The sequence below is a fragment of the Girardinichthys multiradiatus genome, chromosome 1 (genome assembly GCF_021462225.1).
Source record: "Girardinichthys multiradiatus isolate DD_20200921_A chromosome 1, DD_fGirMul_XY1, whole genome shotgun sequence".
NCBI lineage: Eukaryota > Metazoa > Chordata > Actinopteri > Cyprinodontiformes > Goodeidae > Girardinichthys > Girardinichthys multiradiatus.
Genome location: NC_061794.1, coordinates 6,104,528 through 6,176,616, shown reverse-complemented (window position 1 = coordinate 6,176,616; position 72,089 = coordinate 6,104,528). Strand labels below are relative to the sequence as shown.

Genomic DNA, 72,089 nt, shown 5'->3' with positions numbered 1-72,089 from the left:
GCTTCTGAAAAGTATGTTCAGTTCTTGTTTTCCTTAGCCCAAGTAAGACGCTTCTGACATTGTCTAAATAAATCAAATTTCATACTTTTTAAGACCTTTTTTAATGCCACCTTGAATGAAATTTAAGACCTGGAAAAAAAACTAAATATAGAGGATGGTTGGGGTATTCTGCTGTATTACAATCAAGCATAGTACTGTATGTGTGTCACAAAATGAGACATATTCAAGTTTAGGTTTTGTCTGTTTATTGAACATAAAATGATAAAGTGATCTTTGGTTCAATTTAATAACCAAGTGCAAAAAAAATTTGCTCGTGATTTGTGAGTCAGGGATCAATAAACGAAACACATCTCCTATCCCCTCAATGGAGTTGTAAGACTGGTGGTTTGACCACTATGTTTAAAATTCCACAAAACCTCCATCTTCAGAGTTTGTGTCGCACCAAATGCTGCTCTTAGATCAATGCTAGTAGTAGCAGTGCCGCTTGAGGAGCTTTAGCCTGGCAAGGGGAGCAAAACAGTGAAACAGGGTCTCTTATGCCCCTTTTCCTCTTGCTCGATTTGGCCCTACTCAGTTCCACTCGGCTTGCTTTGCAAATGTTTCCATTACTGTTTTTTTTTTTTTTACAGGTACCTAATTTTTTGGTCCCTGCTCCTGAGCAGGTTTGATCAGGGCTGAGTCGGGACTACATGTGACGTGAACAGACTCCTGTTCTCTGGTTGGCTATGGGACCAGGAGAAATTAGAAGGTTTTCAACAAAACACTGCAGCGCTGTATTTAATAACATCCTAAACCAGCTGATCACACATGAAATCAGCTGTTAAGATGCTAAAACATTTTCCCCAAAACACACAAAACAATGAAACAGTGTGTTTGGTTTGGAAATTTATTGGTGGTCCTTAAGTGAAGCAGCATCTGCAGGAGGAGGGAGCAGGCAGAGAGCAGCTGCCTTTAATCAGACTGCTTGTATCGAATGAAACAGGAGGACGAACCCTTTGAATCTGCAGAACACCAATATCCAACCCAAAATTAAGTTCAGTTTTGCTCTTTAAAGTCCTTGTCCTCATTATTGCCATGCCTGAGACAAAGACTTCCTCATAAAACCCGGGATGTGACGTCTTCAGGCAAACTTTGGAGCTTCACTAGTCCAGACAGCAGCGTCTGTCCTCTCTGCTTCTCCTGCCATATCCCCCCTCACATCAGAACCCCTGATTCCTGAGTTCTGGCATGGCTGTGGTCCAGATAATTATCCCAGTGGATCATTTTATATATGAAAAACAGTCATCGGTCAGTCATTTCCTATTGCTTCTTCCATAGTGGGTCACGGGGGAGCTGTTTGCCTATCTCCAGCAGTCTATGGACTGGGGGCGGGGTACACCTGGACAGGTCGCCAGTCCATCACAGTTTTTTATTTTGTGTTTATTAATCTATTTTTTTGCATTTTACTCAGATTACTTTAATGTAACAATGTTACACAGTACCGTTAATAGCATCACAGCACACTACACTGACGGCGGCAGGCGATGCTTCAGCTGCCATAGCTCCAGCTTTCAGTGGGTCAGTCGAGACACAATTGGTACCATACCGAGGAAGGCGCAATGGACCGGAGCCGCGCTGCCTAAAACGAGCCAGATGAAAAGAGCCACATGTGGCTCTTGGCAGCAGAGTTGTGCTTTTCACACTTCAAATAGCTCTCAACAGCCTTAACCCCCATAGTGCAAAGCTTTGAAGGATTTTTTGCACATAGTGCACCTAGCCTCGTATGGGTTGGCAACAGAAGTGAGCCAGTGTCAAAACCGAACATCAATAAATTTGCACTTACCCATAATAGATGCAAAAAAGCTTACTAGCACTGGTATTTTAGCAGTGAGTTACCTGTAGCCTCAACTGCCTTAAGTTACAGAATCCAATGAAGATGTTTGCAGGCGCCTCAAAGTTTTGTTTGACAGAAAATTCCTGTGAGAAAAACTACGTGTACAAGAATATACAAGATTTATGTAGTGGCTGCGTCAAACTTTAAGACCAGTAATTAACATACTTAAGGCCAACTTAGATTTTTGCCCTGAATTTTAGACATTTTAAGGATGCGCAGACACCCTGTGCTTCAGGAGTGGCTTGACATGAAAAATGCAACATTTGAATACCATTGTCTCTCTCCTAGACATAGCTACTGACTGAGCTGCTACTGTGACTAACTGTATGTCCTCTCTTTCATATTCTAAACTTGAAAACTGGCTCAGAGGTTATCTGTCTTTCTTTCCTAGATGATGCCACTATTGGAGCAACATCCATTAAAATTTTACTTTTCCTTCTGTTGGAAACATTTAAAAGACTTAATAGGGTCTGAATTGCTATGCTCAAGTTATGTTTAATAATGTGTGAAATAAAATGTATAGTGTAACTTAGTGGCCTGGCCAACAGGCCACTGTGTGTGTTTGACTTAGATATAATTTGCCCGGCAACAGTGAAGATATGGAAACAGACAGTTCAACTGACATCAGATAAAGTGTATGTTTTTTCTTTGCATGTACACGCCTTGCTTTTGAATAAAAACTGCTGAAGCTGGAGAGGAGACCAGAAGTGTTCGTGGTGAGCAGCAAAGGGGCTGCAGCGTTTCTCCTGGCCGGCCAGAAAAACTTGACTGCGCAGTCTTTGTGTTTTTTTTTAACTATAAAGTATAGGATAGCTTTTCCTAAACAAACGAGCACGCGACAGGAGTTCTGGGGAACAACTCCAACAATTTGGTGACCCCGACGTGATATTGGGAAAAGCAGAGAGATTCGGATAAAACAGAGATCCACCAACGGACATCTGACACCCGGTACCCATCTAAACTACAAAATAAGGTAAGCAGAACCTGTTTAATCAAACTCTGCTTTTGGCATTTTACGATAGGCCTAAATTAAATGGTGTCTTATGTCCAAGTAAGTGGAAAACTGCTAAATTTATTAATAAGAGGAAATGTAAGAAAAAGTGAACGAGGTCAATAATAACAATAATGTTCTAAAAGAGGTTGAAGATTTTTTCCTGAGTTTGGCCACTCCACATGTTTTTTGATGAAAATTCATGATTGTGCAGGGTTTGAGGCTCGTAGTCTGGGAAGCTACGAATGCTATGTGAAATATAAGTCAAGATTATATGCTGAGACCAGGCAAAAACAACAGGGTGTTTTATGCAAGTTCTGCCTCGATAAAACCAGATTACAGATGTAATAATACATAAAGCACATACTATAAGTCCTGTGAAGCAATGAATTACTGTGAACAGATCATATGAATCTGTGAGACCAGTAATAGTGAGAGCATGACTTTGAGTTATAAATGACATTTATAACAAGACCAGCATGAGAAAACTATGAGCTGAAAATAGGATGATTCAGCAAGACTAGTCATAACTGGACGGCATTTAGTGCATTCCAGAAAAAATAGAAGTTGCACAAAACACAAACACATAAAAATACATGAGCTGTTCACGGAAAATATAATCTGTGATACAGACGTTGTCAGGAGGAGTGAGTGAGAAATAGTGTGAGTGGAGAGGAGCGCTGCGGTCAGCAAAACTCTCATTGCTGTTGTGTGAATGCAGTTAATCTGTCTGGCAACCTCGTGGTGTTAACAAGAACAGATAACTGATTGCTGTTTTGTATGAATGACTGAAACACTTGTGGTGTCTTGAGAATTGATTAGAATAATTCTCAATTAGACGGGAAGCTCGGGACATAGCGTGCCATACGTTCCGGTTGGCCACAAGTGTGTGAAAGATGGACGGAGAGTTTGACAGGGAGATTGATGACTCGGGTGCAGAGGCACCGGTTTGGAAAACGTTTAAGGAACAGGTGCATGTTGTAAGACAGCTGGTACAGCAAACCCAGGAGGAAAAACAGGCTGAAAAGTTGATTAAAAAAATGAACCAGAAAATATAAGAGGAAGTGGAGAGAGATGGAACAGATGAAAAGAGTAGAAAAAGTGTTGGAAGATGGTTTTGAAGAAAGCTAAAAAAGAAAAGGAGTTGGCAGAAGAGAAATGCAAGGAAAGTGGATGGTTTAAAGGCAAGTGGAAAGATTTAGGAGACAAAGCAACAAAAGATGAGACTTTCTGGTCTCAAATGGTGTTGATATGGCAGGGAGGGAAACATGCAATGTTTGATAAACCTGACACCACACATACAGAACCACACACTGACAGGAATAAGGAAGTAGCTGACAAGCCACCACCCCATGCACCTCCCACTGGTTCTGCCCAGCCTCCTTCCCCTCCTACATCTCCTCCCACAGGGCTGTACCCTGTACTTGACGTCAAAGAAGGGCATGTAACTGTTCGTGGCTTGCCCAGCCCACAGGCTGCTCTCACTGACTGTCCCGCCCCTACAGCTCCACAAGAAGAACAAAAGGACTTAATTTCTTTCTTATCTGAATCACAAAATGAGGGTGCTTCTATTTGGTTACAAACATTAGATTCTCTTACTGCAGGCACCACTTTAGCTCTAGGGGATTACCGGGCTATTGCAGCGCGTTGTATGAAACCACACAGCTGTAGAGAGATTGAAGAGAGTGCTCGCTCCCTTCTCTTCCCAGACACCGATCATTTCTCTCTCCATGCCCAAGACATAGGGGACGCGCTGAGGGAGCTATACCTTGTAACCAGGGGGCGCACCATTCCTAAGTTCGAATGAAATCCGAACACTAACCCCAGAGAATATTTGGACCAATGTAAATCCATGTAGCAAACGCAAACAGGAACCAATCCAGATAGAGAAGGGTCACAGAGAGATTGGTTTAGGGATGCTGTGTTACGGGGTTTACCCACTCAGGTTAAAACCAACATGGAAGATAATCCTGACTTGCCAGGATCTGACACTGGAATGTGGGACCGTCATTTAATTCACCATTTATCTAAAATAAGAGAGGAAAATAAGAAAGATGAGGAAGAGCTCAAAACATTACAAACTCAATTACTAAAAATGCAGCTAGCAGAGGCTAAGCAGAAAGCAGGAGACAAGAAAAAAGAAAATAAACCTACCAAAATAATGTATGAAGGTGCTGTGTCTCACCCACCCCAAGCTCCTCCATTTCCTGGACATCAGGACACGTTTGCACAGTGGCCACATGCCTCTGGTCCTCCTCAGGGACATGCTGGTCGCTTCTGGGGGCGGGGTGGGTCCAGGGGACGTGGATTCCAGCGAGGACCACCACGGAGGTCGAGTAATGCTGATGTATGTTATTACTGTGAGGAACCAGGTCATTGGGCTCGCGAATGTCCTTACAGGACTCCTCAGGGCAGACATGGACAGCATGGTCCTTTTGCAAAACCAGCAGCTCGTCCTTACAGAGGGAGAGGTGGTCCACTACGTGGAGGTCAGCAGCAGCAGCCTTCACTCCAACTGCCAGCCTGGGAGGAACCCGGTCTCTGGCCGAACAACCACTGAGGCTCCCCACAGAACCCACCGGACAGAGGGACTCAGGACCCCTTACTGTCCGTGACGGTGTATGGACAAAGTCTTCCTTTTCTAGTGGACACTGGGGCTACATGCTCAATCATCAAACAAGCCCCTCCCAACACTCTCTCCACAAGGACTACCACTGTCATGGGGTTTTCTGGGGCTAAACAGGTCCTACCTTACACCAAGCCCCTAAGAACTGAAATAGGAGGGCAAACTTTGAACCACAGTTACTTAGTGTCCACAGACACACCAGTAAATTTACTGGGCAGATACATATTGATCAAAATGGGCGCAACTATTCTGTGTGGTTCTGATGGACTACAGGTGAACCTCCCTAATGGCACCCAAATTTCCTGTGGCAGCAGCACCTCCTTCTCATCTGGACAGTACTTAATCCAGCCCTTGCCCGATCCTATGGCTGACATTTACTGGGTCCTGTTACACCCAGGAACCACAGCATGCAGAGGCGTTCTCTCTTCTTTCCGTCGGTGGAAATCCTGGATCTCCACCCTGGCACCCTACATCCCTCCTCCTGACCCCCCACATGTCACCCTGTTTTATGACAGAAATAACTGTGAATGTTACCAGGAAAGCTTTGCTGACAAGCTGGAGGGTAAGAAGTGGGACATTGTCACCACTGACATTTATGTAGCTCCAGAGGGCGTTGTCGCCTCTGTAAAGTTATCCAAAGAACAGGAAGGGTGGTTTAAAATGTGGTCTGATGGCGTTCCGCACGTTTCTTTAGCCCTTCATCCAGGACATGAAGCACGTGAGTTTCGGGGGTGTGCTAAAACGCTCCCTCTCCCTACAGGATTGGCACCTCTCTTCCACTCCTAACCTCTCCTATTCACCTTCAGGGAACACTTATTGCATTCTTAATCATTCCACAGATGTAGGCACCCTGGAACATGTACTGTTAGACCGACATCATGGTAGAGAAAAATCAGATCACCCACTGGCAGCTGCAGTTGTACAAAACATGCCCTCCACACTCTGGGCAGAAGGTCCCACGGACGTGGGCCTCATACACTGTACTCCCATTACTTTTCAGCTTACTTCTGATCAACCAATCTGGAGGTCCCAATACCGTCATAAACCCGCTGCTGAACTGGGCATTAAGGACACAATTGGGGGTCTGTGGAATGCCGGTGTATTAGAGTCGGCTGACTCCTCCCCGTGGAATACAACTATTTTACTAGTTGAGAAAAAAGGAACAGGGAAATGGAGAATGGCACACGATTTGAGGGCCGTTAATGCAGCACTGTCCACTCCTACTGTCCCTGTTCCAAATCCTTATGTTGCTCTCACTAATCTTAATCCTGAACATGCATGGTTTACATGCATTGACCTGGCCAATGCTTTCTTTTGCCTGCCTTTAGCTGAAGAATGCAGGGATATTTTTGCTTTCACCTATAGATCACATAGGTACCGATACACTCGTTTGCCACAGGGTTTTGCTTTCTCCCCAGGAATCTTTAACCAAGTTCTTAAAGACTCCTTACAGGACTGCCCACTTCCACCGCATACTACACTCATCTAGTATGTTGATGATATTCTTTTGGCCACACCTACTGTAATTGAATGTTTGGTGGCTACTGCTGTTGTTCTTTCACATTTAGCCAAGACAGGCTATACAGGTCCTTCTCAAAAAATTAGCATATTGTGATAAAGTTGATTATTTTCCATAATGTCATGATGAAAATTTAACATTCATATATTTTAGATTCATTGCACACTAACTGAAATATTTCAGGTCTTTTATTGTCTTAATACGGATGATTTTGGCATACAGCTCATGAAAACCCAAAATTCCTATCTCACAAAATTAGCATATCATTAAAAGGGTCTCTAAACGAGCTATGAACCTAATCATCTGAATAAACGAGTTAACTCTAAACACCTGCAAAAGATTCCTGAGGCCTTGAAAACTCCCAGCCTGGTTCATCACTCAAAACCCCAATCATGGGTAAGACTGCCGACCTGACTGCTGTCCAGAAGGCCACTATTGACACCCTCAAGCAAGAGGGTAAGACACAGAAATAAATTTCTGAACGAATAGGCTGTTCCCAGAGTGCTGTATCAAGGCGCCTCAGTAGGAAGTCTGTGGGAAGGAAAAAGTGTGGCAGAAAATGCTGCACAACAAGAAGAGGTGACCGGATCCTGAGGAAGATTGTGGAGAAGGGCCGATTCCAGACCTTGGGGGACCTGCAGAAGCAGTGGACTGAGTCTGGAGTAGAAACATCCAGAGCCACCGTGCACAGGCGTGTGCAGGATATGGGCTACAGGTGCCGCATTCCCCAGGTCAAGCCACTTTTGAACCAGAAACAGCGGCAGAAGCGCCTGACCTGGGCTACAGAGAAGCAGCACTGGACTGTTGCTCAGTGGTCCAAAGTACTTTTTTCGGATGAAAGCAAATTCTGCATGTCATTCGGAAATCAAGGTGCCAGAGTCTGGAGGAAGACTGGGGAGAAGGAAATGCCAAAATGCCAGAAGTCCAGTGTCAAGTACCCACAGTCAGTGATGGTCTGGGGTGCCGTGTCAGCTGCTGGTGTTGGTCCACTGTGTTTTATCAAGGGCAGGGTCAATGCAGCTAGCTATCAGGAGATTGTGGAACACTTCATGCTTCCATCTGCTGAAAAGCTTTATGGAGATGAAGATTTCATTTTTCAGCACGACCTGGCACCTGCACACAGTGCCAAAACCACTGGTAAATGGTTTACTGACCATGGTATCACTGTGCTCAATTGGCCTGCCAACTCTCCTGACCTGAACCCCATAGAGAATCTGTGGGATATTGTGAAGAGAACGTTGAGAGACTCAAGACCCAACACTCTGGATGAGCTAAAGGCCGCTATCGAAGCATCCTGGGCCTCCATAAGACCTCAGCAGTGCCACAGGCTGATTGCCTCCATGCCACGCCGCATTGAAGCAGTCATTTCTGCAAAAGGATTCCCGACCAAGTATTGAGTGCATAACTGTACATGATTATTTGAAGGTTGATGTTTTTTGTATTAAAAACACTTTTCTTTTATTGGTCGGATGAAATATGCTAATTTTGTGAGATAGGAATTTTGGGTTTTCATGAGCTGTATGCCACAATCATCCGTATTAAGACAATAAAAGACCTGAAATATTTCAGTTAGTGTGCAATGAATCTAAAATATATGAATATTAAAATTTCATCATTACATTATAGAAAATAATGAACTTTATCACAATATGCTAATTTTTTCAGAAGGACCTGTAAAGTCAGTAAAGCTAAACTTCAAATCTGCAGAAGACAGGTGGACGTCTTGGGCAGGGTGGTCTCCCAGCCAGTATGTCCCCTGCACATCAATCTGCAGTACTTTCTCATCCCAAACCATTACTCGTGAAAGACATTTCTGGGCCTTACGGGTTACAGCAGATCATTAGTCCCCGGCTACACTGATCTCACAGCTCCCCTTAGAGACCTAGTGAAAAAACAAGGCATGAGAAATCTCACTGCCCCCTTGGAATGGACCAGAGAAGCTGAAGAAGCTTTTATCACTCTCAAAACAAGCTTATCCCAAGCTGCACACTTGGCACACCCTGACTACACGTTGCCATTTTATTTGGATGTTTCTGTAACAGCACACACAGCCAATGGGGTGCTGTTTCAGAAAAAAAGGGGGTACTAGGACTGTCCTTATGTACATAAGTTTAATGCTGGACAACATGGAACAAAGACATCCTGAATGCACCAGACATGCAGCAGGGATGGCTAAAATAATCCGGAAAACAGCCCATGTAGTTATGGGACATTCTCTTCATATTCTCACATCACATGGAGTGGTAGCTTTTGTGAACTCAAAAACATTCACACTATCACCACAGAGACAACAGAGACCGAGCAGGGTGCTGGAAGCTCCTAATATCACATACACACTTGAAGGCATAAACATGGCAGACAGAATGACGTCAGGAGAACCACATGTCTGTGCAGAAAAAGTTGAGTTTAATGAAAAAATCAGACCAGACCTACAAAGCACATCTCTGACAGATAGATGCTAGAAATCTGTATACAGATGGTTGCTGTTTCAGACATGACACAGAAAGACTTAAAGCAGCTTATGCAGTGGTGCAGGACACAGGGTCGGACTTTGTGAAAGTGAAAGCGGAAAGACTGACAGACACACAATCAGCACAGAGAGCGGTTATTAAATGCAAAGGACACGACAATGGTAACACCAGAATAGCACAGGGCAACCAGGCGGCCGACCAGGCGGCAAAGCAGTGTGCTGGTTACCAACCTAGAAACATATTGTTGTGTTCAGAGGTAGGGTGGACACCAGAACCCACCCCGGAGGAAGTGGGTAAACTACAAAAGGGGGCCTCACCAGAAGAAAAGTCAGTTTGAAGGCGAGAGGAGGCAGTGAGGACCAAAATGGACTTTGGAGGAGTCCAGACAGACGTCCAATCCTGCCACCAGGACTCACTACAGCAGCCTTGGAAGAAGCCCATGGCATGGGGCATGTAGGGACCACACAAATGATAAAAAATCTCGAACACTGGTGGCATCCTTATTTAAAACCAATGGCAGTGCATTGGATAAACTCATGTGAAATTTGCAGAAGCCAGCGCCAGGGAAATTCCCAGTGGATCCTATTGCAGGGAAATAAATCATCATTGACTATATAGATATGACTGAAAGAGTGAATAGGTTCAGATATCTGTTGGTGTGTGTGGATGCATTTACAGGCTGGCCAGAACCCTGGCCCACAAAGAAAGAAGACAGCAAGTCTGTGGTAAAGTGTTTGATAAATCATTACATTCCCAGACATGGTTTTCCCGCCAAGATAAGATCAGACAATGGCACCCACTTTAAAAACGAGGAGCTCAGAGAAGTGGAAAGGTTTTTGGGGCTCAAACATTCCTTTGGGACGGTGTATTATCCACAGTCCCAGGGAAAGGTGGAAAGAATGAATCAGACCCTCAAAACCAAATTGGCTAAAATCTGTGCACATACCAAACTGAATTGGGTCACAGCCTTGCCATTAGGCTTGATGTCTGTAAGAAGCTCTGTGAATCAGAGGCATGGTCTGACTCCACATGAACTGCAGACAGGGAGACCATTTCCAGGTCCCCAAACCAGGCTACCTTTTCTAAATGAATGTGAACAGTCTATGTCTCATCGTGATTATTACAGAAATCTCCACAGTCTTGTTGCAGCATTCTCCAAGCAGATTCCAGCAGAACCAGAGACCAGAGCCGGCACCACCACATCGGAAGCTGAGTGGGTCCTGCTGAAGGTGATCAAAAGGAAGTGGTCAGAACCCAGGTGGACCGGTCCATTCCAGGTCACAGAAAGAACCTCACAGACTCAAGGGTAAAGGTGACACCTGGTACCACTGGAGTCAGTGTGTGATAACAGAAGCTCCACAGAGATCCCTCGCTGAGGTCCAGGAAAACCTAAGAGAAAACACCGGGAAGGAAGATCAAATTTCTCACACAACAGAAGGGGCAGAATAATCCCCAGGTGTGAGAACGCAAAGCTCTAGGTCAGTCTAACCTGAGAGCTGAAGAGAAGAAAGAACATCAGGAGAAGAGGCGGTAGTGATTGAGTTTCCCTCTCACTGAAAGTGGTAGAGTTTTCCCTCCCACTTGTAAAATACTGAATTTAAAAAAAAACTGAACTAAAACTTTTGTATGTTTATTAATTTCTTTTTTTTACAGGTGTCAAAGATTATATTACTCACAAGTATTACCAGGAATAATCATGAGGAGCAGAAAGGCATGTGGAAAATTTAAAGTTGCTTAAAATATAATCTGCGGGCATTTTAGGGTGAAGTCTTATTGAGACTTCAAAAGGGGGTACTGTTGGAAACATTTAAAATACTTAATAGGGTCTGAATTGCTATGCTCAAGTTATGTTTAATAATGTGTGAAATAAAATGTATTGTGTAACTTAGGCCTCTGTGTGTGTTTGACTTAGATATAATTTGCCCGGCAACAGTGAAGATATATCAGACAGTTCAACTGACATCTGATAAAGTGTATGTTTTTTCTTTGCATGTACACGCCTTGCTTTTGAATAAAAACTGCTGAAGCTGGAGAGGAGACCAGAAGCGTTCGTGGTGAGCAGCAAAGGGGCTGCAGCGTTTCTCCTGGCCGGCCAGAAAAACTTGACTGCGCAGTCTTTGTGTTTTTATTTTTACTATAAAGTATAGGATAACTTTTCCAAAACAAATGAGCACGCAGGAGTTCTGGGGAACAACTCCAACACTTCCCTGTTGGACCACTTGTTTGCTGAGTATTGGATTATCTGCCCGTTGTTGGACGTCACTGTGCCCCTCCAATGGCATCGGCCATTTTGTACCCAGGACAGCCCGCTCCTACATATCCCATCGAGCATTGCGACTGATATGACTGGGCGTCCCCAGTCTGACGTCACAGGATGCTATATAGGAGGCGCTCATGTTTGAAAAGCTGCCTTCTGCTGGAAACCAGATCCGGGATCAAAGAGCGCCACTTTAAGAGAAGAACTCTGTGAAGAGTTTCATTCATTCTCTCTCGTTGGACAACAAACTATTCATAACTGAAGTCTGTGGACTAAGAAGGCCGTAGAGTTCACTTTTGCCGATCGAAGACGTGAGTTAACACGTAACTGGAGACACGGAGCTTCGGAGAGACGAACCGCTACCGTGTTTCATTTTCAAGTCGACTTTGATGGTCAGATCATATTTTTCCTTTTTGTCAAGAAGACCGAAGGACAAAGACTGACCGTTCCCCTGAAGTTAATTGTGGACGCACAATTAACTCAACCCAACGTTTCCTCGCTCGAATTCCCTCGCTCAGGAAGAAGACGACACAAGTAAAACCCATTTCTTTTTTTTTTAAATTTCTTTATTAGGAGGCCTGGGCAGGGTCAGAGGTTGTAGAAGCGATCAGAATCGCTGGTTAGGATCTCATGTGTTCTGAATAATATGTGCATGTAACCTTGCTTGTTGAAACTTTGATGTGTTATGTAATATCGGGATCCGCTGTGTTCCCCAGAGCTGTCTGTGTTTACTTTCTGAACGCAGGTGCGTTGCAAAACTGGACTGTTAAAACGACCTCAAGGTAAAATTCTCCATTTTACCTTTGTCTTCAATCTCACTGTGCTAGCTTGCCGCCAAAAGTTATCAATCCTTTGTTTCAGGAGTAAAGGGGGGAGGTTTTATGATCAGAAGATCATAAAAGACACTCTAAGCTGCACTCCAACCCCCCACCAGTCATCACCACACCCCCCTCTTCATATCCTCTCCCTTCATCTGTTTTGCCATAAACTGCTGGTTGACTCAATACATACCCACTACCGTTTGTTGATTTTGCTTATTTAGATGTGTTTACCCCTGTGTGTAGATTTTTGCATGTTGAGTAGGTGACAATTAATAAATATTCACATAGATAAAGAGAGAGCGTTTGGTGTTTCATTGTGTGCAAAAAGTGATGTGTCAGTCAAAATAAGGTTCAAGTTCCACACGTTTCGGCAGAAACGGTCGATTAAACAGTGACATCTCCGGCAATAGTTATTAACTATTACGGAGTATTTAACGGTTGTAATTGTCAGAGGCGTTGAGCCACAATTACAACACCAGAAACCTCTCTGGTCTCGATTCGTAAATGAGGATTTATGGTTAAGAAATTGATTTTGTCAGATTATGATTTGTAATTATAATTATTGATCAAGATTAGTCAATCAATAATCATACTCCCAACATATGGCGTCCCTGGGTGGGCCTTAAAAAGACAGACATCAAATCACTGTTGCACAGAATGAACAGTTGTGATCCCCGTTAACTAGACGTGTATTGGGAGACTTGAGTTTCGCACAGAACGTTTGTGAATTAGGGGATTTCGATTAGGTTGTGCTCAGTTCTACTGCAAAGGATAACATTAGCTTTCAGAGGTGTTTGTTGTGGATGCAAGGTGAAAGTTGTTTTAACTTGTGGAAAAGTTAAAGTTAATTTCCAGTCGCCAGCCTGCTGCTGCAGCTGTAAAAACCAGCACTGATAAGCAGCAGACCTGCCCCAGTGGCCACTGAGCGTAATTACAGTTGTGACCAACATTCTCCCAGTCAGTTAGAGAACAACACCTACATCTGGTGGCCATTTAATAAAATTGCACTTGCAGCTGGATTTCCCAAACCGCATACCTGCACTCAGTACCATCTGGTGGTCACTAGTGCAAATTGCATTTCCTACGTTGATTTTTGTTTTTTATTTATCACTCAATTCATTAACACAGGCAGATTATTCCATCACCTATGATCAAAAGGGCATAACTTAAAGTTGAAAGTTGAAGTTACAGATCATTCATTACCACTTTTGAAAAATTTTAAGCATTTTGCTGGGTTTTTAGTGTGTGAAGCATGTTTTGACCTGACTCATAAAACTAACTTAGTTGTTTAACAGGAAGGTAGGTGATTCATATTAGAGAACACTAACATTTATTTGAAGCTAAGAACAGCATTGAATGTGTAGTTTCGTTTCCCATTTTTAAAATTTTATTTTGAACTTGGTTTCTGGGTTATTTAAAAAAATATTCTTTCCCTTTTTCCCTTTTTTTTTTTTTTTTTTTGCATGTTTGCTTGATTAACCCCATTAAAGCATAGACTTGGGTAAGCCACAGTTTGAACGGTCAAACCTGTGTGCCCATTTTAAGCAAACCCATACACCTGGAAGAGACAGGTATGAATCAGACAGCTAGCTGAATAGCTTAGCCTGTTGTGTGCAGCTAATTAAGTTTAGCAATCCTTAATCACTGAACAGCTTAGCCTGTTGTGTGCAGCTAATTAAGTTTAGCAATCCCTAATCACTGAACAGCTTAGCCTGTTGTGTGCAGCTAATTAAGTTTAGCAATCCTTAATCACTGAATAGCTTAGCCTGTTGAATTGCTGCTAATTTCTTTAGTGGTGGTTCATAAATAAACAGTTTGTGTGTTTGCATTGTGCATTTTGGGCCAAAGATGGAGGGAACATCCCAGACTGCAGCTGGAGATGTGTGTATGGTGGAGGACCCCATAGGAATGCAGGCACAAGAGGTGATAGGGTCATTGATTCTGCTGTCCCCCGAGGAGCGTAAAGGCCTCAATGATTATGGCATTGAGCAATGTGAAGCCAGGATTCAGGAGTTGCTCCAAGTCATTAAAAACCCACCGAAGGACAGACGGGTCTCAGATGTGTTAGGACAGCTCACTCTGTTGTATCAGCGAAGGTTAATGTTGGAAGTTGACCAGCGCGTTAAACTGCAGTTCGAGCTGAATGATACGTTGCAGACGGTGGATGTCCTTCGAGGGGAAATAACAGAAGTGGGAAATAGATTACAAGCAATAGAGGTTAGCCATGCCACCCCGCCCCCCCTGGAAGAATGGGGGGACGAACCGAAACCCACCTCACAGGTTGAAACCTTGAGAGGTGAGCCACACCTGCGAAACCCTGAGAGAACCTGCAGGTCAGATCTGGAGGATGTAGAAGCTGCTCTCCAGAGATTACCTTTCCAGGCTCATGGGGTTCCCCAGACATCCACCGAGATAAGAACGGGGATAAGTAGTCAGAATAGGTTCAGTGGTGCGGTGCCCCGCCCCACTGCAATCAGCAGCCATGAACGGTACCTAGCTGGGGACCCAGCAGGTGTAAATAGTTCACGGTTCAGATGCGAGCAGTCGTCAAACGTGACTCGCAGTACGGTCCTCTACGATCCCTCACCTCCGCCACGGCGACAGGAGTGCCGCCCCTGGGATTCAGGTAGCTCCTACCGCCCTCAACCGCTGCCCAGGACCCGAGTCCGGGAAGCACAGGGCCCACAGTTATACCGGGAGCAGCCTCCACTGCCTCCTCCGAGGATGAGGCGTGATGCACCGATACCCTCTGAGTGCAACCGGAGTGAACTCTCCGATGATGACTCAGATGGGCCGGGACCAATCCCTGAAAGTGGATTGCGCACCCGCCAGCTTGAGTCCCTTGCTAAAGACATAGAGCGTTTCGACCCTAATAAGGCAGAATCAAACAATGAGGATTACCTTAGGGAAGTGGAACGCTGTCTTCTAGATTTGTATTGCCCATCAGCACGGGAGAAACTGAAGCTCATCTGGAAGACAACGTCCAGGAGCGTCCATGTTTTCATGGAGAGCCTGACACCCGCAGTCCGAGACCGTTATTCAACCCTTTGCGAAGCTTTAAGGGAGGAATATTCTGTGTACACGGACCGGGCCTCAGCCACACTTGGGGCTTTCACGATCCAGCAAAAGAAAAGCGAAGCACCTAGGGAGTATTACCGGCGCTTGAGAGCCGTTTACTTCCAAGGACGCAACCGGTTCAGGGAACAACATAGGGTTAGTCCGCAGGACCGGGGGGGTGGCAATGAACGGTACCCAAAGCCTGGTAAATCTGATAACCCTAGGTCCAACAGGCGCCCTGACTACCAAGCGAGGCCGAAAGGTAAGACTGATGGAAAGGGGTGGGACCGACCTGCAGAGGGAATTATGGGGAGAGAGATGAAGGAGGCCCTACGCAAGATGGTAACAGAAGCGGTGCGTGAGGCCACCGCACCACCACCACCTTCAAAACGCGAAACCAACCACCTGGATAAACCAGATCCGAAAACCCCGTCAGCGTGACTAGGCGTAGATTCCGCCTCCACGGCAACCAGAGTTTATCTGGTCGGGTGGGGAGAAAAACCTGAGAAACCTCAAGTACCCCTTGAGACCTCGTCAGGGAAAACACCCCGGACTCCCTTCCTAAAATTCTTAGGTGAACTAACCCACAACACGCATGCCGGTCGCCTATACTGTCCGACAATTATAGGGGGGTGCGTCAAGGCGAACGCACTCCTGGACACCGGATCAGAAATTAGCCTGATGTGCTCAACCCTGTTTGAGGAGGTGAGTAGAGCTATGCTTGCTCTCGGTAAACCTTTTCAAATTGAGGGTTGCGATGTAAGCATAACCAGCTACACCCAAGACCGCTCATACATAACCAGTCGGGTGTGGTTGGATGTTTCATTCCAAGACATGACCTTGGTCCACCCCATTTACATATGCACACTGGACACCGAGCCTCTACTTGTCGGCCAGGACCTGCTGGACAGGTTGGCCCCGCTCATTGACTGCCACCAGGGCCAACTCTGGGCCCAAGTGGAGACGCCAAAACCCCTGGGCACAAGCAGTAAACCGCCCTTTTCCACCAACCAAGTTTCCAGTGTGGAGGGTCCCAAAGAACCTCTGGCGAAGCTTATGCCTTTGACAGAACCAGTCTCGGGCACCTGTGGGGCACAAGTGCATCCGGCCACCCAGGGAATTGCCCTTCGCGGTCATGACTCGTTTCTCTGCTCTCTGGAAAACGAAGGGGTGAAACCTTACAACCCCAAAATAGTGGAAGGCGTGCACCTGGAGGACACTTTCACACCGGAAGTGATCTTAGCACTTTGGCTGGAGAAGTCTGCAATCAGCCGGGAGTTATATGACCGTCTGTCCCAAGAAAACCCACATCTAATTGAGGTGCGACGTAGCCACAGTCTGCTCTCAGCAGGCTGGCCACGCCGCCTGCTGAAAGCAACCGGAGTCTGCATCCTCAAGGTGCAGCTGGGCGTGAGACAGCTCGCCCATATCTTCAGCATTGCTCAACATCTGCACCCACCGGTTTTCATCGGGGCAGATCTACTGGTTCGGCTGGGCGCCCAGTTAGACACCTTTAACCAGGTTGTTTGGGCCCGAGCCAACGCTCCCTCAAGCCCCTTTCTGGGAACCCCTGAGGTCATGCTGTTGGGACAAACTACCCCTCAGGCCTGCCAGGCCATCAGTGAGACCGAGTCACTAATACCGCAGCGAACAACAGGCGTACCGATGCGACTGACGGTCAAAACCGGACAGAAGCTTCAGAACACCCGCGTTTTCTTCCAACCTCTGCCCTACTTCCGGGACTTTAACCTGGTGGTCGGTGGCACGCCCATGCTTGAGCTGAACAACCGTTCGACTTATCTTTTGGTGGAGAATCCAACTCAAGTGCCGATCCAGGTAGCCACAAGGAAACCCCTGGGCATGCTCATAGACAGTTCTCATCATGACTTCGAGCTAACCATCCCCGTGATTGGAGACATGCCCCTATTTGTATCCAATAGACAGGACTCTCCAGACGTGGTGTCCACGTTCCCGTCGGGCATGATCACAATTGAGAGACATGAGGCTTTAGCAACCAAATCCACCTGTGGTGCTACCCTGGGGCCTGAAGGCAACCTGGTAGTGTACGCACTGGCGACACACCCACAGCAGCCAGGTCAGGAAGAGCCTGGGACACCGGACTCCTCTAGCGAACCCTACCCCGGTTTTGAGACCGAGGTCCGCGAGCAGCTGGAGAAAGCCAATGCGCTAAGCACGGAAGAGGAGAGAACGGCTCTTAAGAAGTTGTTCTATGAATACCAGTCAGTCCTCTCGAAGGACTCCCATGACTGTGGGGTCACTGACCTCCACATGGTTCGTATTCCAACGAACCCGACCGCACCCCCCACGTTCGTGCGTCAATATAAGATACCTTTGGCCGCTTACGAGTCGATTCAAGAGATCCTCGACAAGCTGTTGGAGAAACATATAATACGTGAATGCAACTCCACGTACAACTCCCCAATCTGGCCGGTGTTGAAACCGACCGGGAAATGGCGTCTGACAATAGACTACCGTTCACTGAACAAGCAGGTACCCCTTTCACGCTGGCCCATGATTCATCTGGACCAGGAGCTGGCTAAGGTGAGAGACGCTCGCTTCTTCTCCACAGTGGACGTGGCAAATGGCTTTTGGACAATGAAGGTAGACCCGGCCGACCAGTACAAATTGGCGTTTTCCTTTGGGAACCGCCAGTATACCTGGAACAGGTGCCCCTTTGGGTACTCGAACTCTCCGGCTGAATTTAACATCTTCCTTCACAAAGCCATGTCCGATGCCGCAACCCGGGGAAACCTCATTTACGTCGATGACATCCTTATGAGGAGCAGGACATTCGAGGAACACCTAGCCGAACTTCGGCACGTCCTGGACCAGCTTGGCGCGGCAGGGGCTAAGCTAGCACTCGCCAAAGGCCAATGGTGCAGGACAAAGGTGGAATACGTCGGTTTAACCGTGGGCCCAAACGGCATTGAGCCCCAAGCCAGCAGGATCCGAGCCATCCAAGACATAAAGGCTCCAACGAACGTGTCTGAACTTCGGAGTTTCTTGGGGGTCTGTAACTACTCCCGCCAGTTTATTGAGGACTATGCGGAGATGGCCAGATCCCTCACAGAACTCCTGCGCAAAGACACGCCTTTTTCATGGGGGGAACCCCAAGAGCATGCCTTCCAACTCCTGAAACAGAAACTTGGTTCTGCTCCCTGCCTGGCCTACCCAGATAAGGACAAGGAGTTCTACCTGGAAGCGGGTTTCTCCTCCAAGTGTCTAAGTGCTGCTTTGAAGCAGAAACATGACCAGGACATGCAAGTTGTCGCATACGCAAGCCGACCCTTGAGTGACATAGAGGTTAAGTTCTCCGACTGTGAGAGAGCTCTGCTTTCTACAGTTTGGGCAGTTGAACATTTCCGCAGTTACGTTGGGGGGCAGAAAGTCATTATCGAGACGAGCCACCAACCGGTCATTTTCCTGAACAGCGAACGTTTGAGAGAAGGAAGAGTGTCCAACAGCAGCATCGCAACATGGATGATGGCACTCCAAGGCTATGACGTTGAGGTCGAGTACGGTCAGAATAACAAAATGGTGTTGGGACAAGGGTTAGCAGAATGTCAGCACTGTGAATGCGACACCGTAACGACCACCATTGACAAACCGGCCACCTCCCAGTCTTCCCTCGAATCACCGCTATTTCGATGAAAACGTGTGCGGAGGGCTTCCAAGAGCCTACGTTGACGGATGTGCCTTCCTTCATGGAGGTCAACTACAGGCCGGTGTGGGCATCATCTGGGTTGGGCACCATGTCACCAAACCACTACCAACTGGGACCGAAAACAAGTCAATATGCAGAGATCGCAGCAGTACTCATCACCCTCCAGCAGGCTACAGCCCTGGACATTAAACAAATGGTGATCTGCTCCGACTCCAACTATGCCCGGCACAGTTTCGTCTCCCATCTCCCGGTGTGGAAAGAGAATGGAATGAAGAATGCCAGGAATAAAGAGGTAAAACACTCCGAACTCTTCCTGGCATGTGACCATCTCACCACAGGGCAGGGAATGGTAGTGTATTGGAAAAAGGTGAAAGGTCACTCCCGGACGTTGGGCCCAGACAAGGACGGAAATGATGAAGCAGACCGTCTAGCCCGATTGGGAGCTGAAAGTGGAACCCCATGGAGTTTCCAAAAGGAACAGCTTCCTGCCTCTCATACCCATGTCATCTGTGCCGTTACTCGGCGACAGACGAAGGAGAGGCGCGAAAACCCCCAAAGCTCTGGGGAGACTCTCCACCTCGGGCGAAAACCCAGTGACACAGACTTGGCAACCATGCAGGACCAGGACCCAAACCTCCACACCATTAGAGAGCTAGTGGCCAACGGTCGGTCAACGGAAATGTCGCCATTGGCGACGGGCGAGACCAAAGAACTGAGGACCCTCCGACGTAACCTGTCCTACCTGAAGCTGGAGAAAGGTTTGCTGGTCTACACCCACAATGGGTGCGGGACGCCCCGATGGGTGGTACCCACTGACCACAGGGGAGTCATGTTAGCCCACGCTCATTACTCTCCTGTAGGGGGTCACAGGGGTCTTAAAGCCACACTCCACACCCTACAACAGGTGGCATACTGGCCTTCGATGGCTCACGACGCCCAAATCTACATCCAAGGATGTTTGACTTGCTGTCAGTTCCAACCGTCACAACCACTCGGTCGGGCACCACTTCAGCGTAGGGGGGTCACATTCCCGTGGTCCCACCTGCAAATCGACTGGGTTGGACCAGTCCCCAAATCGGCCAGAGGTAACAAATACCTCCTAACAGTGACGTGCAGTTTCACCAAGTGGGTTGAATGCTTACCTGCACCGAACGACACAGCTGTAACCACAGCCGTTCTTCTACTGAACCACGTTTTCAGCCGGTGGGGCCTTCCCCTGTCCATTAACTCGGACAGAGGGACGCATTTCACCTCACGCGTCATGACATCGCTGTTTGACATTCTAGGGGTGAAAGTAAAATTTCACATACCCTACCACCCTCAATCGTCTGGTCAGGTGGAGCGGATGAACCGTACCATAGTGGCCATGCTAAAGAAGTACGTTAGCGGCAATGGAAAGGACTGGGACATCAAACTCCCCTTAGTCCTGATGGCCATCCGGTCCACCCCCCAACGCTCTACAGGAGTGACACCCTTTGAGATGATGACTGGAAGGCAAATGACTCTCCCACTCCATCTATTGTACCATCCAGAAGATGTGAGTGTGACAACTGCCTACACAGCACACCAATATGTCGCAGACCTGAAGGAGCACCTCAGATCAACATTCGCTTGGGCGCAAACAAACCTGGAAGCCAGCGTAGAGGGCGCAAAAGCATATTATGACCGAAAAGCAGCCCACCGTGAATACGAAGTGGGTGAAAAAGTCTTTTATTTCAGATTTGCCCTACTAACCGGACGCTCCAGGAAATTTCTCCTAAAATGGGTAGGGCCCTTCGAAATTGTAGGTAAACTCTCACCAGTGGCCTACAGAATAAGAATTTCAAAATCCAAACAGGCCCCGATGTACAAATGGGTTCACGCGAACCAGATCAAACCCTACCACAGACTCTCCTCCACAGAAACAGGGCTCCCTCCTGAAACTGAGGGAGGAGAGGGGAGCGCATAGGGTCAGTCAGATCGGTGCATGTAAATAAACTCCACACTAACATGCACTAACCACTAACAACTTCATCCATAAAATTTTCCCTTCTATAATCAGGATTTCTCTGTTGCAGGATGGAGGTCATCTGGATGATTGGCATTCTTATTGGCTCCACACTTGCTCTACCAACCGGCGTAGTACAGATAGGACCACCAACCGGCACAGTCCTGCAAGACACCCCCGGGCTCCTTATTACGCGCTGTAGACTCCACACGCAGAGGGTCTTCGTGCGCCTAGACCCGTGGGATGTATACCGTAAACACATCCGTCTTCCGCCACTGATGACTGAAGGAAGACCTCAGGGGACTCAAACCCCCGACACCATAGACCATGCCAAACAGGCTACAATCTATATCCTCAAACAATTGCAGAAATTCATGGTCACCGAAGAGGACCTCAGCGGCAGTAAAAGCCCAAAGAGATTCCTCGGTGGATTGATAGCCTCAGCTGCGGCGCTGGGATCTCTGTTTTCCATTGGCCTTTCAGCAGCAAATTCCGTTAGCCTGAAAACTATTCAGAGACACGTGCAATAATTGGATGACGAAATGCCAGAAATCCAACAAAGACTCCTCCTCCAACAGAGACTATTAGACATACAAACCAAGACCCTCCAGGGCACCGTGGTTACTGTAAACTTACACTCCACCCTTATTAACAATACCCTGCATGCACTACAAACCCTCACAGAAGTGGTCAGGAATGATTTGATGTACACGCAGGTTGTAAGAGATTTGATGCAGGACCTGATTAGGGAAGTTGGTTCATCGGTAGACAGCCTAACTGCAGGACGGATACCCACTTACCTAGTCCCGCTGGATTTGGTGGAGAAAATCCTAAAGTCCACCACAACAGACACCTTGCAACCTCCACAAACACACTTAGGCAGTGCAATCCCAATTTTCGTAAATCCGGATAACCTAGAGATAGGATTTATGCTCAATCTTCCCATCATCGAAAGAGCAAACGTATACAGGCTTAAAACAGTGTTAAATGTCGGGTTTTGGAAGGAAAACACACACGTACAACTGAAAACCCCATCACTTTTGGCTTACCACGAGGCTGACCCAAAACTTTACTTGATTCCCAATTTAGACCTGTGCACCAAAACCAAGGACCTCCATTGGGTGTGCCCGAGTAACCCATTTATTAGAGATGTCACCGATTACATGTGTGGGTTAAGGGAGGGAGCTCCCGAACAAAACTGTCAGGCAAAGATAACTCTGAAGGATGTAGGGTTAGAAACCAAGGTTGAACGTGCGGGTAACCGATGGCTTGTAAGCACCCCAGTAACAGAAGCCTTGCTATCCTACGATCAGCACGACACCGTTACCAGAATAAAATTACCCAACCAAACAATGTTCGTCTCCGTACCCCAAGGTGCACTCCTACATCTCGGGGACATAATCCTTCATCATCTTAATCTCGACCGATACGATACAGAAATTGAAATTATGGATGCTTTCAAGGGATATAATTTCAGCATTGACGCTAGTATAGAAAAACAACTGATAGTGGAAGGGACCAAACAGATTAAGTTCAACCTCACCCCTGCGGAACTAAGCGTCACACCTTTCCCTCGGTTTCCCCGGCGAACAGAATGGACAGAAACCCACACTATGACCGTTATGGTAGTTCTCCTTGTGATCGGGTGGGTCGTGACGGCTGGAATGGCACTCACCGCATACAGACAGATTAAGCGTGTACAGGTCAGGATTGATGCCCTCACATTCATTCCCTCACGGTTCATAGCACCGCCTTTGCCAACGACACAGCCAGGGTCCAGTGCCTAATAGAAGTTGGATGAATAAGCTATGAACCATGATTTTGTTTGTTCCTTTTATTCTTATATATACATATATATGTACGATATCTGTTATTGTTTCATTTTGTCTCAGGATTACCAAAGCTGATGACCAAAGAATGTAATGATGATGTGAATGTATTGTCCTGTATTTGTCTCATTGAACAATGTAGAAAGGGATGAGTTTAGTCAGAGTTAGTCCTGCCCAGGCTAACCTCTACCCTGCCCAGTCGTAGGTTTTGAGTAACACAGAGACAATTTTGTTTTGTTCTGCTTCGCCACGGATCACTGATTGCTCAGCAAAGGACAGAATGGTCCCAGTAGCTTCAAAGACTGCGATTCATCTCACCCTTCGAACCTAGGGGGGAATGTTGGACCACTTGTTTGCTGAGTATTGGATTATCTGCCCGTTGTTGGACGTCACTGTGCCCCTCCAATGGCATCGGCCATTTTGTACCCAGGACAGCCCGCTCCTACATATCCCATCGAGCATTGCGACTGATATGACTGGGCGTCCCCAGTCTGACGTCACAGGATACTATATAGGAGGCGCTCATGTTTGAAAAGCTGCCTTCTGCTGGAAACCAGATCCGGGATCGAAGAGCGCCACTTTAAGAGAAGAACTCTGTGAAGAGTTTCATTCATTCTCTCTCGTTGGACAACGAACTATTCATAACTGAAGTCTGTGGACTAAGAAGGCCGTAGAGTTCACTTTAGCCGATCGAAGACGTGAGTTAACACGTAACGACACAAGTAAAACCCATTTCTTTTTTTTAAAAATGTCTTTATTAGGAGGCCTGGGCAGGGTCAGAGGTTGTAGAAGCGATCAGAATCGCTGGTTAGGATCTCATGTGTTCTGAATAATATGTGCATGTAACCTTGCTTGTTGAAACTTTGATGTGTTATGTAATATCGGGATCCGCTGTGTTCCCCAGAGCTGTCTGTGTTTACTTTCTGAACGCAGGTGCGTTGCAAAACTGGACTGTTAAAACGACCTCATGGTAAAATTCTCCATTTTACCTTTGTCTTCAATCTCACTGTGCTAGCTTGCCGCCAAAAGTTATCAATCCTTTGTTTCAGGAGTAAAGGGGGGAGGTTTTATGATCAGAAGATCATAAAAGACACTCTAAGCTGCGCTCCAACCCCCCACCAGTCATCACCACACCCCCCTCTTCATATCCTCTCCCTTCATCTGTTTTGCCATAAACTGCTGGTTGACTCAATACATACCCACTACCGTTTGTTGATTTTGCTTATTTAGATGTGTTTACCCCTGTGTGTGTAGATTTTTGCATGTTGAGTAGGTGACAATTAATAAATATTCACATAGATAAAGAGAGAGCGTTTGGTGTTTCATTGTGTGCAAAAAGTGATGTGTCAGTCAAAATAAGGTTCAAGTTCCACACATTTCGGCAGAAACGGTCGATTAAACAGTGACATCTCCGGCAATAGTTATTAACTATTACGGAGTATTTAACGGTTGTAATTGTCAGAGGCGTTGAGCCACAATTACAACACCAGAAACCTCTCTGGTCTCGATTCGTAAATGAGGATTTATGGTTAAGAAATTGATTTTGTCAGATTATGATTTGTAATTATAATTATTGATCAAGATTAGTCAATCAATAATCATACTCCCAACATCCCATAGAAAGTACTCCTGGATCAGTGCTTCTGTGTTCTATTTGTGTCTCTGCTCTGTTCTCTCAAACCCTCAGTTGGTCGTGGCAGATGGCTGTTTACACTGAGCCTGGTTCTGGTTCTGCTGGAGGTTTCTTCCTGTTAAAAGGGAGTTTTCCTCTCCACTGTTGCTACATGCATGCTCAGTATGAGGGACCGCTACAAGGGTAATGCAAGCAACTGTCCACTGTCTCTACATGCTCATTCAGGAGGAGTGACGGCTACAGGTCTCTGACTCGATGCAATCTGCTGGGTTTCCTTAGATAGAAAAACTTTAACCAGTTTGAATAAATAACTGAATCTGACTGAACTGTTCAATGGTTAGGATTTATTGGAATGTATGTACCTGACTTGAAATCTGTATGATTCGATTGAACTGACTTTATAAAGTGTCTTGAGAGATGTGTTGTGAATTGGCGCTATATAAACAAAACTGAATTGAATTGAACATGTATGATTTGTCTGTTCGTACTTGCTCGTGATACATTGCCTCAGTCCATCCCTTGTGAATCTCCCCCAAATTCTTGAATACGTTTTGCTTGACAAGGCTGTGGTTATCCTTGTGCTGGTGCACCTTTTCCTACCATACTTTTCCTTGCACCCAACTTTCTATAAATATGCTTGGATACAGCATGCTGTGAGCAACCATCTTCCTTAGCAATGCCCTTTTGTGGTCTCCCCTCCTTGTGGAGGATGTCAATAACTGTCTTCTGGACAGTCAACAGTCTTCTCCATACTTGTGTAGTCTATGACCCAGACTGAGAGATCATTTAGAGGCTCAGGAAATATTTACACAATGTTACAATTTTCCGAGACACTGAATTTTGGGTTTTAATATCTGTAAGCCATAATTATCAAAATTACAAGAAATTAAGGCTTGAAATATTTCAGTCTGTGATTAATCTATACAGTATCTGAGTGTCACTTTCTGAAAATCTTGACAGAAAGCATTGGACTTTTTCATTATATTCAGAGATGTAGCTGTGTAATAAAGCTGCTGTCACAATATTTCCCGTAGGTGGGCTATGGAAAAAAACATGTTAGTTGGTTTAAACTAGGGATGTGCATCTCTTGTCTGTGACCAATACAGTGAATATCTTGATTCACCACCAACTATCCAAGTCATTTTATATACATAGATGGAAAAGACAACAATTCAACGCAATATGATTCTTCCCTCTATCATGATGCAGCTTGATTCGAACAGTGAAATTCTGTTCTGTTCAGTGCAACAAAACAAAACAGAAATAGACTAGTCAGTCAGTCGGTCATTTTCTACCGCTTATTCCATAGTGGGTCGCGGGGAAGCTGGTGCCTATCTCCAGCAGTCTATGGGCGAGAGGCAGGGCACACCCTGGACAGGTTGCCAGTCCATCGCAGGGCAACACACAAACCACCATGCACACACTCATTCATACACCTAAGTCTAGGTAACTAAGAAAAAGACTATTCAGTTGAATATATCTAACTAATAACCTTAGTAAACAATGTCTTGGGCACTTTTATAAAACCTGATTTAAAATGAACAAAAACACCGACAGCACTAGATTATAAAACTTGTGAAGCTGCAGACATGATTAACACTTATTCTGTAACTAGGCTGTAAGCAGAAAAATGCATTTTCTAAATCATGAACAATAAAGCATAAAACTAGTATTAAAAACATTATAAAATCACTCAAAATGTATACATTTAAAATAATAATCTTTATGTAAACTAATTACCTATCGCTGGATATCAGTGAGTTTGCTGCATTATTTTCAGTAAAGCATATGGTAAGCCACAGTTTGAATACTCAAACCTGCGCACCCAGTTTAAGTACATCATTCATCACTGAACAGCTTAGTCTGTTTGTGTTGCTGCTAATTGACTTTAGCAATTCATAATTGAACAGTCTATTTTGGTTGTATTACTGCTAATTTATTTTAGTGGTTTTTCAAAGCTGAGCAGCTTTGTTTGTTTTGTGTTGTCATTGTATTGTCATTGTGCATTTTGGCTAAGATGGAGAAAACATCCCAGACTGCAGCTGGAGATGTGGGTATGTTGGAGGACTCCATAGGAATGCAGACGCAAGAGGCAATTGGGTCATTGATTCTGTTATGCCCAGAGGAGCATAAAGGTCTCAATGATTATAGCATTGAGCAATGTGAAGCAAGGATTTAGGAGTTGCTCCAAGTCATTAAGAACCCACCAAAAGAAAGACGGGTCGCAATGTGTTAGGACAGCTCACTCTGTTTTATCAGCGAAGGTCAATGTTGGAAATTGACAAGTGTGTTAAACTGCAGCATGAGCTGAATGATATTTTGCACATGGTGGATGTCCTTAAGGGTGAACTAACAGAAGTTGAAAATAGGTTGGAGACAGCTGAGTGTAGCCAAGCCACTACCCATCCTTGAGGAATGGGGGGATGAAAAGAGACCCACCTGACAGGTTGAAACCTTTGAAGGTGAGCCATACCTGCGATACCCTGAGAGAACCTGCAAGTCAGATCTGGAGGAAGTAGAAGCTGCTCTTCAGAGATTACCTTTTCAGGCTTGTTAAGTTCCCCATACATCCACTGAGTCCAGAATAGGTTTAAATAGCCAGACTAGGTTTGGTGGTGCGGTGCCCCACCCCACTGTAGTCAGCAGCCATGAACAATACCTGGCTGTGGATCCAGTAGAAGTAAATAGTTCAAGGTTTAGAGGCGAGCAGCCTTCAAACTTGACTCACAGAACTGTCCTCTATGAACCCTCACCTCCGCCAAGGCGACAGGAGAGCTGTTCCTGGGACTCAAGTGGTTCATACCGCCCTCAACTGAGACCCAGGACCCGAGTCCAAGGAGCACAGGGCCCACCGTTGTACCCTGAGCAGCCTCCACTGGCTCCTCCGAGGGTGAAACGTGATGGACTGACACACCATGGATTTAGCAGGAGTGAACTCTCAGATGAGGACTCAGATAGGGCAGCACCAATCCCTGAGAGTGGATTGCGCACCCGCTAGCTTGAATCTCTTGCCAAGGACATAGAGCGTTGCGACCCTAATAATGTAGAGTCAAACACTGATGATTATCTTAGGGAAGTTGAACGCTGTCTTTTAGATTTGTACTGCCCATCATCACAGGAAAAATTGAAGCTCATCTGGAAGAGAACATCCAGGAGCGTCCATGTTTTCATGGAGAGCCTACCCCCTGCAGTCCGAGACCGTTATATCAACCCTCTGTGAAGCCTTAGGGGAAGAATATTCTGTGTACATGGACCGGGCCTCCGCAACACTTGGTGCTTTTGCTATCCAGCAAAAGAAAAGCGAAGCACCCAAGGGAGTATTACCGGCGCTTACTTCCAAGGACGCAATGCTCCCAGCATTGAGGAGGAACACGCTTTTAAATCCCTTTTCCTCCACAAACTCCATGAAAGTGTGTGATATGATGTTACTATGTATTGCAGAACAAAGACCCTTAGCATGCAAGACATCCGGAAATATGCTCAGATGGCGTGGGAAACACTTGCTCCAAGGGATCAAAGGGCGAGTCTAGGGTTTTACAGATACAGATGGAAAGGAACAGCCTTGCGTTGGAAGATCAGGAAATGCCTTCAACCAGAACCCATCTTAAGAACTGGTTCAGGGAACAATGTTGGTTTGGTCAGCTGGACCTGGGGGGTGGTACTGAATACCAACCACAGTCAAAGTTGCCGGACCACTTCCGGTCGAACAGACGACATGACCATCACGTGAGGCCTAAAGGTAAAACTGACAGAAAAGGGTGGAACCGACACGCAGAAGGGATTATGAGGAAAGAGATGGAGGATGCCTTATGCAAGATGATGGTGACAGAAGCGATGCATCAGGCCACCACGCCACCACAACCCTTGAAACAGGAAGCCAACCCTCCAGTTAAACCACACCCGAAATTCCCGTCAGCATGACTAGGCGTGGACCCAGTGTCCACAGCCATCAGAGTCTACCTGATCAGATGGGGAGACAAACCTGGGAAACTCCAAGAGCCCCTTAGGACCTTTCCAGGAGAAACATCACAAACCATTTTTCCAAGGTTCTTAGGTAAGATGAAACAAAATGAACATACATGTTACCTATACTGTCTCACCAGTGTAAGAGGACGTGTCAAACTGAGTTTCCATTTTAAAACGGGATCAGAGATCAGCCTGATGTTCTCGGTTTTGTTTGAGGAGGTGAGTAGAGCCATGCTCTCCCTCATTAAACTATTTCAGGCTGAAGCTTATGATGTAAGCATCACCAGCCACACCCAAAACTGATCGTGCATCACTAGTTGGGTGGAGCTGGATATCACACTCGAAGACATGACTCTGGTGCACCCCATCCATATGTGCACATTGAACACAGAGCCTTTTCCTGGTTGCCAGGACCTGCTGGACAGGCTGGCCCCACTCATTGACTGCCACCATGACCAACTCTGGGTCCAGGTGGAAGTGCCAAAACCACTGGGTGCAAGCAGCAAACCATCCTTTGTGACCAACCAGGTCACTAGCTTATAGGAGCCCAAAGGGCTCTCATGGGCACTTCTGGGCACAGCTGCACCCAGCCATCCAGAAAACCCCTCCTACATGCAGTCATGCATTCCTTTGCTCTTTAAAGAACCCAGGTGTGAAAACTTACAACCCCAAAGTGGTGGAAGGTGTACACTTGGAAACTATGTTCATACCAGAAGTGCTTCTAGCATTCTGGATGGAAAATTCATCAACCAGTAGAGAGCTGTATGATCGCCTGTGCCAAAAAGATCACCTCTTAACCGAGACACAACACAGCCACACACTCGTTTTAGCAGACGGGCTCCGACCTCTCCTTGAGACAGACACAGTGTGCACCTCCGGTGTGCAGATTGGCATAAACATAAAGGCGGTTCACATTATCCTACGCCCATTACTCTCCTGTAGGGGGCCATAGGAGCTACAAAGCCACACTCCACACCCTCCAACAGATGGCGTACTGGCCTCCAACATCTTAAGACACTCAGGTCTACATCCAAGGATGCTTAACCTGCTGCCAGTTTCAGCCATCCCAGCCAATCAGTCAACCTCCGCTTCAGTGAAGGGGGGTTACATTATTTTGGTTCCACCTTCAGACCAACTGGGTGAAACCAGCTCCAAAATTAGCTGGAGGTAACAAGTTCCTCCTAACTGTGACATGCAGCTTCATTAAGTGGGTTGGATGCCAGTGCGTAGGACTAGTTAAATAGGTGCATATACTCACACTAACATGCACTAATTACTAACAACTTTCTTCAACAGAAACAGTTAAAAATATAACTACCTTCTAGGACACAGTGTTAAACTGTAAGTTGGCGAGATAACTTTCCATTAACGCTCTGCATGCACAGCAGACCCTCACAGAAGTGATTAAGAATGATTTAATGGGCACACACATTGCCAGAGATTTCATGCAAAATCTTATTAAGAGAGGTTGGTTCATCTGTAGTTGAGGGTGGAGTTATGTTAAACCCCCTCATCATTTGAAAGAGCTAATGTGTTTAAGCCCAAACCTGTTTTAAACGTTGGTTTTTGTCAAGATAAAACATTGTATAGTCGTTTACAAGTCAGGATTGATTCCCTCACGTTCATTTCCCCACGGTTCATAGCACCAACTGTGCCAATGACACAGGCAGGTTCCAGTGCCTAATGGAAATGGGACGACTAAGCTATGAACCATGATTTTGTTTTTTTTTATATGTACATATATATGTACTGTATCTTTTCATTGTTGTTTTACTTTGTCTCAGGGTTACCAACGCTGATGACCAAATAATGTAATGATGATGTGAATGTATTGTTTTGTATTTTCTCCTTGAACAACATAGAAAGGTGTGAGTTAGTCAGAGTCCTGCCCAGGCTAACCTCTATCCTGTCCAATCATAGGCTTTTGAGGAACACAGAGACAGTTTTGCTGTTTATTTTGCTTCGCCACGGATCACTGATTGTTCAGCTGATGACAGAATGGTCCCAGTAGCTTCAAAGACTGTGATTTATCTCACCCTTTGAACCTAGGGGGGGATGTTGGACCATTTGTTGCTGAATGTTGGACCATTAACACGCTGCTGGAGCTGCTATGCCTTCCAGCACAAGCTGCCATTATGCACCCCAGGATAAGCTGCTAACTCCCAGTAGGAATTGCAGCTGCTACCACAACTCCCAGCAGAAATTGCGTCACAGTGGAGTATATAAGGGCACCGGAGACCCCCACCATTGCTGTCACGCTGGAAACCGGACCGGTATCTGGTAACTGAAGCGCATCACTCCGGAGAAGAAAATCCCACGTAGACTTTCATTCATTCTCCCCCGTTGGCCAACGAGAAGAACAATTCTTGAAAGAGGTTCCTGGAATAGGAAGGCCAGAAACTTCACTTTACCGATCGAAGAAGTGAATTCAACACGTGACCAAAAAACCACACGGAGGTTTCAAGGAGACAGAATTGCCATCCTTGTTTTTGTTCCAGTTGACTACTGACAGTCAAGTTGTATTTTCCCCTTTCGCCAAAGGAGACCAGAGGACAAAGATTCACCGCTTCTGGGAGCACAACTACTACCCCCACACCCCTTCTCTTCCCCCCTTTTCTACAGATGACAGTAACAAGTAATCAGTTTCGTTTATTTCTAGTAGAAAATAGCTTGGGCAGAATAGAGTAGGATTTTAGGGCAATTTAGAATCACCACTCATAGTCTAATGTGTTCAAAGTGTATGTGCATGCCATGTGTTTTTGGTTATTGCTGGACTCTGAACCCGCCGAGCTTCGCAAGTTGTGTTTTATTGTGGGAAAACCTGAGTACAGGTGCACTGTAAAAGTCAACTGCTATAATAACCTCATGGTGAAACTCAACCATTTTCCCTGTCTTCACCTTCGTGTTCTTCCACTGGTTGCCGCCGAAAGGTTTTATGATCCTTTGTTCGCTGAGTTCCAACTTTGGGGGGTTTTATGACTGGTGGGAGCGGCCCTAAAACTTTGTTCAGCACCATGTTTCTCTTGTATTTTGCCATAACTGCCATAAGTGCTGGTTTGATTTCATAAACACTCAAGGCTTTTTTATTTTGTTTAGTTAGATATTTTACCCCTTTTGTGTAGAATTTTTGCATGCTTGATTGGGTGAAGATTATTGAATCAGAATATTGAGATGCATCAGGGCTGTTTATTTAATAAATATTCACGTAGATAAAGAGAAAGCGTTTTTTATTTTGAGCAAGGGTGATTTGTCTGTCAAAATAAGGTCAAAGTTCCCCACGTTTCAGTGAAATGGTTGATTAAACAGTGACATCTAGTAATAGTTATCAATTATTACTGAGAATTTAATAATTTTAATTGTCAAGGGCTTTGAGCCAAAATTACAACACCCGAGGACCTCTCTGATTTCGATTGGAAAGTAAAGATTTTTGGTTAAGAAATTAATGTTTCTTAAATTATGATTGTAAATTATAATTCTTGATAAATATTAATTAATCAATAATCATAATCCTTACAGCAGTCAATGCATCTGCAGCCACTGTATGGTGTTATTATGTCAGCATGGACCTTAATCTCTGAGGATTTTTTATGACATCTTATGAATCTACATAGCAGTCACTTGCTGTTTGTTAGAATAGAATAGAATATCATTTATTGTCCCACAGTGGGGAAATTCATGTGTGTGAGCAGCAACATAAAGGGCAAATGAAAGCATACAGGTACACCTACTCCCAAGCATAAAACTCCTTTGTGCACCTGGGTTGCAGCAGTCTGTCATTGAATGAGCTCTCCAGTTCTGTAACAGCTTCCTGCATGTAGTGGGAGACATTGTCCAGCAGTGAAGTTATTTGTGCTAGACTTCTTCTTTTCCCACCATCTAACCTGGGTTGAGGGTACATGTTAGGACAGAGCTGGCCTTCCTGATTAGCTTATCTAACCACTTCCTCTCAGCTGTAGATAAGCTGCTGATACAACATACTACACCATAGAAGATAACTGAAGCTACCAGAGTCAAAAAAGGTCTTAAGGAATGCCTCCTGTCCTCCAAACAATCTCAGTCTCTTTAGAAACTGCTCTGACCCTTCCTATAAAGAGCGTCATGGTTGTGACTTCAGTCCAGTTTATTTTTCAGGTGAACACCCAGGCACTTATATAAGTCCATTATCTCTTAGATAACCAACAGCATCGTGAAGATCAAGAAATAGAGGAGACAGGTAAGCGGTAAAGTTCTTGAGAAGTTTAAAGTAGGGTTAGGTGACAAAATCCAAAGGTTTTAACATTTGCGGACACAAATGTACTTAATAGACAGTAACGTAAGACAAAGTGAGCAAAGAGGAAGGAACAGATAAGGATAAAAGTTAGGAAAAGAGGGCTCTCCTTCTTGAGGGCTCATGTCAGCTTGTGCTGATGAATGTGGTCAAACATCAATACAGTGTGAATTATGAGGCTTGGCACCACACCACTACACTTCCACAAACCCACACAGCTGCTGTGCACAGATATGCTTTGCTTCTAAGTGCCGCCAGCTTTCTTCTTCCCTACACCTCCATTTCAATTTCTATATTAAAATGTCTCCCATTGTTTTATGGGACTTGGCGCGTTGCTCCTTGGTGTTCATTGTAAACAGAACGATAAACATGAATAAATCAATATAGTAAAGGGCAGCGTTATCATAATCCATGATGGGCCAGGATCATCTGTACCAGTATCATCACTCTTGAAGTTTTTCTTTTAAAACACTTTTTACTATTTGTATTTCTGAGACAGATTTTGCCACATGTTATCATGAAGTAAAATAAAAATTTTAAAAAATGATTCAAAGTATATATTACTATAAATATTCTGAGAAACGGTCCAGGTCATAAACCAAAACACCCAAACTCAAACACTGTAACCATCAGAAAGATAGTTAAGAACAAAAGGTGAATTTGATAAACCTACATAAAGATGCAAAACAAAGGACACCACAGGGCAGGAAATCCAGAAATAATGAGGTTCATAGAAGAGAAAATTATAAAAAAGAAAACCCACTGGAACAGGTTTCTAATATTTGGTAGTTCAATAAAAAAAATGGCTGCACCGAGAAATCAGCTGTTGACCAGAATCAGTAAAAATTCCCTAAAAATACCATCTCATTCTGATCAGTGAACCCACCAGACGAACCTTCTACCAGGTCATGCTGGCCAACACTCGGCATTGTGGAAGTTGTTGCTGCAAGAAGAAAACTCAAAAGTAAAGTATTTACACAATTAAGAATGTGTTAAAAAAGGAAACTGTTTTTAAATTAAACTGAGACAGCATGTTTAATTTGGTCTGTGGCAGGAAGCTGGAGTACTTGGAGAGAACCAAGGCATGAACAGAGAAAACAAAATCTACACACACAAGTCCCAAATGTGATTCAGTTTTCTCCACATTTAAAAACACAAGTTGTATGAATGTGTTTGTGCAACCTTTAAAAAAAATAACGATACAGATTTAGTGTACAGATCAAGAAGCATCGTTACATGTACTATTCTGAATATTCTGTTAAGTGATGTGATCCTTCCTTTAAAGTTCCTGCTCTGTTTAAAGTTTATCTCTGCATCTATGGTGTAATGACTGGCTAGAGAACCTTTACCAGGTGTGGTAGTTTAAAATGTGCAGAAATATCTTAACTTCAGGTGAGCCTTTGGTCCCTGTGGCATACAGAAAAAGGTGTTTCTGTGATACGTATCTGGTTTGCTGTGATGGATCACTTCTGCTCTTTTGTGCATTCCCTTTTTTCTTGTATCATTGAGAAGATGTAATGCTGCTGACTTTCAATGATCCCACCGATTTAATGGGTTGTAAACACACTGGGGTATAATCAAAATCTCTGTCATTTTGTTTGTTTATTTGTGAGTTTGCTTGTAAGTTGTGCATTCAGCTTGATATCTCCATTTCCGCAGCATTGCCCCAGGTCTTGACAAGCTGTGTTTCATCCCCAGTGTAATTGCATTCACACCCCTCCCTTTCCAAAATTACTCATTTGCTCATCACACCCAGGACACGGAAAACAGAAAATGACCACATCCACTATTCGCAGCAGTGTGTGTCATCTTCATCGTGTTCTGTACCTCCTTATACCTTCCAAGGTTCTAAAACGCCTGAGCAGAAACATTCTTTAGCATTGCGTCGGCTCTCCCCGTAGCCTCGGCCTCCAATCTATCACAGTGGACCAAGGCAAATGGAGCTTTCAGCTGTGTGGTGATAAGAAATCACAACCACATTAAAACATCTGTCAAACCTTCTAAGCCCAGCACAGCAGGAGATACAAGGAGCTAGTAAGGAGGTGAATAAGATGTTTAGCTCTTTTGTTGGCGAGGAAAGAGAGATCACATTACCTCTTTATTTCCTTCTTTCTCAATTCAGTGATTGCCTAAATCTGTGTAGCACCACCCTTTTAATGCCAGCATTCACTAAAACTGAGTGATCAACAACCCAGGAACTAATATATAATGACTCATTATCTTTTTGCCTCACTGTTAATTGGCGGCAAACATGTAGAGGTATTTCAAGGCAACACCTCAACCAGACCGATACCTTGTGTCACATCACAGAAAAAAAAGGAAACAAAGAAATCAGCCAAGATATCAGAAAAAGATTTGTGGACCTCCACATCATTGTGTTTTGGGAGTGTTTTGTTGCCACTGGTGCACTTCACAAAATTGATGTCATCATGAGGAAAAGATATTATGTGGAAATACTGACACAACATCTAAAGACATTCACCATGAACCTAAAACTTGGACACAACAGTTGTTGATTCTCCCCAGAGACAACAAACCTGTGAATGAACACACAGAGTTATGTAGTAAACAAAAAGTGTAAAATAACTCTAAACATTTTTATATTTTAGGTTATTACAAAAGCCACCCTTTGTTTTGATGACTGCTTTGATCTCTTGACATTCTCTCCATGACCTTCATGAGGAGGGCACCTAAAATGGTTTTCAGAAGAGTCTTGAAAGAACTTCCCAGATGTTCATTGAGAGACGACCAAAGGTTAATATTTCAGTGACTACAGCAAAGATCAGCTACTTTAAGGATTCAAAAATATAACATAGTTAAAGTTATTTTAGAATTTTTTGTTTGCCACATATTTGCATATGTTAATTCACTGTTTTGATGCCTTCATTGAGAATCCACGTACAATGTAATAGTCATAAACATGAAGAAAACCCTTAAATGAATATATATATATATATATATATATATATATATATATATATATATATACTTTTCATTATTCTAACTTTTTTGTTTGTTTGTTTTTAAGAAATATATTATTGGTAAATCCTAACTGACCTAAAAGGAAAGGTTTGGTCTGATTTAATGTCAGATGGTGAGAAAAGTGTCACCATGCTTACTTTGACATACATGCAGTCTAGTCTTCTACTCTTCCTGTCTGTGGTACTACCACAGCATCTCATCTGATTTAAGTCCAGTCTTTGAATGGGCCACTCCAAAACCTTATTTTACTCTTTGAGCTATTTAGAGGGGGGCTTGCTAATCTGCTTTGAATCATTACCCTGCCGCATAATCACTTGAGATCACGGTCACAAATCAATGGCTGAACATTCTCCTTCAGGATTTTCTGCTAGAGAGCAAAATTCATGGTTCCATCAATAACATTAGTCAAAGCAGCAAGGCAGCTCAGGGCATCACACTGCCACGTTTCACTGGTATGATGTTATTTATCTGAAATGTAGAAAGATTAGACTGGCCTTTATTATGACATTATACTAACTGCCGAGTTAGATACAGATCAGCTAATTCTGCAAACAGAGCCAAATATAGGTTTCCATCGTGCTCTAAGAGGCATTTGATTTACAGGTTGAGTTCCAGCAAGTCTTGCTCATCATCAACCAAAGCAACACTAACATATTCCATATCTGTGTCTTACCCAGTAGTTTGTAGATTATACTTCTGAAGTAGCAATTATTGTAGTTTTGCAATGGAAAAAAAAACATACAATTACACCAACAATATATTTTTGAACCACCTTCAGAACCACACTTGCTGCAAGCAACACATATATGCAAACTGACCAAATCTGTATTGCTTGACAGTCACATCAGTCAATTCACATGATGTAATATTGTCATGGACAAAAGAAAATACCCCCTCTTTCCATTCTTGGTTTTACATGCAGTGTCCTCCAAAGGTATTTTTATAAGGCACTGCAAGACACTTTTTGTCACATTGCTGACTTCACTGTATTTAATTGCTTTGCATAGCTAGAGACTGAATCATTGCCCATTTTTTGATGTAAAATAATTCACGTTTAGATGGATTAGATGGAGACAATTTGTAAACAGCAATTTTCAAGTGTTGCTATAGATTCCTAAATGGATTTAGGTCTGGACTTAGAATGCTTTGATCTAAACCATTCCATTGTGGCTCTGGCTGTATGTTTAGGGTGGTTGTCCTGCTAGTTGCAATTCAACCTCTGCTTCAGTCTAAATGGATGTGTGTGTTCACGGTAACATACAGTGTTAGTATTCATATTAAGCTTATAGCACCCAGAGCACCTCCTTCCGCATGTTTGCTGTGCTCTTAGGCTTTCCTTTGATATTATTTCAACAATGGTCTCCCACCTGAGGTATGGATTTCTGCAGCTCCTCCAGAGTTACCAGGGGCCATTTGGCTGCTTCTCCGTCAGTTCAGGTTGACGGCTATGTCTTGCTAGGTTTTCAGTTGTGCCATATTCCATTTTCAAATGATAAACTGAGCAGAGCCCTGTGAGATGTTTAAAACTTGAGACATTGTTAAATCACCTAACCCTGCTTTCAGCTTCTCCGTATTTTATCCCTGACCTGTCTGCTGGGTTCTTTGGTCTTCATGATGTTATTTGTCTACCAATGTTCTATTACAAAACTCTGAGGCCTCACAGAACACCTAGATTTATACTTAAATTACACACAATAGCACTCTGTTTCTTTCTGAAGGCAGTTGGTTACATTGAACTTTATTTAGCAGTAACAAAAAAAGGGTAATTAAGCACAAATTCATGAAAACGTTTCAGATTTTTATTTGTAAGTAATCTTAAGAACTCTATATTATTTTCCTTTGACTTCATAATTATCCACTACATTTGCTGTCTGTCACATAAATTCTAAAAATGTATATTAAGGTTGGTGATTTTAACAAGACAAAATGCTGAATACTTCAAGCGGTAGAAATACCTTAGCATGTCACTGTATCAGGACATAATAAAAGCCTCCTAACTAAAAGAGAGATTTAAATAGGTTTGATTGTCTAAATCACAGAAGTTAAGGGTTATTCTGTTAGAAAAATATTTTCCTGCATTCTCACCTTGTATGTTTTATATCCATGGTTTAAGTGAATGAAGATATTTTAATACAAATTAAGTAAGTAAATAAGTAAGCTTTATTTATATAGCACATTTCACAAAGTGCTTTACAGAGTGCAAATAAAATAGATACCAAATGTAGGTTTAATGTGAAACAAAGACAGTAAGAACAGCTAATAAAACAATAAGGAGAACGTGTAACTAAAAGCTTGTGTAAATAAAAGTGTTTTAAGCTGATTTTTAAAGGAGTCAATGAAGTCGACCAGACGGAGATAGAGGGGCATGGCATTCCACAGCCTGGGGGCTACTGTCTGAGAGGACAGGTCGCCCTAAGATTTGAAGCGGGTCTAAGGGACCTTAAGGAGATTCCGGGCAGAGGACTGAAGGTGCGACCTGAAGGATAAAAGATCAACATTTCATTGATGTATTTGGAGGCCTGTCCATTAAAAGCTCTTGAATTCAAGACATAAATTTTAAAAAACAATTCTAAATTTGACAGGCAGCCAATGTAGAGAGGATAAAACCGGTGTGTGGCCTCATGTTAGTTTCTGTTAAAAGCCTTACTGCAGCGTTCTGGACCAACTGGAGACAAGTGACAGCGGATTTGTTAAAATAAGAAAAAAGAGAATTACAATAATCTAAATGAGAGGAAATAAAAGCATGAATAATCATTTCCAGGTCAGATTTGGATAATATGTATTATAGAATCAATTTAGAAATACTTCTCAGATGAAAAATCTTTTTACCAGAAGTCTTATATGTCTATCTAGAGACACTGATTGGTCAAATTGGACCCCGAGATTTATTTGGAGCCCAGTGTACCGAGGTTTTGTTGGATTCAATGAACTTTCTCTTCAGGACCAATAATCAGGGTTTTAGTATTAATTTAACTGAAGGCAGATTTTAGCTAGCCTATCCTCAATACAAGAGAGAAAATGTAGTAAGTCAACTAACTTGTGCAATTCTGAGTCACTGAAAGAACAGTACAGTTGGATGTCGTCAGCATTCAAATGGTACAACACCTTTTTGAAGATACTGATAATGTTACCAGGGGGGAGATGTATAAAAGCAACAGAATTGGGCTCAGGACTGAACCCTGAGGAGCATCATGCAACAAGGGAGTGACTTTGGACATTATGTCATTTGCAAACAAGGAAAGAAGGCTGGCTCTGCTCTGGGGACTCCTCTGGAACCTCTGGAGATCATTGTGGAAAGAAGGATTCTTCAGAAAATTAGGAACATTATGGAGAACCCTGAGCATCCTCTTTATGAGACTGTTGTACAACAATAGAGTGTCTTCAATCAAGGCTTCCTCAGATCTGCTGTAAGACAGACCGCTACTGGAGATCCTTCCTGCCCACAGCCATCAGCATCTACAACGGCTCTTTGAAGAAACCTGCATAATATGAGCCATAACAACATTAAATTCCCCTCTGGGATTAATAAAATATTTTTGAATTGAATTGAATTAAACTGAAAAGGATGTGTTGCCCAAATAAGAAGAAAACCCCTTAAGAACAGTTGCAGAAATGTCTATCTCATTCTGCAGTCGATGTCACAGAATTTTGCGGTCAAAGCACTATTTTATGACAGCACCATAATAGTGCTGTCATATAATAGTGCTTTATTATATAAAGCGCTAAGATATTACATATGTTTAATATAAAAAAAAAAAAAAACAAGGTTATTGAGGACTGACTGATTTTTAATGGATTAAAATCAAAGATGCACTAGTTGCTGTTTTCTAAGCAGGCCTCCCAGCTTTGGAAATTGAAACTAGATTAGAAAACCTGCTTATTTGAATTTCTCTTGCAAAAAGCGATTGACAGAATTTAAGTTCTTTTATTTTTTATATTCTGATTGAATTGAGGTTTTCATCACAATAAAATGTTTATTGGATAAATAATAATAATAAATAATAATCTGCCTTTTAATGGCAATTGTTAGATTTTTCAGTCTAAGGTGAAAGTGAAAAATCAGCCACTTTCAATCAACAGCAATGTTGCAATGACAATGAACAAAAACGAAAATTTAATTGAGTGACATATTCCTCTGGACCAGAAATGTCTAGATTTGGTTGGTGATGGGCAAAGCTGAAAACAGAATCTCTCTGAGGTCCTGCTATTGTGTATCTCTGTTTGGAACAGTTTTTTGGTCAATAAAGTATAAAATAATGGCAGTAAAAGTTTACCAAAACCAATTATTTTCACCCCTAGTGTCAATACTTTGTATAACCCCTTTTAACCAACAGTCTAGATGCCCTCTTCTCTTCAGCTGACCCTGCAGGTTTTCTATTTGACTTAGGTCTGTGCAAGGAGAAGGTCAATTTTGTGTCCGGTGAACTATTTCTGTCTTTATTTGCCTATATGTTTTGGATCATTATCTTGATCAAGGAACAAACAATGACTCACTTTCTGTTTACCTGTAGAGTCCACTGGATTTTCATTTAAAGCATGCTGATATTTAATGTCTTGCACCCTAACAAAGTTCCCGTGCCTTTTCGAAGAGAAACAGGCCCACAGCATCATAGATCCTCCCCCATATTTAACACTGGGTATGAGGTGCTTTTCCACATTTTCCTTTGTATCATACCAAAACCACCTGGGGTATTTGTTGTTGGAAAACTCAGTTTTAATCTCATATGTCTAAAGCAGTCACAGCAGATCTTAGGTAAATTTGTGATTTTAAGACAAAAAAGGCTTTATCTGACATCACTGCCAAACAACTGGTTGGCATGCAGAGAGTGTCATAGTTATCAAAATATATTTGTCATGTCTGTCATGTTACTGTGTCATGTTATATTTCTACCCCAGGAAAACCAGATTACTAAATAAAAGTTCCTAGAAACTCTGATCAATTTAAAATAGATACATATTAAAATGAGTTTAATAGTGATTGTTGGGGTACCAATTAGTGTATGAAAGGTAATTTAATTCTCTACTGAATAAATGTACTCAAATCTAAGGTTGACATTTTTCTACTAAGTGTAACAGATGTATTCATTTTAAGACTTTCTACACATCTTTACCCAGAGTGCAAACAAATTGGTCTTCATCTTGAAAGCATGAAAAGCTGCAGATGTACCTGATAAATGAATTCCAATGACAATGATTGTGTTGGTTTTGCATAAATTTGGAGCTCAGCATGTTGTTGGTGTCAATTAAATTCTGAATCTAATTTATACCATCAAACAAGCTGGATGCCAGCTGGGTTCTTATTAAAAACTAAAACAACATAATAATCACTTGATGAAAAAAGTTTATTTAAAGTTCACAAAAAGGCTTTATTAAACTCACACAGCTTTACGTTTTTTTACATTTTAATTACACCTCATCCCAGCAGACATTTTGGAAAAATCTCCAAAGAAAAATTCAATTCTCCAAAGGACAATACAGTTGCAGCTTTACACAGCATAACAATGTATTCACTATATCTATAATTACTTAGTTGGCTTGTTTAATTCTGATTAAGTAAATTGCTTCTGGTAATTTGTTAACAGAGATAAATACACACAGTATTTGGCACTGAGAATTACATGACGGTGAGTTTATGTTAGAGAAGAAAATGAGGCATCACTTCAGTCCCACTGGATTGCTGTATGGTTGGATGATCGGAGTGATCAATGCACAGCTACAGCTGGTTGAAGGGGACCAAATCCATTGAACAGTTGATTTGGTTCCATTTTACCAGCTTTAGCAAAGCATTTTAGGGGTGAGTCCTGTTGGAGAAGAGGTCAAAGCGGGATTAACCTGAAAGAGATAAAGGCAAGAATCCAAACATGAGTTGAATCAAGTAAGTATGCAAGCATCTTTTCTATATGCATTTACAATACACAATACACTTGCAAACTGTAACTAATGACAACCATTGTTTTTACTACATAAAAATGCACCAAAATGTTTGCATTTAAAGAGATGAAGGAGAGATGTTGAACAAGAACAGAGAGGAGCATAAAAGGGGAAGCATAGATAGAGGAAGAAGAAAAATGTAGGTGATGAAAAAGCAATGAGAAAAACAGGGAGCAGGGCCCTGAGAGATAACAGAGGAGTGCATATAAATGATGGTTGCAGACAAACCAGAGAAAACAATGAATCCATCACCTAACTGTCAATACTGCTAATGAAGCAAACGAATAGGACGGCAGGAAAATTAACTCTCATTGACCTCCAGCACAATGCAGAAGATCCCTTCTTCCACGTTCTTTCTCGCCTACATACTACTGCTCAAACACATTCCTTTTCCTATCTTGGTTGTTATCCTCGGCTGTTTCAGGATTCTTTTGCCCATGGCACAGATACGATGTACTCAGCAGTCCTCCTGCCAGCTTCACTGCTCCGCTTGTCCTTGGAGTAACTCATTTCCTGGTTCAATTAGCCCGGCTAATATTTTAATTAAGAAATAAACTGTTTGAGGTGGTTCTTGGCTAGATACTGATATTTTCTAGGTGAAATGTATTATTGATGTTGTTTATTTCTATAAATAATGAACAAAACCTGATAGTTCAACTTTTACATGTACAGTTCCTTGTTTGTGGCTACATGATTTGTTGATATAATGTAAAAGAGTGTGTGTGTGGAGAGGAGGTGGCTGTTGCTTTGTGGGAGTGGGAAAAGGATTGATCTATCACACAGATCAGATGAAGGAATATGTTTACCCTCCAGATCTGCGTTTTATTATCAGATGTTCTCCATACAGTTATTTGAACCCTTCTGTACATCCTAGATCATAACCACAGTGGATAATCTCATATCACCCCTAGCGTATATCGAGACAACCCTATGGACTTTTGTTTCACCTGGCAACTCTAGATTTCAGCATTCCTTCTTAACCGGGGCCTCCAAACCGACACTCATTTCTGATCCTGTCCACCTTGAACACCCAATGAAAATGTTTACATCTTCAGATCTGCCTCCTGCTTCTTTGTGAGCACCACCATCTCCAAATAGTACACCATAACAGGCCACATGTAAACTTTCGCTTTAATGCTTGAACCCTTTATGTTTTCTACTTTCATGAGCTCTCTTCTTCATCTGCCATTTTGTTCTGGTAGTTGACCTGAGGTACTTAAACTCTCCCAGCTTCAGTGCCTTCACTCATTTCAGCTTCTGTTTTGGAAAGTTTCAGATTTGCTCCTGATTTGTGTACCACTGTGATTACCAAATTTTTTGCTATTTTGTATGATTTTTACTGTCTTTCATAGAACTGCATTTGTTTGATCAGTTGGAAGTTGAAAGTGGGATCAGTTTTGTCTTTTTTTTTGGCACCGGAATATTTACATTTCATTTGTAGATACAGGAAAATATAATATGTCACTATTTTATTGGGGAGGGTTCAGTGTCTCCATCTGATTGCTTCTAGCTTCAAATCATTGTTCAGACTTTTTGAAGTGAGGTTCTATTAAAAGGTTATGAGCAGTTAATAATGTACATGCAGTAGATTATGCTCTAAATTCAAATTAGGTTCTCCCTTAGGCTAAAGCCAATGGTTAGACCCAGCAGGTCAAAGACCATGGAGCGAAATTGTAGAGCCACGCATCAAAATGAATGACGTAGAGATCCACTCAATGGGCAATATTTTGTAGAACAGACATTGAAAACATGACATTGAACTTTTAACATGAAAAGTGGTTAAGAACTGTGAGGAAAAGATGTTATTAAAAATGCCAAATGATGTCTGGTTGAACAGTGATTTGAGTTGATCAAGCAAACTACAATATATCTGACTTTCAGCCTTTGTTAACATTAAATTTGAATATATGAGCTGAAAACAAAACTGTTTTCAACATACTTTTGATGAGTAAATAAAGAAAAGCCAATCATAAATTGTCATAAAAAGACATCTAAACATATCACGTGTGAAGAGATAACATACAATTAGTGAATCCCAAATATAGTGGGTATGCATTCCTCTTCTGACACTTGTATGAAACACTGTTGCACTGGATAATGTTTAGTCACTAGCACCAACACTTTAGGTAAAAATCTCCTGTTGCTGCCAAAAATCCTTAATAAAATCAGCTTCTTCTTCCAACAATAGTCCAAACGAATGTATCATTTTATCCGAGCTTGAGTAAAATTTGTCAACTATTATATTTAGTAGGGATGAGCGGCTGTAAACTTCTATTTGGTTTTGGCTCTCATAAAGTGTTTCGGTGTGTGTGTGTGTGTGTGTGTCTGTGAGCAATTATACTGTCAGACCTGAATCAAAGCCATCCACCCCTTTCAAGATAACATATACATTAGATTCACTGCACCCAAATTGTGTAAAAAAATAAAGTACTGCCACTATATGTATGGAGGTAGGGAAAAGAGTGATCTCTCATCCTTTCCCGTTAACTCCATCCTTCTTATGTTTAATGAAGTTGTCACCCACAAGTTTGGCAAATTGATGACTATGCATCCATGAGCTGGTATAGTACTGGAAGTTGCTATACATTTTTTAGGTCAAAAAAAGCCTGCAAGGAAAGGGAAGGATGGACATATAAGCAAATAACGGATGGATGGATGGATGGATGGATGGACGGACAGACAGACGGATGAAGAGATGGATTTAGAAAATGACACAAGAAAAGTGGAAATGGAAATACCCATAATTCCTATACCCTTTTACTAATTTTCCAGATTGCTTAGCAGCCCTTCCTCTTCTGGAAGTAGTACATGGAGGGGAGGCTGAGATTTCATGTCCGGAATTTTCTGCCTGTCCAGGAGGCAAAGTGAGGCAATATGAATGCATTTGAATCCGGTGATTCCTGGCATATAACCTATGCGCATTGTTCACATCTGCTTTCAGTGTCAGGCGGGCCTCCCTTTTAATCCATGCCTCTGTTCCTTTTTTTGCTGATAATGATCTATGAGTGTCCACATTAGACAATGAGTGAGAGTGAAGACTGCTTACCCAGCTTCTGTGTGCATTCAAGCGCAAATATCAGCTTCAGAGGAGAAAGTGGTACACACAGAATCCCTTTCACAGTGGGATGTTCTGTAGATTAGGGAGAGGATCCCTTTGCTGTGCTTTCAGTGCTTCAATCTACCAATCTGCAGCCCATACACTCATCAAACAACCAATCCTCCTTCACCTTACGCACTTCCACTCAGATCCAACATCAAACAGAATCGTTACATCCATCGCATTTTATCATTAACCTCACTCAGATGCCTGGTGAAGGCTTAGGCTGTGAGTCCTCTTTCCACACTAAACTGGTAGCCGGCTCCACCATGATCAAACCCACAATAAGAAAAGGTGTTGTGTTTAGCAGCTTGGCAGCCGATGCTTTTTAATGTGGGTTGACAGGCTGCCTGTGTCTGCACTCTTGCACGAGGCTGCCCTGTAATGTAGGTGCCCTCTATCAGGCAGACTGCATGGTTAGAGATACGGCTGCTACTTGTCTATTCTGGGACTGTGCTGTCTGCTGCATTCCTGCCCTTATATTGGAAACAGAGGGGAGGAGGAGATGATGCTTAGGGACAGCTGGACGCCGGCAAATGAAGACAGTCAAGGAGTCATAAAGGGAAAGGTCAGGAGTGGGGACTTTGTGGTCCCTGGAGAGACTTATACCATACAGTGGTGTTATAATGCAGCTGCCAGCCCCCCTTGTAAGTGGAGTGACACTATGTAACCAGTCCCCCAGTTGACTCTGTCACTCTTGCTCATTGTGATATTTTCATTACAGATGTATGTCCTGACACCCCAGGGTCTGCGCTGATACAACCTGTCTGCAGCGCCACTCCCATCAGCTTCACAGCCTCTTATTTCACTGACCGTGTCTGCCTGTCTGTCCTCTCTCTCTCCTTATCAGGACAGGTAGCTCTCTGTGACTAACTCAATGAGTGCTAGACTTCAGCTCTTTATCCGGCGCCACACTATGGGAGGGCTAGCCTTGAAAACCTCTCTGAGCATCACTACCTGTCACTTCATTGAACTCAGGCTACGTTCACACAGCAGGCCTTGATGCTCAATTCCGATGGTGTGCTGAAATCCGTTTTTGTTTTTTTTTTGGTCTTGTGTGGTTGTTTAGGGTACTACAAATACAGCAGACACCCTACACTTTGCTTTGAAGAAGGAAGGGAACACTCATCAGTCAGATTGTAGAGATCTCTCTCCACTCTCTTTGTGCTTTCCTTTGATGGAATGTCTACGAGTTCCGGGTGTACCCTGCCTCCCATCCATTGGTTACTCCTAAAAGGCACCTCCACCCCACCCTCTGACCCTATACAGATTAAGAGAGAATATAAAATGGATGGAGGAAACTTAAACTCTTAAAATATTAACAGTAAAATTTTGACTTAATTATAGCTTTAATAGTGCATATTTTTGAAGTACGAATTGGGATTTAATGCAAACAGGACAAAGTGCAAGCTACTCCAAACTTGAGTTCGATTTTGTGTTGAGAAGGTTTGCTTTGGTCACACTGTGACCAAATTTCATGTAAAGAAACCCAACAGAGCTACAGAAAGTCCGCAGAGTGCTTTGGGGAGCATTATTACAACCAAACATATCCTGCAATGACCCATGGCCATGCTATAAACTTTATCTTCAGTGGCTTGCCATTTTAATTCCCACTAATTACCTACTGACTATAAGAAGAGTAGAGGAGCATTTATATTATCCGACTAAGCAAAGACGTTTCGGGTCAATCCAAGAGAGACCGGTTCCTTTTGCCATGAGGTTAGTGGCGGCAGTTCTGCTGCAGTCCACTGCAGACACCGATGTGCCCCCACCCCACCCTTCATTTATTTGTGAACAGAACCTAGTGGCTGACTCAGCACTATTCCTGTGCCTGATTGGTTGATCAGAGATGGCGACAGAAGGGTAACTGGAGCCTGTGTCCTGTGTTTAGCTGCTTCCTCTCCCTCTTATCTTCAGCAAAGATAAAATACATCTGGATTAAAAAGAAAAAAATGAAAAAGCACCTCCTGGCCCTGTTCGACTGCCTCAGGTGCCACACTGTACTCGTTTTTAATTTATATTTAAAAGATCAAGTCACACTATAGTTGATATTGTGGAACAACTGAAACAGCCAAGACGCTCACTTAAATACATCCTAGCCAACCCAAACTCTCCTCACAGTAGATAAAATGTCCTAATTGGTTTGCTTACGGTTCATAATGTGTCTTGACGGGATCCTAAACGTCTATACGACATCAATAAGCATGTCTACAGGGCTCATACATTCTGATTACTGCAGTGTTTATCGCGCCATGCTCTTGATTTTACCTCACAATAATTTAATCCTCAAAGCGGCTTTATTCTTTAACCTTTTAATCTAACAGCAACACCCTTAAGACGATCAATAGCTATTTGGATGATATACTTAATTATCCCCCCCACACACACTCTCTGGGGACCTTTCTTTGTCAACACACACAATGTTTAAAAGAAAAGTCAGACCTCTGTGCCTTGCTGGAATCCGGAGGATGGTATCTTTTCCCAGAATTTGCACGAGAGAAATGTTGAATGATGAATTCCTAGGGATGTCTTAAAAATATTTATTATCTGCTTACAAAAGTTTGAATCTTACTTCTGCGAGCTAGATTGCCACTGAACAGAAATGGGATTATTAAATTAGCAGTTTACTTACTAAACAAATTTGATACCAAAAAGCTGATTTAAAACAATTTAAAAACTGCATTATCAGGTTTTTAAAAGCGGGATGGATATATACAAAACTGCCATATCACTGCTGACCTCCCTTATGTCATTCACCTTTCTTGTTCTACATTGCAGAATGATTCTCACTCTGAGCACGCACCACCCCACCCCCATCGCTTCCTCTCCGTCTCCACCCCTTACCTCATGTTCCCCCCCATCTCGCTCCCTTAACAAACCACCTCTGCCACCTAGCTATTTTAGCCATGCATTCATTACAGGCCATTAACAAAGCTCCAAAGGCACACTTGATATACACTCCATCGTGAAACAAAAATCCAATGCAGTTAAAGTCAGAGAAGGCACTTGTGGGTTAAGATAGCTCCAGCTGACACGTTCTTGTGTTGTGAGGGAACAGGACACTGGCACCTTCTTTAAAAGCGCGTGGATGTTTTGTTACAACTACTCTGTTTAGACTTTGGACAATAGGGATGGAGAGAGGCCTGAGTTAGCTAGAGTCATTCAGATAAGAATCTGAAAAGGATCAGCATTTGGGACACTTCTATAGAATATATACTGTAAGTGTTTTAGACAAGTTGTTGCGAGCCAGGATAGCTTCAGACTTTTCAGGAAAATAGGATATAAACAAACTGTCAGGACACCATCCTGACCATATTAATAGTTTGTGAAAGATACAAGAAACTTGTATGTTCACTTCAACCTACACTGAACAATAGACAATGATTTGATACATCAGCTCACAAGAAGATGCACATCACTGGGATCTCAAGAAATAGACAAGATTTGGTCCTAATGTCCAAGAAGAATAGAAAATTCCCCTGTTTCTGCTTTCACAACAGAATAAAGGTTTCATAAATTTTAAAGTTATGTTTTAAAGACTGAATTATCCAGTTTCGGTTTCATCAGCATTCATATTTTAGATACTGAAGTAGAGGTGGTCAAATACAGTCAAAACCCATCAAAACCTTTAAAATATTGTTTAGTTTATTGTTTTTATTTACAATTTCTTATGCTTTTAGTTTAATTCCAATAGGAAGCTACAAAACATATGCCAGTTTATGAAGAATTGGTCTCTTGTTTGTGGCTCTTTAGTTGATTTCTCGCAGGACTTACATTTTTCCTGTCTTATTTATTCTACAGGTGGTCAAGTGCAGTCAGATGCATTAAAATTGGGAAATAGCCTTTTAGTTTTTTATTTTGAAATTTTAATGTATTTATCTTTTTAACACTTTAGTTGAACGGCAAAAGAAAGCTACAATGCGGATACTAACTTTGTTAGACACATTGTCAAATTGTTTAAAATGTTCCGTACCAAAATGCTACAACTCAACAGATTTAAAAGTGCCGGGTGCTTCTTTAATGTGTTTCCAAGGGTGTCCTCGGCAAGCCCGACAAAAAGACTGTGTTGCAACATTTCTAGCAACTTCCTGGGGTGTTATTGGAGACTGACATGAAATCACATATTGTTCTTTCTCTTCTCCACAATCAGCTTATGGTGCATTGGAGGCAAGTAAGATGGACAAACTGGGCGTTTTTTTACACATTTTACTATGTTTCACTATCTTATTTCTTCCTTCTTTAGAGACTATTACAATTCCATGCTCTTGATTAATTATGCAGATTAGGTGACAATGTCATTAAGGGATGTGATTTCTCGCCAATAGCTATTTTCTGTACTGAAACCGTGGTCTTAAATAGCCGACTGTTCAGCACAACAGGGCAACTCGAGACCTACTTCTTTTCTTACTTCAAAATAAGATACAAGATCTGCAACAGATTTATTAAGGTGCTTTGGGCACACACCTTCATATCTGGAGCTCCTAATGATAGCCTAAACTTACTTGACCAGATGAAGTCGCATGTTTAACAGACTTATCATTAAAGAAAAATATCATGGCTTTTTAATATGGCAAGTTCTCGTGCCACAAGAACTCGTTACACCCCTACAGAACAATATTTCTGTAATAATTGTTCAGTAATAATCATTAGAAGCTGAAACTGACTAAAGCTTGAAAGAGTTATGAGCGCAATACTATTTGGAGATATTGAGAACACAATCCTTGTTAATCCATATGCCGCAATTTGTGATCTTGAAAAAAATCTATCCATCTATTTTCTATACAAACTCAATCCCATGTAGGTTTGCAGGTAGCTAGTTTCTCAAAACTGCCAAAAAATAAGAAGCTTTGTCAGAGGTCTACAACCTGCAGCGTTTTACTGTGGCTCCTAATAACTTTTTACCAAACATTATAAAAATGTAAGCCTTGAAAGAGATTTAAGCTCAGGATCTTCTTGCTTTGATTCAGTAATGATATCAACCGGGCAACAATAACAATTAAAATGAGTAATTAAAATTTTTTTCATTTTCTTATTTTCATCTTTACCGTTGCTTTTTGTAGCCTCGTCCTTTATAGACATTTAGATGGGTCAGAACATTACCGTTTCCATAGTAAACCACGACAGAACAGAAGACAGCGTTTCAGCTAATTTGACCCTGCTTCATGAAGTTCTGAGTAACCCTCACTGTTTTGAGTCCGGCCACAGACTGACCACTGGAGACACATAAACAGGAAGTCAAAAATAATACACATACGAGCATAATGTCACATCAGCGGCCACAATTCAACATGGTTTTTTAGATCTGGTTAATGTAAGCAATTCCAAGCATTTTTACCACAACTACTCTCATCTGTGGAATGTCCTATAGCTAACTATTCTAGTTCCTTATGTTTATGAGTTTACAGTCGTTTGATCAGTGTATCCAGTTTGAAAAAATGGAACCTTCAAATCGTCTAAAATACAGAACAATAGTGAATGAGCTGTTCACATATATACATATATATATATATATATATATATATATATATGCATATATGTATATAGGCACCAGCTCCCCCGCGACCCACTATGGAATAAGCGGTAGAAAATGACTGACTGACTGATATATATATATATTCTGTCAATGTTACAAATGTGTTTGCCTCTCTTTTTACTGTGAAAAATGCAGGTAAAATAAAAAAAAACAGAGGTAATATAGAACCTTATGCTAGGCAGCTCGAGATGCTGGAAATGCTTCCAAACTAGATTTTTTTTTCTTCTCCTTGAATAAAACTAAACAAAAGCACTGTGGCCAGTTGACCATATAGATTAAGTGAGGATTAAATGGTAGGCTAACAGGCCTGGGCTGACAGCCAGAGACAGAGGAAGCAAATCAAAATGTGTTGTGAAATGCATTCAATTCTGTCTTGTTTCACTCCAAAAACACAGAACATCACTAGATTTTTGGGCTTTTTTAATTCTCTTTTCCTAAAAAGGCAAGTTTAACAGACACGAGACTCCTCTGTCTGATTTAACAAATGCAAAGCACAATTAACTAAATACTTCCTTCAACACACAGTAACTTTATGGTTCTGTTTAGTCACTTTTAAATATTAACTATAAGAGATGATTCCATTCAGATAATGTTGTCTCACTGAATCTAACAGAGAAAATGTTCTTTTACTCCAGCAAGCGAAATCCGTTACAAGGAGCCCATAACTACTACAATAGCTCCGGGCTACGACGCCAACATTGTTCACTAAACCTACAGCTTGCAGAAGTCCTGCTGCTGATACAGCAATACTCCTGCAGAGTGGAGCTCACTATTACAGATGGTAATCCAACTATCATATACTGTAATAGTCCCTGTGCAACAAAATGGAAGCAATTATCTTAAAGCACACAACGATCGGTGGAACAGATCACAATGCATAACTTTTTACGAGTATGGCAGATTTACTTTCGGCCACTGACTCTCCGGAAGTGTAATTCTTGCCTTATATGATCCTGTTATTTTCTCCTTTTTGTTTCTTTTTTCTTTAGTCAACTGATCATTTGTTCCTAGCCTCCTGTTAGCTGTTACAGCCACCCTCAAAGCATTTTTTTGGAGATCGAAAGTAGCCTTATTACATCTATGTTCCTTTTTACTCCTCTGTCTTCTACCTTGCTCTTTTATTTCCTCTTTAGTAAGTTCTGGCCAGTGAGAGTGATGACAGATGGTAACAAGGTTTGCCCTGACTCTGCACTCTGCTCCTCTTCGATAGATAGATATGAGCACTTACAGAAAGGAGGAGCGGTCCAACTTGCTCTGTCACTCCACTGACAGCGAGTCTGACTAACATGGTCGTTTTACCACCTGACAGGCCAAGACTGACTCGCTGCATTTGCTGTCTTGCAGGATTCTCCACTAATATTACTCCTCCATCATGTTATATCACTGGCTGCAGCAGAGAGACTCAGCCACTTTCTGACACCTGCGCTTATGTACGCTGATCCTAATAACCCTTCACTGACCTATGTATGTAGAAGCATTTCGTCAGAGCATGTCTCATGTGTCCCACTCTCTTTTGTCTGTCAGAAGACGAAGTGCACAGAAGCTCAGCACACTGCATCTTTGTAATATTTGCTCATTCTACCTTGCAAATATTCTCCAAATCTATCAAATTGTGAGAACATCTCTTGTCCATAGCCCTCCTCAGGCGACTAAAAATGTTCTGTCAGACTCAGTTCCTGGCCATTTCAAAATATTTTTTCCTCATGAAGGCACTTTATTGTAGATTTGAATGTAATTTGATGCTGAAAATGAAATCCATCTTCTATCTCTACCAGACTTCTGCAGGTTTTCATTTAAAGCTGGTTGATATTTTTATTGTTTATAACTTCATCCAACTTTAAAAAAAAACAATTCCAGCCAAAGAAAACAACCCCAGACCATGACGATGCCACCACCATGTCTCAGGGTGTTTTTTGGTGATGCTCAGAGTTGTTTTCTGTGCCAAATGGACAGTTTACCCCATGCGAGATTATGGCTTGACTATGCCAAGAGCCGACCCTACATAGTCGTCACATACAGAACACAAAAAGTCCCCGTTGGAAATTCTGGATCTCCTTCAAGGTTGCTGTCAGCCTGTCCTCAGACTGCCTCCCCAGTCTCAGTCTCATCTTTTACATAATTTTGGAAAACCATTCAGGTTTTTTATGTCATTGTTGTCACAGTTTTCTCAAGTAACTGATAAATATCTCCATTGTACAATGTTGATGCTGTAAAATGTTTTGTACACCTCTCCTGACTGATACCTTTATGCAGTGAAATCATTCTGATTCCTTTTTTTTAGGTCAGTCAGTTTTAATAAACCTAATTGTAAGTGTGAGTTCAAGTAAGACTGAAAATTTATCAAAATGTACCAAGTACTAGTTTTAGGGTGTGGACACCAATAACCAGGTTATTAGATTTTTCTTTTACCCTATAACAGGTTTTATTGTTTTTTTCAGTTGGATTGTAAAGAATAACTGATACAGTGTAAGTGGAAAACATTAGAAATAATTTATTTTGGTCTCATAGAAAAAGGTGCATTTTAACAAGATTCTGTAGACTTTTGAGAGTCAATGTATGTCCACAATCAATCATGTTCTACCATGAGAAAATAGGTGTATAAAGACTGATCCTAATGTCTGGGAAGCTAAGGTTACGGAGCAGCTGGGGATAATTCTTTAAGAATTTAGACGTTTATTATTTATTTATTATTTATTATTAGATATTAATTATTAATCAGTTTGGGAAATTTGAAAAAAAACTAAATTCCTCCACCATGGGAAGCTTTCATGTGAAAAACTATAGTGAGAAAGTAATTATAATTTAAAGATTGATGTTTCTACTGGATTGTTCAAAACTATAAAAATGTTACAAAAGGCTGAAGGTTTCGATGCAGCCATCCTGGGTTCTATTCCCGACCTTGAGACCTTTGCTGCATGGTTCCCACCCTTCTCTCTTCACCCATTTCCTGGCTGGTGACACCTATTAAAGGTGACTAGTGGTACAAAAACCTCAACCTTGATTCTCACATATTAGGGAGCTTTTATTAAAAAAAATAAATAAAAAATTTTCATGTTTATTTTCTGGCTTTATGGTTGTGCTTAATTCACATGCCCCTTTATTCCCCTAACAAATCAGCAGTTGCAACGGCAGCCAACTTCATTCATCACAGAGGGTAAAAGAAAGAACTAATTATTAAGTAATTCGGTTAGAAATGACCAAATAATTCAGTCCTACAACTCGCTTCTAATTGCGCCACTGATGTGTTGACACCCAAACAACACAGTAATGGCACAATAAAACAAATAAGTGTGGGCAGGGCTCACAATAAATAGAGGAACCTTGTGAACTTAACAGAGTAAAGAGCTACAAGCAGAACAGTGTAACTCTGTTGGTGCTGAAACAAACACACATCTGTATTTCTTTGTGATTGTTTTTCATTATCATTTAGCTACTACACAAAAAAACTAGTCTTTTAAATAACAGTGGACCATTACTATTTCACTGTTGATTGTATGTTTATTAATTACCCTGTCCCCCTTAAGTAATGCAAATTGGAATTGATAATCCACAAAGTAGGCAGTGGACTGCTTTAGGCTTAAAGCACCATGAAGTAACATATTTCCTTAAGGCAGCACTGACCAAACAACAAACAAAACCTGATGCTTCATACTAAGAACAAACCAAGCTTAACTCACATGAAACATTGTTAATGAAGAGGACATGTATTCTGGTTGGAGGAACACAGGGACAAAATATTTCTATGTTCTCAGAACAAATGTGTCCCCGGAAAGATTTTCAGCGAAGGTAGAATATTACAACATTCTGTTGGTCCTCTGTAAAATTGTCATCCCTATTGATTGGCTGCTGGTCCGACCTAAGCCCTGCTGTATTTGGCTGTACATGAAGCATGGATACTTTTTACTTTACATTGTTCACTTTTCTGTCATTTGTAAACCTTTAAATGATCACTGAGCTATCTTTATAAACTTAGAAACACTGATTTCAGTTAGCTGTGGGAGAGTCAGTATTCACAGTTTACAGAACAAAAACCCAGCACCTGCGAAACTAAAAAACAAAACCTCAACATCTGGATGTATTTCACACAAGTAAATATGTTAATCTGATTCAGACAACCGTTGTGAAACCTAAAGGATACATTTAAACAGGTATAACTGTCACCTAAATTCACCAAAAAAGTTTTAAATGTAATATCATTTAATAAAACGTCAGTTCAGTACCGTTAATATAGTTTAATAATAATGGGAAGACCGTCCTGTGTGAATACGTGTAAATTAAAATTTGGTCATAAGTCAGATTTTCTAAGCATGTCCCCTGACTTGAATTATTTCTTAGAGAATATGAATAAATATTGTATATGCTTTTCAACGACTGTACTGGTTCCTCCTGTTCTGCTCCACGAGACTTTTTAGAAAATAATTTACACCATATGAAGTCACCATCTCCCACGATGTTCATTCACCATTCTCATAAATAGTAGTGGAAGTAACAATGTACTCGGGAATGCATTATATTCCAAGATATTCCTTTATGAGATACATCAGTGAAGCTCTGCCTGTGAAATGATCCCAGGGACACATTAAGCAGAGTATATCTGAATGTTTCTGCAGAAAATTCATGCACAGACCTGAATGGGGAGAGTGTGCAGGCTGCTTAAAAGAAACTGGTGAAACTGGTGGATGTTCTACTACCCAAATTTATTTTGTATTCATTAAAAGAATGTTTATTTCATGTTGAGTGCTGGCTTCTAATATGTGTTGTCATCAGAAGAACAGCAGGAGACAGAAAATGCCTTTTTCTAATTTTTTGGTCAACTGACAATTACTGTGTTGTAAAATTGTAAATGTTATGACCTTATAAACACCCGCAGAGTATAATTAGAATATTAAGATGACTGTAAACCCTGGCAGTAATTACAGGGGTGTCAATGTAAAAGGGACCCTGTGTTTGAAAATAAGTGTGTGTGTTTTCTGCAGCTAGCAGGGGGAAACGAAGAAAGGAACATAGAGGAAAGGAGGGGGATGTGTCCCACCACCAGCGCCACCATACTGCCCTTGTTTCTTTAATTACTTCCCTCTGCTTCACAGCTTCACTGCATAACAATTATCCTGCGTGTTGATTTGCAGTGAGCGAACCCTCTCTCCTCATACAGCACGATAACGGACAGGCTCTACTTTCAGCAACCTCACATCATGTATGGAGAACACAAGTGGGAGCAACTAAATTAGACTTAAGCTCTTCCACGCATCTTTTTCTTCTGTTCACCCCCTCCACACACTGAGCCATGAACACAAACAGAAGTTGCTTCTACCTTCATCCAAAAGTAAAGTTATTTCTGTCACATCCCAGTACTGCATCTCAGAAGTAAAATGTGTATTAAAAAAAAATAAAGAAGAGTGGAAAATCCCTGAATGAAATGAAGTGATGAAGTGATTGACAAATTAAAGTGATGTCCTACATTTCGCACAACCACGTAAATTCATCTGAAATTCCTGATTCTTCACCTTTAGGGATGGTCATCGTTTTTTTTTTTTGAATTTTCATGGCCTTTCAACAATGTTGCCTGAAAAAGATCTGATCTATCGTGCTTTTATTTAAAACAGTCATTCAAAAGGGGAACGTCACATTTACCCGCCTTTGTAAAGCATATCTGCCCTGACACTAAAAGGGAACCTGACCCATCACACTGTAAGTCACAGGTAAAACAAAAAAAAAAAAAGGTTTGTCTGGAATGATCTCACCGTTCTCACACACTCACAGAGAAACAAAAAGAGGTGTGGCCTTTTGGAGTCTATTGGAGACTAATTCAAGTAGATGTCTCTTTAATTGATTGAAACAAATTACCTCAACAGAGATCCCTGTCCCAGTGTAAGGAATGGACTGGCTGTTCGGAGTCACACGCCTTGTGTTTGTGTGTGTGTGTGTGTGTGTGTGTGTGTCTGTGTGTGAAGTTCCTTGGCTTTGATCCGCTCACACAGAACATATGACTCAATCACTAAATGATTAATCGCAATTTGCTTTCTGATTACGCTGCATGTTTTCTCGATCGATTGTAAGGTTCCCCTCCACCCAATCTTTCTCACATTACAACACTTGACCAATTAACTAATTGAGTTTAAAGACTTGCGATTATGAGTAAGTCATTTAAAATCCGAAGCAATATTTTATCAAGGCCTTACTGAGTTTTTGTCTTTTTATTTGTCCTCTGTGACCTCATTGGCACGTCTACTGTAGAGCATGTTTCCTTTGTTTTAAACAATTATTTCTGTTTCAACCCGTCGCTGTAATGACAGGTGCACTAGATGTTTCCTGGTGTAAACTGTGAAATTACACATTTACCTTGGTTCTAGTCCGTTGCCAACACACTAAAGAAAAACCAGCAGTTTCTTTTTTCAAATCTCAGTGGAGATGTATTGTGTATGTATCAAAGAAAAAAGAACATAAACAGCCAAATAAATCAAGTACAGCAGCTGTCACTGCTACATACACACATGCACATATATATATATATATATATATATATATATATGTATGTCTATATATTAATTCATTCTACTTTATAGGGACTCCGCGTCCTGGCTTTATTTACACCAGAACATGACAGTATCTGTGTGCCGGATGTAAGTGTGCGCCTGTCATCTGAGGAATGACTTTGAAAGAGGTGCACACCTTCATTCCCCACAGGATTCACTTTAGGCATGAACATACAGCAAGATATAATAGGCTGTGTCCTTGTATTGGGGTGACACGACCCATACATTACCTTTCCACTGTTTCAACTACTATTACTCTTTACCCGTATCGTATTCTGCAGGTTACTGCAGCAACAAACTTACAATAAACATGATAAAAACGGAAAAATCTCAGCAATAAAATGTGACGTAGTTAAAAAAATGTTTTACAATCTTTTTTTTGTACCTCCCTTTCTCCTCATATGTCCATACAATACTGCAGTATAATGTCACACAGATCAACAGCAGATATGCATCATTTGAAAAGAAGTGTCACAGATTTTGTTTAGCCTCCAAGAATATTCTGATTTCTCTTTAGACCTATAAAGAATAACAAAACATATTGTTCTACATTGTTGATGAATTGAAAACTGGAATTAAACTGTTTAAATGTTTATTGTAAAATAAAACAATTATTTCTTAAAAACACCCCAATTATTAATTTATCCATTGTCTATATTGTGGACAGTTGAGATTGTTTTAGCAGCTCTCCACTGTCCAGAAAGAATTTCACCCAAGGGAGATAAAGAATGTTGAATCTTAAATCTGTACTTGTCTGTGCAGGGTCGCGGGGGGCTTGCGCCTGTCTCCAGTGGTCACTGGGCGAGAGGCAGGGTATACCCTGGACAGGTTGCCAGTCCATCACAAGGCAACATAAACATACAGAACAACAACTATGCACACACACACCCACCCACACACACACACACACTTACCTATCAGCAATTTTGAGAGAACAATTCAGCCCAAATAATGTTCCTGAAAGCGGAAATCAACAAATACAGTAAACTCCTTCAGTTTATGGACCACAGCCATCTATAAATACAACGCAAATAAGACAAATTACAGCATATCTCTTTTATTACTTTACAAGCAAGATTATAGCTAACTTTCTTTACAGACGTGAAAATATAATGTGCACTATATCACATCAAGATATCCTGATACTATAGTGTACCTTCAAGATCATTTGAAAACAAACAACAGTAACTACCATAATTTGCAGTAAGTATTATTGTAGCTGAATTCCCTGTAGAGTTAGCAGATATTTACCTTAACTGTGAAATTTCCAAAAGACTGTTTTCATTTCCTAAACCAGTAAGTTCCATGACAACTAGAACTGGACTCTTCAAAAGGACAAAATAGGGTCGCACTGCTGTAATACGTTTAGCTTCCTGTTATGTGCTATTGTCTAAGATCCTTGTTATAGCAGTCTTAATGAACAGTCAACATGTGTCTGTAGAAACCTTCGTTTTCATTTAAATAGCTTCTTACATCCCTTACTTGACTTTTAAACACCTTACTGATACTGTAATAGTTTTGAGTCTTATCCACCTAATTACGGCTTCCTCACAGAGTAGTCATTGCGACCTGGTAGTACTTATGGATGTTGCATTCACTGTTTGGAAAAAGATCAGATGTATTGTATCTGATTGGCGAGTCAAGCATAAAATTATCAGACTCTGGTCACCAGCTGATGCTTTGGTGCATCTCTACTCTGCAGTATAAATTTTGCATATTAGAGCAACTTTTGGTACCATATCGGCATCTATTTTAATCCAGTTCTCACAAAGCTCCAAAACTGGCAAAATTTCACATTTATGACAATAAAAATGCATATTTTATATCCTCCCTAAGTGGTCCTAAACCCGGCTTTTCTAAATTAACAAATGCTTTAATAAACTTAAGTTTACTTCTCATGTTTGCAGTGTAGAAACTGAGCACCTAATATTTTCTTAGGGTTTATCGTAGACTTGCCCAAATATTCAACAAAATAACCCCAGATAACCTTCTTTTTGCAGATAAACTGTATAAATTGGGCCTTAATGGTGCTATATGGAGCCATCTTAGTGCTGCCCTCATTAGGTCAGACGGTGGTTACCGCAGTTTTATTTTCCTATTGGTTCAAATGGTACAGCTTGGTACATGTCTACGTCACAGCCCTGCATTCAGGTACAAAACCATCTCATTCAGAAACACACCCCCCATTCTTTGGGCATCGCTGAGTCAGCACCCATCTGACCCCATCCTCTTTTCCATACCCTTCAGTGTCTCTTGGCACCACCCACTTTGATGGCATTTTTAAAAATTTGTCTGAGGGCAGGGTTTACATCAGGTGTAGTTACACTTTACTCAAGCAGAATACCTTTAACCTTACCCAATGTCTATGTTTCTCCTAAGCAGTCAGACCTTTATGTAATTTTTCAAGGTGGCCTTGATCAATAGTTCTCCAGACTTTCAGAAAATCTTCTATATTGGACTTAGGCTGCTTTTCCACTCACTTTCAGTCCAACCTTTGTACTTGACAGAGGACAGCATATTTTGCAGTGTGTGCTTTAAAAAATGAAGAAACGTGCAAGTAGATGACAAAAAAAAAAAGAAAAGCAAGACCTAAACATATAAATAGATATCTGAATTCAGTTGCAGTAAAATATGTCAGAGGACCTGATATCCTTCAGTTGATCTTTTACTTTATGTCATGCTTTCAATAAACAACTCTTTGAGAATCAGTTTGTTGGAGTTTAAATGCTGTTTCCTATCTTCCAAGCCTTTTTATCAATTAGTTTTAAATAAACAAATTTTGAGTGCATTGTTTTATAATTCTGACTGAACTGGATTGTTTGTACCTGAATCCTAATCTCTCTTTATTGTAGAAAGACAGATTCGGGTAAGAAAGATATGCTGTAATTCTTTTTAGTTGTGCTGTATTAATAGATACCTCGGGCCCACGACCTAGAGGATTTTACTGTAAAATTGTATTGTAATGTTATTGTTTCCCTGGTATTATTCTGAATGACCCTTAGGTTGGTTTTATTTAGCAAATCATTCTTTAAAATATTATTTTATCAAAATAATGTTTTATATGATCTTGCATTGTAAATGGTTGTCTAAAGGTATGCCAATTATTGCCTAAGTTGGTTCCTAGACTAACGTAACTTCACTTCCAGATTCTTCAAGATAAACCTTGGTTCTCAAACATAAACATTGCATGGTAATGTTGCATCACTCTTTTGGTCATGGTTTCAACCATCTTTAATAAACTTGTTTATATTGTACATAGCCCATTAGTCTTCCTTACTCTTTCATTCTGCTTGGTAGTTCAGTTGGATTGTTTTAGCATAGTAAAGAGTTTGTTGATTGAAATATGTTTGACTAGAGTTGACTTATTTTTGTTAATAAATTCTTGTGTTTCAAGAAATTGTGTGAATTCATTCCATGTACCGTATTTTCCGCACTATAAGGCGCACCGGATTATAAGGTGCACCTTCAATGAATGGCCTATTTTAGAACTTTTTTCATATATAGGGCGCACCGGATTATAAGGCGCATAGAATAGAAGCTACTGCAGTCAAACGTTTGACTGGGGTTGCGTTATGCATCCACTAGATGGAGCTGTGCTAAAGAGAATGTCAACAAAACAGTCAGATAAGTCAGTCAGTCAAACTTTATTAATACACTACAAACCAGCGTTCTGATAACTCCATTCACTCCCATGGTAAGGTCTCCTCTACATAGAATTATATTGAATAGAGCCAACCGCACGTTAGGAATGCATTGGAGTCTATGAAGTTGAAGTTGAAATCAAACGCTAGTTAAAACGTGAAAGGGAACTTTTCCCTGATTCAGTAAACACGTAAAAGAAACAGTTTGATGCACTAAATCAAACGTTAGTACATTCACAATATAGTAGCGTTAACTGTTGAATTCTCTCGCTGCTGCTCTATTCCCATGTTCGACTGCGTAGCTGACAACCTTGAGTTTGAACTCAGCATCGTAAGCGTGTCTCTTGAAAGGTGAAATTTTGGGGTCGTTATACACACACAAGTGGTGTTGGACTAGGAGTAAGCACAGTACAGGTGTTTATCGTTATTACTTTGGCGACAACCCTGACTACGGTAGCCGTAATGCTGCAAGCGGTGCGGCTTTGTAGTTTACCAGTCGTACTGAAACATTTTGACAGAGCGCCGTGTACAACCAGTATGGATCAACCAATTAACCAATTGATCCATATATAAGGCGCTCCGGATTACAAGGCGCACTGTCATTTTTTGAGAAAATTAATGGTTTTTAAGTGCGGAAAATACGGTATGTGCAGTTTTGCTGTTCAATAATGTCAGAGCTTGGCTCATCCCTTTCAATTTTGTGCTAATACCACCGCCTTATCAGGCTGGTATTCACAGGACAACCCTTAAGAGACCGAAATATTATTTATTAAAAATATTAAAGTATTAATATTAAATATTAAATAATATATTCATATTCATAATTACAACATGGCTTTCCAAACAACACAACCTTACTTAGAAAATTGCTACGGTACTGGACTATGGATGGGTTTAAAAGCAGCAAAATTCTTGAGAAAGTCTTGAAATCCTTCAGAAAGCCTGAATAACCACTGATCAAAACAACTTGCTAAGATCAAAACAAAATCTGGCTATTAGGAAGGAAAAATGAAGGATCACTAAAAGTTTATCACAGGACTGTCCTTGTTTGGGTTTCCAAACATAGCAACTAGGCAACCAGCAAGGTGTTCAGTCAGCCAGCTTTACCATCTTTAACCAGCCACAGGCGACTAAAAAGAAGCCATCTGTCCAGAATGTGTGTATGGAGGGATGAATGGTTGGAGGGATGGATGGATGGAGGTCTGGAGCGGTGGTAAGGCAAAACGGTGCCATCGGTTTACTTTCAGCGGGGCCCCCCCGGTCTTCTGGCTTTGGCTTTCTCAGGATGGTGCCTCAGTCAGCATTGTTGCATATTTAATGTCCTGATGAGAGCTTCCACCTGCTGACACAGGCAAAGTGACAGAACAATACCCGCCCAGCCCCTCTCATACATCCCGCCCAACACACACACACAGAGGACCTGAACACCATCATCAATCCAGGCTCCCTCTCTGCCTCTTTTGCCTCGCCTCATCTCACACGCTCACTCGCCACAACTCCCTCCGCTCCGATCCCACTTTAGTCCGTGCTGCTCTCTCGTTTCCCTTTTGTTACCCACCTCACCACTCCACCCAAGCCCCCCTCTTCGCTACTGTGCCCTTCTATCTTTGAATTCCACAGAACAACGACCTTTCCCTGTGGTTCTTCCAAATCACTGCAATAAATCCTAACAACATAAAAACATACACACACAAGCTTGGAATTTCTCACAAACACGCACTTTATGTTTTTTTAATACGGATGGGTGGAGGCTTTATGTTCCTTACTGATGCGGATGTCATGCACTTCTGGACCAAGATTACTCATCTTCTTCTTCAGATGCTAAGATTAGAACTTTTCCTCCTGTTAATGCCCAATTTGCTTGGAATCGGATTGTTTTACTGTCTTTGCAATAAACCGATCTTCTGATTCATGATTCCCTTTTAATACTATTCCTACATTGTAAAATCAGATTGACAGGAAGATTCCAGCTGCAGATTCCTGTAAGGAAGAGACACAACACCCCAGGCTTGTTACTGATTGGAGCCGTCTGGAAAAGTATGAAAACGAAAATAATAGTATGAAAAATATTAGTATTTTCCAACTTAGTTCCCTATCATATTGTCTAAATGTCTCCTTTCTTTCTTCTTTTCTTTTGTTCTTCTCTTCTTCCTTCCTCGTTGCTTATGACCTTCTAGTCTTCCTGCCTGGCATCTTCCTCCTTTCTTCTTTACTTTTTCATTGTGTCATTCCTTTGATCATTATTTGTACCCATCTTTCTTCCTTCTGCCCTCCTGTTCTTCATTTTGTCCTTCTTTCATCCATTCTGTCTTTTCTTCCTTGTGCCCTCCCTCTTTTTCTTTTTTCCTTCATCATGTGTCTTACCTCCAATCTTTCCACGTGTCTTTTCTTCTTTTCTTCCTTGTCTCCTGCCTCTTTTCCCTCCAAGTGTCCTTCCTTCCTTACAGCCTCCCTTCCTTCCAACAGTTATTGTTTCCTCTTGTGTGCTTCCTTTGGTCTTTTCTCATTTTCTTCCTTTCTCCCACATGCCATTTCTTTATTCATTCTCCTATTTAAATACCTGTGTCTGTGTTTCTTGTGGAGTCCATCTTTAAACCCTGAAGGCTTTAGATATGGCTGCCATAAATTTAAAGTGAACTCTTGCATTTTATGTTTTTAAAATAAATAGATTGAGGACTCTGGAAATTTGACTCTTGAAATGACTGGAATTTTCACATACAACTGTATAGGAGCCCTGAAACTGACCTGAATAACACCTAAACAGGGACAGGTAAACCCTAACTAGGTCGCATACGGTATTCATGCACAAAGTAGGCCAAAATGCATACACGTAAAGTCTGACAGGACCATGATACTGGTTCCCAAACCACACCCAGATTAGTCAATCGTCCTGTACACACACACACACACACACACACACACACATAGAAACACACGTACACACTGTAATATGCATACTTAATTGGAGCTAAAGACTATGGCCAAACCTGCTCCTCTGCGTTATGCTGGTTCAGCAGGATCAGGGTGATATCATGACATTGTTGGTTCTGATTTGTCATGTAATTTTTTTACCCCTATTTTGGAGTTTTCTATTTTTAGTTCCCTACTAATCCCTAGAGGGATCGCTTAGATTATTTTGTAGAATATTTCAAAAACTCTTGAATTTTGGAAAAACTACTTGAAACTATAAGTCAGTTTCTTTAGCAAATGTTAATACGTATGTAAAAATATAAGTTTTCAGAAGTTGAGTTATACCTCTGGTATCTTTTTGGGACTGTTTTCTATATATAATATCACAAACTAAATTAATAACTAATTTCATGAAAGTGAAACCTGGAAGTGTAAAATGTGTGAACAAAAATATGGTTTTCCCTTGAAAACTTGTAAAAAGATTTGATTTCACAGACACCTTTCCTCTAAGAAAGCCCAGAAGTTGAGGAGCTCATTTAGATAGTATGACTGCACCCAGGCCTCTCAGCGTAGTGATGTATCCAAGAGGCCAAGCAGCCAGTCTGTGCTTCTTCCTCTTCCTGACCATTCCCTCATAGCCATACAATCCATTAAGGAAGCATTTAATCACTGGTACCACTTTACTGGAAATGGTTGTCTGCCTGTTGTCTGTCCTCCACATGGGATTTTTGTTGCATTAGCAAATTCACACAAATACACAAAGTAAAAAGAAAAGGGAGAATGAAGAAAACCTTTTCTTAACATTGTAAGCATCAGAGTGGAGGAAAAAAAAAACTACAGCTTTCCACAAACGAAGTCATGAAAGAGATATCTGAAAATCTATTGCGGGTAGGTGGAAACTGCTGATCAGAGTTGCAGCTGCATCTCTTTTCTGCTGCATGCATCACTCTGCAGCAGCAAGCAGACTGGACTCAACTGGGCCACATTGGAGTGGAAAACATACACACACACAAACACACACTGCACATGTGCACAAATTATCTGATTGAAGTAAAACTCTTGCACGCTTTTTAAGTTTGCTTTAAAAGGTTCAAGTTTCTCTTGAATTTGACGTTGGAATGTCTCCCAACCTGGGATACATACTTCTTTACATTCCATAGTTGCTCTTGTTCATATGGGCATATAAAGAAGTATGTCCCCCAAGCAGGCCACTGTCCTTGGTGGCGCATCAGGCCGCCCTCCTTTTCTCCTTTTCCCTGCTTTTCCCTCTCCACCACCACCACCACCTGCCATCTATGTGTCTCCCCTCCTTCTCACAGCGATCAGTGGGGAGGGAAATATGTTAAATCAGGAAGCAACCGTGATTCCCCGACTGCACAGGAACTCATGCACAAATGAGCAACTTTTCCCCCCTCAGTTACTTCTCAAAACATTGATCCAAAAGAGTTCTTCAGGTTTAGACTTTAGCTGACTGCTTTGCCACATTCAATTCCCACAAAACATCTAAATATGACACATTTACAGTGTCAGTCACAGAAACGGGAAGCGGTTCACCTTGAGTGTCACACATAGAAGAGTTCAGCTGCAGCGGGATGAAGTGGTAAGAGAGGGAGGAGAGGAGGAGGAGGGAGTTGAAGAATGAAGAGAAATCACGAAGATGTTGCACTTACCTAACGGCAGATGTTGGCCAGCAACAGCCCTCCTCCACCACCAACCCCTACTGCACCCCACCCTGCTTCTTTAGTCAGCTCTATCGATGCACCAAAAAGAAGCAGCATTACAGCGAGAACGGACAGGAGACTGGGAAGAAGTATCTTTCTTCTCCTCTCTCAATGTCCCAGGTGCTGCCTCTGCAGTCTCTCTCTCTTTCTCTATCATCTCCTCTCTCTCTCTCTGAAAACTTTTAGTCTAGTGTACAGCTGCCTGTCCCATCACTCCTCCATCACTCAGATCCATTCTTTTCCTCATTCATCCCACTCACACACATTCTGCCTTGTGCAGTGTATAGGCTGCCCATGCAATGCAGTCACCCCTCCACCCCCAGACTGCCCACTCCCTTCTACATAGCATGCGCTCTCATTGTCTCCCTCTCTTCCTCTTTGGCTTATCCTTTCCTCCCATCAAACTACAGCAGCGTTACACTTCCATGTAGAGCAAAAGCAGCATGTGTGCTTTATAAATGTATCTCTCACACTTTGTTTCTATGCAGGCACCCTTGTAGCTTTATTGAGTCCTGTTCACCTGAGACACTCTCCCGTTAGCCTCAACCACACAGCCTTCCACACATACCTCCTCTTCTATTTCCCCCGCCCTGCCTTTCTGAGATCAATACCAATTTATAGGCAAATGCACAAAGGCTGAGTTGTGCTTTTAATGAATTGAACCATTGCTAACGTCAGGCATCTAATAAAGGCTCTGAGAGAGGTGTTAAGAAAACTAGGGCTTTAACAGCAACATAAAGCATGCAGCATAGGGGTCACTCAGAGAGCTGTGTTTATATATACGTATATATAAACCGGTACATATATATATATATGTAGATATATCTATATATAGATATATAGATATATCATATATAGCTGGTTTTGAATAAAAAAGGAAAAAGAATGGAGGGGGTGCTGCTTACATACACTAGTGTAAAGTGAAGCCAAACTGCTACCTCAGGAAATCTCTCACTGTCTTTGGTCAAACACTCACCTTGAATGACAATTACAGCTAATCAAATCACCATCAAAGCTCACATTTACTGCTGACACAGCACAATATTGTCCCCATAACAAGCTAAAGTATTGCTTCTTTTTGAGGGAAAAGGACAGAAGATTATTCGATCCTCAAATGGGATTTTGTAAAAGCAGCTTAACAAATTTAATTCCCTCTTGTGTTAACACAAGGCATGACCGGGTGTGAGATTTATAATAAGCTTAAATAAAAATGTCACAGTTTCTCTGTATTTACCAACCTTTTTTAAATGCATATAATTATCTATTTATCTTTATTTAAAAAAAAAAAAAAAAAAACATGTATTTTACTCAAGCTAAAATAATCTAACATATAGATAAAATAATACAAATAATTGTAATTAATACACACATTTAAGTTAAATGTAGAAAACTTTAAAGTTTAGTAGGTTTTGTGCCTGTTGAGCAAAATTGTGCAATTTAGCCATTCCACTATTTGTAGAGTAACACACATGTAATAAGTTGATACCAGTGGGTTATTTGTAGGCTACCAGTAGGCTATCTGCTCAGTTAGAGCCTGCAGTCAGCTGCTCAATTGACATCCCACATTCAGCTCACCAACTGTAGTTTTATAACAGTATTACTTTACCAAGATGTTTCCACAACAAAACTTTAAGTGGTTTTTAAAACTGGTAATATTTCAAGACAGTCAACCTTGTCTTTTATGCAGGTGAGAAAAAAGTGTAGCAGCTGTTTTTTTTCAATCAGCTAAACAGCATTGTGTGCAGCAAGTTGAGGAAGGGCAATGCCACTTTATGTTCTGTGCAGTTGGAAAACAAAAACATGCTGGTCACTCCAGCAATTCCTTTGACACCCTATTAAAAAGACTTAATCAATATGACTAAAGTTTACAAACAGTATGCTAGAAAAATCTTGCATTTTTGAAACTAGAACTTTTGCACAGATTTTTAACAGTAACAGGCTAATGTATATGTTGCACATAGTCATATAGAACCTCCACCAAAGTGTGGTTTCATGTATTTTCTTGCAACACAGTTTGACAACTCCTTCAATCTAGACACACAAATTGCCTGAGTATCAAGCAGCTACAAAACTATGTGAATATGTCATCTCCTATAACCCCCAGCATGCCCTTTGTGTGTTCCTACCTCTGACTAACCAGTGCCATGGGGGCTGCACACATCAGCCCTGCCCGCCCAGTAATTAAACTAAAAGTCTCTTCTATAAATCACACTCGTCCTCTCCCAGCAACGGAACGAGGGTTTTGTAAATCACTGGCCGGGGCAGCTAAATGAGGGGGGCTTCGCACACGTGCAGCACTCCACACACAGACACATTTTAAAGAATTAAGCTGCTTCTCCACTCCGGCCTCTTTGCTATCACCATCACAATATTCCAGACAGGAACTGCAATTCTCCAGGGAGGGATTGCCAGCTGCTGTAGATTGCAAGATAAGGCATGTGTATTAGAAGCACCTGCACTGTGATGCATTCCTCAGTTGGAACTGCGTGGAACTCACTAACATTTGTTGGGACTTCTGTCAACCGAACGTAAAGCATTTTTCACAAACCATTTGGATAAAAAAATCCTCTGCAGTTGAGCAAACGGCACATAAAACAAAGTTTTGCAACCAGCTGGTGATCGATTGTTGGACAAAAAAAATCCCCTCAGACAGCTGTGTTCTAAAACAGCCACAGCAGCGCAGGCAGCCCCACACAGGGAAAGGGCCAGGACACCCGACACTCTGCCAACTCCAGCATTTCACTGCAAAGCCTGTCAGGGCTCTGGATGCTTGACAGACAGCTGACCACGGCTGATCTCCCTGGTATCTGCTAACTGGTTAAAATTAGCCAGAACAGCAGGAGACAGAGACAAGAAGAGGCGGGTGGGAGGAGGAGGAGGGGGGCAGATAGGAACATATGCAAGACACTTTTAGAACCTGGCTTCTGCTTTAAACCTCCCTGTGGAGAGTGACACCTGCGAGTGTCCCGTCTATAGATAGAGCAGAGGCCTCGTTTGGATAACTGCTTCAGAGCTAAGGTTAGAACACAAAGATGAACTTAAGAACTTCTTCACATGGTGCTCCTGATAAAAGCAGTCTGTGCTGTAGGCTGATGCAGAGGCATGACCATTCAAGCAGTTCTAGACCTTGTCCTGCTGCTGCAGCCTTAAGAAATGAATCTAAGGTTCATACTGTGGTAAAATCTGAACAAAATGAAATGCTCAAATGAAGACATAAAACATTTCAGCAGTTGTACTCTGATATTCTGCCTAATATCAAAACAAATTTCACAGGCTTTTAAAATTATTATTGAACTTTTATAAAACACTGGAGAACCAAAATAAATGTACATATGTTGCCACCAGGGTATTTTGCCACTCATAGTGCAAGACGGTGGAGGTTATTGGTTTAATGGCTTCCTGGTCAAGCCCCTCCCTCAGCAATACTGTAACACCCACACCCCCAACTCACCCACAATGGCTCTATTGTGTGTTTCCGCAAATATAAAAACACTTAACTTTAAACAAAAGTAAAATAATAAATAGATAAATCTAAAACGGTTTTTAAAGACTCTATTTGCTTTTGTGGAGACTCTACATGCCTTTGTGGAATACCCAATCCAAATTTGATCAAGTATTTTAGATATTTAACAAGAGTTGTTAAAATACAGTCCAGATTCTTTACAAAATGCATCAAATATATCAGTTCCAAAATTCAGTCTTTTAAGCCTTACACTGTGCACAATACATGGGAAGTTCACTGCCCATAGACAAACTATACAATAAGCAACAGGAAACTTGTTTTTGTCACCACAATCAATTAACATTTTACTTCATTTACTCCCCCAGGAATGCTGCCCTGGGTGGTGAGAAACATCACACATGTCAAAAAAAGCCAGTGGTCCAAGAATTTCTTTCTGGTGCAACTTACAGTTTCTGCACTGTTAATGCTTGTTTGAGACTTCACTTACTTATTGTCTGTAATTTCCAGTGAATACTAATAAGAACAAACAACCTGACTGAGAATGCTGCCAACTGCATAATTTCAGATATAAACCTTGACCTTTTAACCCTAAAATCATGTGCTTTTTTGTCAACATGCAACAGTTTTGCTGCATTGTCTGCTTGCAGAGCTCACACCAAGTGGAAAAAAATCATCCTGCTTTCTAATTTAGAGCAAATACCCTTTTTTTCCCAAATCAGCAAAACAGAATCCGCTGTGGACAGGGTGAAGCAAACCCAGAAAGACACCCTTAAAAATATATGCAATGTGTAAAAATATGTTTAACAAATATCTAACCACACACACACACAAACACACACACTCCTACCGTAGCAAAGGTGATCCAGAGAGGGATGGTGGCCCATGCGGTGTGAAGCAATCGCTGCAGGCGGAGTCTCTCCTCCCCGAGAGCTGAATCAGCAATGGAGAGTTTAAGGATGCAGAGGGGAGGAGGGAGAAGAGGAGGAGGAGTGAAAAGAGAGGAGGAAAGAAAAGAAGAGTGTCACTGGAGTTTCTCTCGTACAGGATAAAAACTGGAAGAGGGGAAGAAAAGGCATCAGGCTAACAAGGAAAGACAAAAATATAAAAACCATAAAACTCAGACAGCAAAAATAAATATCATATATAAAAAATAAAAAGGATAGAGGTTTGTGTAAGAGGACTCGATTTTGATGTGATGACTGGGCAGTGAAATGCGTGAGCCGGCAGCTGTTCGTTCCTTCACATCACAATTGGGCCATGTAAAGTTAGAAGGGGAGACAGCTGATTGGACTGCCGGGGAAGGAGATGGAGCAGGATATTGAGTGCTGACAGTGCTGAAGGACAAATCGGGAAGACGGACGGTGGGAGGGGAGGGGTCGAAGTAGGAAAAGAATGAGGAAAGAGAAAGCGAGGTGAGGGGAAAAATGGAAACTGTGCAATTCACAGAAATAAATCAATTAGAAAGAAAAGGAAGGAATGTTAGGGACCAGAGAAAGAGAAAGGTGAGGTAATTACAGGAATAATTAGGAGAAAAAGATGTGAAGGGGAAATGTAGGAAAAGTTCAGATGTGCAATAGATTAAAAGGGGGTAAAACAGGAAAACGAGAATAAAGAAGATAAATGAAAAGAACAAAGGTAGATGTTAAAGAAGAGGACAAATGTAAAAAAAAAAAATCAACACAATAAAATAAATACATATCTCTTACTCTGTTCTGTCTTTCTTGTACTTTGTGCTCCCATATTCCACACAGTGCCTTTCCTGATATGCTGTCCAGGGATCGGTGAAAGCAGTTCCTCCAAAATGAAGAGATCAAAAGTATTCTACCAAAGAATTAACATGTTGTTATACAAGAAATAATGGTTTAGGAATGAGAGATCATCTGATACTGCACTGTTTGTGCTTTGATTTGTTTAGTTTTTCAATTTCATAGTCCAAATTGGACAAAGGCAAGTTACAATGAGAACATGTATAAGGGAGGTGGAGTAATGGAGAGGAAACCCCATCTGTCCCAGCTCCTTTATACCAAGGTAAGAACCAGAAACCCCCACCCCTCCACCACCAGACTGGCATAGCCCTGCTCCACGGCCTTATTTAGTGAAGGGTGGCAAAAAATAGACTCCAAAGAGCTGTTGGATGGGGTGGGTGGGTAGAAAGGTTTGATAGGCAGGGTGGGAAAAACTGGGAGGTGACAAAGGGGTGGTGTTAAGGCATGTTAGGTGAACATGATGGAGTCCAATTACTGGGACTGCAAATATTCAATTTGATGCTTGCATCACATCCTAAAAAAGATGGGATAGGGGCAAAAAAAGACTGGGATGGAATGCTCAAAATACACCAGTTTTTTGAGGCTCAGTTATTCACAAGAAAGGATCAGGTGAAATTCACCACTTTGAGAACAACTGCATGGTTAACAGCTCCAACAGCTTAAGAAAGTTTCTCAATGTACAATTGCAAGGAATTTAGGGATTGCATCATCTTCAGCCCAAACATATGATCAAAATATTCAGAGAATCTTGAGAAATCAGCACGTAAGCGACAAGGCCAAAAACCAACATTGAATGCCTGTGACCTTTGATCCCTCTGGAGGCACTGCATTAAAAATACCATTCTCTAATGGACTATGTGGGCTCAGCAACACTTCAGAAAATTATTGTCAGTTGACACAGTTCATCTCTATATCTACAAATGCAAAGTAAATCTCTACCATGAAAAGTGACAACAACACCCAGAAACACCACCAGCTTCTCTGGGCCAGAGTTCATCTTAGATGGACTGATTAAGAAGAATAGCATGCTGTGCGCTGATGTGCAGTGAGGGAGTTGTACACCTGAAACAGTGTGGAGTACATGGATTTGACTTGGCATTGAATGAGCAGCAGATTGAACATTAGAATCCACAAGGGGAAGGTGAGGGAGAACCGGGAGATTTTAAAAGACTTAATTAATGCAACCTGCTTCCTTGGACTTCATAACAAAAAAAAAAGAGATCAAACACAATTTTCAATTTTAATTAAAAAAATAGAGATCAGCCAAAATAAAAACAATGTTGTAAATAATCAAATTTGACCTTATATAAAACAGTATAGAATTGATTAAAGGAGAATTAAATACTTTTAAAATAATTGTATGTATAAATTAAAGTCAAAATTCAGTTAATTTCAATTCAGCCTATAATGGGTTCTGATATTTGTACATCCGACTCCTGAGGAGTCTGTGGCTCATCAGTCATAAACCCCATCGCAGGTCTCTGGTGTTGTGGTCTGATGAGTCCACATTTTAAATAATGTTTGGAAATC

At 41.8% G+C, this 72,089-nt stretch overlaps 1 long non-coding RNA gene across 1 annotated transcript; it reads right to left on the bottom strand.

Annotated features, from left to right (window-relative positions):
* Positions 1-41,287: 41,287 nt before the first annotated feature.
* Positions 41,288-70,768, bottom strand: LOC124862475. Its single transcript, XR_007036929.1, has 3 exons — positions 70,500-70,768; positions 69,641-69,723; positions 41,288-41,796 (listed from the first exon to the last, which is right to left on the bottom strand). It is a non-coding gene; the product is annotated as an uncharacterized LOC124862475 (long non-coding RNA).
* Positions 70,769-72,089: the final 1,321 nt, after the last annotated feature.